The sequence below is a fragment of the Mustela nigripes genome, chromosome 4 (genome assembly GCF_022355385.1).
Source record: "Mustela nigripes isolate SB6536 chromosome 4, MUSNIG.SB6536, whole genome shotgun sequence".
Classification (NCBI taxonomy): Eukaryota; Metazoa; Chordata; class Mammalia; order Carnivora; family Mustelidae; genus Mustela; species Mustela nigripes.
The window spans coordinates 88,331,980-88,404,068 of record NC_081560.1 but is presented as its reverse complement, the minus strand read 5'-3'; the positions used below and the strand labels follow the sequence as shown (position 1 = coordinate 88,404,068).

Below are 72,089 nucleotides of genomic sequence, written 5' to 3'. Positions count from 1 at the left end.
CAAACCAGAACATAAAAATCAATTTACAAGGTAACAGAACAGATGGTAACTACCTGGTGGTAAACATAGCATAATGTATAAATGTGTCAGGTCTCTAAGTTGTACACCTGCAACCAATGTAACATTGTATATCAACAATTCTCAAAAAAATTAACTTACACTTTTTACCCTATGTAGTCCTGATTTTTATAAATTTATGGGTTTAAAATTCCTGGTAGAGGGGAAATTCTCAGGCCCAGCACAGGCCAATGCAAATGAGCAGTGAAGGACAAGGAAGAGAACAAAATTCAGCAGAGGTAAAGATGGGAGGTGACACTATCTCTTACTTGAAAGAAGGCAGAGCAAGAAGAGAAAAGAAAGATGGGCTCCTGCTCCACTCCTAGGATATAAAACAGAGCACAAGGTTTGGTCTATTTCATACGTAACTTATTATTTTTTTCAAGATTTTATTTATTTATTTATTTGACAGAGAGAGAGAGAGATCACAAGTAGATAGAGCAGCAGGCAGAAAGAGAGGGAGAGGCAGGCTCCCTGCTGAGCAGAGAGCCCAATGCAGGGCTCCATCTCAGGACCCTGGGACCATGACCTGAGCTGAAGGCAGGGGCTTAATTAACCCCCTCAACCACCCAGGAGTCCCAATTATTTTTAATTAAAGAATAGTTTATGTTCAATATTATATTAGTTTCAGGTGTAAAACATAGTAACTTAAAAATTATATACTTACAGAATGCTCACCACAATAAATGTAGTTATCATCTGACACCAGATAATATTACTAGTCTTACTGACTATATGCTGTCTGCTGCATTTTTCATCTCTGTGACATATATATATAGACACACACATATATATATATACACACATATCTATATCTATATAGATATATATAGATATAGATATGTATATATGTGTACATATAAAGCACACATATATATGTATATGTATATATATTAAAAAACATACATGTACACATATGTGTGTGTGTGTGTTTCACTGAAATATGGCTGACACACAATGTTGTGTTAGTTACAGGTGTACAACATAGTGACTCAAGAACTCTCTAAAATATGCTATGGTCACTGCAAGTATAGCTACCATCTGTGGCAACACAAACCATTAAAATACCATAGGCTATGTTCTCTATGCTGTACCTCTCATCCCCATAACTTATTCACTCCATAACTGAAAACCTGTACTTCCTACTTCACCCATTTTGCCCATCCTACTAATCCCTTCCTTCAGTTTATTCTCTGTATATATTGTTCTTTTTCTGGTTTTTGTTTCTTGGTTTTGTTTTTTAAATTCCACATTTAAGTAAAATCATGAAGTTTTTGTCTTTGTCTGACTTATTTCACTTAGCATAATACCCAGTAGGTATTATTACATGATGTCACAAATAGAAAGGTCTCATTCCTTTTTACTGCTGAGTAATATCCCATTTTGTGTGTGGGGGTGTGGCGGTGGGTGTATACCACTTCTTCATCCATTGAACTATCAAAGGAAACTTGAGTTGCTTTCGCAATTTGGCTATTGTAAATAATGCTGCAATAAAATAGGGATGCATATATCTTTTTTTTGCACTAGTGTTTTCCCTTTATTTAGGCAAATATCCAGTAGTGAAATTACTGGGTCATACGGTATTCCTATTTTTTTTATTAATTTTTTATTTTTTATAAACATATATTTTTATCCCCAGGGGTACAGGTCTGTGAATCACCAGGTTTAACACACTTCACAGCACTCACCAAAGCACATTCCTATTTTTAATTTTTTTCAAGAACTCCATACTATTTTTCATAGTGGCTGCACCATTTTACATTTCTGCCAATAGTGCACAAAAGTTCTTTTCTTCCACATCCTAGCCAACACTAATTTCTTATCTTTTTGATACTAACCTTTCTGACAGGTTACGGTGATATCTCATTGTAGTTTTGATTTGCATTTCCCTCGTGATTAGTGACGCTGAGCATCTTTTTTATATATCTGTTAGCCATATAAATGTCTTCTTTGGGAAAATTTCTCTTCACATCCTCTCCCCATTTTTTAACCAGATTGTTTGGTTTTTGGTGTTGAGTTGTATGATTTCTTTGTATATTTTAGATGTTAACCCGTTATCAAATACATCACTTGCAAATATCTTCTCCCATTCAGTGGGCTGCCTTTTTACTTTGCTTTGTTTCCTTCACTGTGCACAAACTTTTTATTTTGGTATATTCCCAACAGTTTATTTTTGCTTTTGTTTCCCTTGCTTTAGGAAGCAGATCCAGAAAAATATTGCTAAGGCTGATGTCCAAGACATGACCGCCTATGTTTTCTTCTAGGAGTTTAATGGATTCAGGTTTCACATGAAGGTCTTTAAACCATTTTGAGTTTATTTTTGTGCATGGTGTAAGAAAAATTAGCAAGACAGGAAACAACATGTGTTGAAGGGGATGTGGGGAAAGGGGAACCCTCTTACACTGCTGGTGGGAATGCAAGTTGGTACAGCCTCTTTGGAGAACAGTGTGGAGATTCCTCAAGAAATTAAAAATAGAACTTCCCTATGACCCTGCCATTGCACTCCTGGGTATTTACCCCAAAGATACAGATGTAGTGAAAAGAAGGGCCATCTGTACCCCAATGTTTATAGCAGCAATGGCCACGGTCGCCAAACTGTGGAAAGAGCCAAGATGCCCTTCAACGGACGAATGGATAAGGAAGATGTGGTCCATATGCATGATGGAGTATTATGCCTCCATCAGAAAGGACGAATACCCAACTTTTGTAGCAACATAAACGGAACTGGAAGAGATTATGCTGAGTGAAATAAGTCAAGCAGACAGAGTCAATTATCATATGGTTTCACTTATTTGTGGAGCATAACAAATAGCATAGAGGACATGGGGAGTTAGAGAAGAGAAGGGAGTTGGGGGAAATTGGAAGGGGAGGTGAACCATGAGAGACTATGGACTCTGAAAAACAATCTAAGGGGCTTGAAGTGGTGGGGGGGTGGAAGGTTGGGGTACCAGGTGGTGGGTATTATAGAGGGCACGGATTGCATAGAGCACTGGGTGTGGTGCAAAAATAATGAATACTGTTATGCTGAAAATAAATAAATAAATAAATAAAGATCAAGAAGACATCCAAATGAAAATAATAATAATAATAATAATAAATAAATGGAAAGACAAATCTTGTCCTTGGTTAGGAAGACTCCATATTGTAATGTTATCAATTAATCTATAAATACAATCTCATCAGAATTTAAAAAAAAAAGAATGTGGCCCAGTTTCATCCTTTTACCTGTAGTTGCCCAGTCTCCCCAACACTATTTTTGAAGAGACTGTCTTTTTCCCATTGCATATTCTTGCCTCCATTGTCACAGATTAATTGGCCATTTAAGTACAGGTTTAGATTTGGGCTCTCTGTTTTGTTCCATTAGTCTAGGTGTCTGTTTTTGTGCCAGTATTGTACTGTTTTGATTACAACAGCTTGACAGTATAGCTTGAAATCTGGGATTGTGATGCCTCCAGCTTTGTTCTTTCTCAAGACACCTTTGGCTACTCATGTCTTCTGTGGCTTCTTATAGATTTTAGGCTTATTTGGTTTAGTTCTGTGAGAAATTCTATTCATATTTTGATAGGGATTACATTGAAGGTGTATTTGTTTGGGTAGTATGGACATTTTAACCCTAGTAATTCTTCCAGTTCACGAGCATAGAATATTTTTTCATTCATGTATGTCCTCTTCGGTTTCTTTCATCAATGTGTTATTGTTTTCAGAGTACAGGTCTTTCACTTTTTTGGTTAAATTTATTCCTAGGTATTTTATTATTTTTGGTACAATTATAAATGGGATTGTTTTCTTTATTCTTCTTTCTGCTAGTTTGTTATTAATATATAGAAATTATATTGATTTTGTATCCTGCAACTTTACTGAATTCTTATATTACTTCTAAAAGTTTTTTGTTGCTGTTGGACTTCTTAGGATTATCTATATAGAACTTCATGTCACCTGCAGGTAGTGACAGTTTTGCTTCTTACTTAGCAGTTTGGGAGTCTTTTGTTTCTTTTTCTTGTCTGATTTCCTGACTAGGACTTCCAGTACTGTGTTGAATAAAAGTGGTAAGAGTGGACATCCTTGTCTTGTTGCTGGTCTTGGGGGAAAAAGTTTCAGCTTCTCACAATTGAATGTGATGATGTCTATGAGTTTGTCATATAGGGCCTTATATGGTGAGGTATGTTCCCTCTAAACCAAGTATCTTGAAGTTTTTATCGTGAATAGATGTTGAATTTTGTCACATGCTTTTTCTGCATCAATGAAATGATTATATGATTTTTATCATTCATGTTGTTCTTGTGGTATATCACATTGATTTGGAAATATTGACCCATTCTTGCGTCCCTGGAATAAATACCACTTGATGTTGGTGCATGATCCCTCTCATGTATTGTTGAATTGTTTTCAACCAATATTGGTTTTCCAATATTTTTTAACTCTTTTTTTTTAAAGATTTTATTAATTTACTTTTAACTCTTTTTTTTTTAAAGATTTATTTATTTATTTATTTGACACAGAGAGAGAGAGATCACAAGTAGGCAGAGCAGCAGGCTGAGAGAGGAGGAAGCAGGCTCCCCACTGAGCAGAGAGCCTGATGTGGGGTTCGATCCCAGGACCCTGAGATCATGACCTGAGCTGAAGGCAGAGGCTTAACCCACCCAGCTACCCAGGCACGCCTGGTTTTCCAGTATTTTAAACATTGAGTACTTTTGCATCTGTGTTCATCAAGGATATTGGCCTCTCCTTTTGACTTTTTTGTACTGTCTGTTTCGGCAACAGGGTTGATGCTGGCCTCATAGATTACATTTGAAAGCATACTTTCCTCTTCAGTTTTTTTGGAATAGTTTGGGAAGGATAAATATGAACTCTTCTTTAAATGTTTGGCAGAGTTTGGGCGCCTGGGTGGCTCAGTGGCTTAAGCCGCTGCCTTGGGCTCAGGTCATGATCTCAGGGTCCTGGGATCGAGTCCCACATTGGGCTCTCTGTTCAGCAGGGAGCCTGCTTCCCTCTCACTCTCTCTGCCTGCCTCTCTGCTTACTTGTGATCCCTCTCTGTCAAATAAATAAATAAAATCTTTAAAAAAAATGTTTGGCAGAGTTTACATGTGAAACCATCTGGTATTAGACTTTTGTTTGTTGGTAGTATTTTGATTACCAATTCAATTTCATTGTTAGTTATCCATCTGCTCAGATTTTTCATTTTCCTGATTGGATCTTGGAAGATTGTATGTTTCTAGGGCTTTATCCATTTCTTCTAAGTTTTCCAATTTGTTGGCATACAGTTTTTCATAGTAGTTTCTTAATCCTTTGTATTTTTATGATTTTATTTTTCTGATTTTATTTAAGTTTTTTCCCTCTTTTTTTTTTCTTGATGAATCTGACTGAAGGTCTACCAATTTTGTTTACCTTTCCAAAGAACCAAAGAACCATCTCTTAGTTTCATTGATTTGTTTTTTTGTCTCCTTTATTTTCACTCTGATCTTTAGTATTTCTCCTACTAACTTTGGGCTTGTTTATTCCTTTTGTTTTTCTTCTGTTTTCTTTCTGTATCGCTTGTTTGAGATTTTTCTTGTTTCTTGAGGAAGCCCTGTGTAACTATAAACTTTCCTCTTAAAATTGCTTCTGCTGGCCATCAGAAAAAGATGAAACCCTGTCATTTGCAACAACATGGCTGGATCTACTATTATGCTACGTGAAATAAATCAATCGGAGAAAAACAATTGTCATATGATCAATTGTCATATGATCTCACTGATACATGGAATTTGAAAGACAAGGCAGAAGATCATAGGGGAAGAGAGGAAAAAATGAAACAAGACAAAACTAGAGAGGGAGACAAACTGTAAGAGATTCTTAATCTCAGGAAACAAATTAAGGGTTGCTGGAGAGGAGGGGCATGGAGGGATGGGGTGGTTGAGTGATGGAGATTGGGGAGGCTATGTGTTGTGCAGAGTGCTATGAATTGTGTAAGACTATGAATTATAGACCTGTACCCCTGAAACAATTTATTTTAAAAAATAATTTAAAAAAAATGCTTCTGCTATATCCCAAATATTTTGGGATCTTTTGTTTTCATTTTCATTTGTCTTTAGGTATATTTTACTTCTCTTTTTCCTTCATCGACCCAAATGTCATTTAGCCTGTTAGTGAGGGTTTTTTTGAGTTTTTTCATGTAACTGATTTCTAGTTTTGTATCCTTGTGATAAAAAAAAATGCTTGATAAAATTTCAGTCTTTTTAAGTTTATTGAGACTTGTTTCGTGGTTTAACATGTCACCTATAATGGAGAGCGTTCCATGTGTGCTTGTAAAGAATATAGATTCTGCTGTTTGGGAATGAAATATTCTATAGATATAGATATAGTTATAGATATAGATATATAAAGTCCATCTGGTCTAATTTGTTGTTCAAAGCCACTGTTGCCTATGATTTTCTGTAATAGTTGCTTAATTAAAAAAAAACAAATAATGCATATATGATCAATAAATTATATTGATCAAATTTATTGCATAATTTTCTAGTTCACTACTTTTGTATCTTTGTCAGCCCAGCATTTATCCTGTGATCAAAAATAATACAAACTTCTAAATGTGTAAAAATAATTGGAAAAAGTGAATATAATCTGTATAAATTTACTGCCTCTTTGATTTTTAACACATATCCATATACCAATTATAATTTGGGACCCATGGAGCATTTTTGCCAATTTATGCCTTCCCAAATTATGTAAATCCTCACATTTCAGCAGATTCTTACACATCAATAATTAGTTTGTATAATTTCATTGTGAAGAACCTTGAGAATTCTTAGTAAATGTGATCTGGCACAGAGCTTTAAAGTCATTCTTAATGGGGCACCTGGATGGCTCAGTTAGTTGAGTGTCTGCCTTTGGCTCAGGTCATGATCTCAGGATCCTTCAACCCATATTGGGCTCTCTGCTCAGCGGGGAGTCTCCTTCTCCATCTCACTCTCTGTGCATATTCTCTCTCTCTCTCTCAAAAATAAGTAAAACCTTTAAAAAAGTAAAGTCATTCTTAAATCTTGAATATTGTTGGCACATGAAGGACTACACAAGAATATCCAGAATTTGGCGACAGCATAAGGAAAAAAAACATCTGAAAGTGAAAACAGAAAGCCATGTAATCATAACACCAAACGTTGAAGAAACAGCTTACAAATGTGTTGCCTGATTTGGAAAATGGTTGATTCCTGTGTCAAGAAGACATGGTTCAGATGTCACTGATGTAAAATGAAACTGTCCCCCCTCTCCAGCTGCATTGTAGCTTGCCTGGCACACTGAAATGGTACCTGTGGGATTTGCGCTGTTTTCTGATACTATCCAGGAGGTGCTTTGATTCTAGAAGACCAGAAGCCCTAACCTTGACCATATTATTGCCAGAAGAAAGCAAGCTAATTTTCCAGACTTAACTAACCTAATGAAGATATTTTCTGAGAGCATCTAATACTCTGTGTCTTATTCTGTATCAGCCAACCAAATTACTAATATGTAAACTCATTTTCAGAGGGAAACTGCTGTACAAATAACAGAATCCCATTGTCAAATCAGGTTTGTTTCACACTGCAGTTTATTAAATCTTCCCGTGAAGTAACCAAACTTGAAGTTGCTTGTGAGCTTAGTTGACATTTCAGCCTCTATAGTTTAATCAGCTTTGAGCAAGCAATTGATAGAACTATTTCTGGACCAGCTCTAGGACTATGTAGATACCCTTAAGATATTTTATATATGAGGAACATAATGGCTTCTCTGGTGCTTCTCTCTTCATTTGCAATAGGTAGTTACTCTGTTTAATACTAAGTAAGAAAATATCAATGATAAACATCCAACTTCTATTTATTATTTGGCCATTTTCTAAAAATATATTTTATTTCTTTGTTTACAGTCACTGAATGGACAAAAGAAGACGAGTACACAAGACAAGTTTCCAAGATCTTGTTTCATTCAAAAAATTATTTGTCTATTCCCAGCAGCTTCATCTGCATAGACGTGATAGTCCCAAGATATTTTGTGACTACAGAAACACAGGATCTGAGCTCACTCTGGGGACAGAAAACCAGCACCAGGCAGAACGGAGCTTGGAAAAGTGAGAACAACAAAGACTACTCTGAAAACAAATGGCCAGGAAAGTCCAGGGGAAAAAAAACCTGAGGACTGGACAGGGCCACAGATTTATTTCTAATTATGGAGGGCTTTGGGAACAGGTATCCATTTCGCCATCAGGATATAGGAAGAAGAAATCCAAGTAGTCAAAAACTCCGTAAGCAAGCAGGTAATCCTATAATTACCTAATAGAAATCTCAAGCTTAAAGCCCAAATTGAGCTTTTAATTTGATCTCCTAAGTCTCTTTCCACAATTGAAGTTGTCCACAATTCATTTATTAAAACTTTCATTTTAATTTCAATTCATTTATTAAAACTTTCTGTATTTAAAGCCAAAACCTAAGAATAATCAAGATTCCATTCTTCTCCATATAATTCTCGTGAATCTCCTCCTACTCTCCCACACAAATCTTATGTCTCAGAAAGTCCTGTTAGCTCTATTTCCAAATATCTCAGATCTGCCCCCCTTTTTTCTCTCCACTTTCCATCTTAGTCCAAGCCTCTATCATCTCTCATGCGGATTGCAGTGACCACTTAGCTGGTTTCCATGCTTACTCTCTTGCCCCTTAACATCTCTTCTGCATACAGCAGCTATGTTGATGCCAAGTTGATGGCCAGAGTTGGAGCAGCCCACTTAGGCCACAGAATCAAAGTCTTGCATTGAAAAGAGCAAAGCAGAGGCACCTGGGTGGCTCAGTGGGTTAAAGCCTCTGTCTTCTGCTCAGGTCATGATCCCAGGGTCCTGGGATCGAGCCCCGCATCAGGCTCTCTGCTCAGCAGGGAACCTGCTTCCTCTTCTCTCTGCCCGCCTCTCTGCCTACTTGTGATCTCTGTCTGTCAAATAAATAAAATCTTAAAAAAAAAAAAAAGAAAAAAGAAAAGCAGGAGGATTGAGCAAAAGTGTGAATTCCTAAAGCATTATATCATTTCTGCATGGCTTATTCTGAGAGAAAGAAGTCAACTTAAATCTTATTTAGGACACTGTTTTTTTGGGTCTGTTTTGGTTTGGTTTGGTTTGGTTTTGGCTTCTGGTACAACCAACTAAGTATAACTGCGTCCAGATACAGATTCTGGATGAAATAATATGCTCTAACAGAGACATGCTGTAAAGGAGGTGAAGTATATCCCATATGTCCCTGCCTTCCGTGGTGGCCCTTTCAGACAGGGCCCCATTGCACTGAAGAAGGTTGCAGTCTGTGCCTCCCAGGTTCTAGGAGCAGCAAGTGAACAGAGGTTTGAGGTGGGACATCAGCAGAGCAAGGCTAAAGAACACCATTTCTGAGGGGACACGAAGGAAGGAAAACTGATTCCTGGGTTTCCCCATAAGATTGTTTGTCCCTAGAAGGCAGAGTTCCTATCATATAAATCCCTGTAAGTCCAACAAGATCTTGAGCATAATAGCTGCTCATGAAACAATAGAATCCAATAAAGGCTTTTCTGAGAGGAAAAAGCCTTTGAGCCCACCCTGAGCTTGGCCTCCCTCTTTGTCAGGGAAAATTATGAATTTTGAACTCAATCAATTGCTTTCCTATGTTTAGTATTATACCTCTGCATAGAGGCACCTGTTGGCTCAGTTACTGAAGTGTCTGCCTTTCGTTCAGGTCATGATCCCAGGGTCCTGGGATTGAGCCCTACATCGGGCTCCCTGCTCCATGGGGAGTCTGCTTCTCCTCACCCTCTGCTGTTCTCCCTGCTTGTGCTCTCTCACTCTCTATAAAATAAATAAATAAAATCTTTAAAAAAAAAAAAAAACCATCTGTGTAGAATGTGTTGCATTGTTTTGTTGATATACCATCCAGAATAGCACTACATGGAATTCAGTGCTTAATAAATGTTTTGGGGTGCTAGTGATAACAATTTATTGAACAGAAGCTCACATTAATTTTTTTTAAAGATTTTATTTATTTATTTGACAGAGAGATCACAAATAGGCAGAGAGGCAGGCGGGGGCAGGGGCGGCGGTGGAAGCAGGCTGCCCACTGAGCAGAGAACCTGATGCAGGACTCAATCCTAGGACCCTGAGATCATAACCCGAGCTGAAGGCAGAGGCTTTAACCCACTGAGCCACCCAGGCGCCCCAGAAGCTCACATTAATTTTTAAAGGTCTAAGCATTAGTACAGAGAAGTATCTAGATGGTAGCTAAAAACTACTGTTGACAATATGAGAGCCAATACTATGCTAGATTTAGTGTAATAATACAATGGGCACATGATGTAAGATTATAATGAAACTAACTGAATAAATGTCTGTGAGAAGAGGTCATTATTTTGTGCTTACTCCTCAGAGATTGTAATGATCACACTAGAAAAAAGTATTAACATTTTGCTAGCCCACACACATTTTTCTGAGCCTGCATAAGGAACACCCATGGCCTTCTGTTGCTTTCCTCTAGCAAAACCAGAGGCAGAGGGCAGGACAGAATGGGAAGATAAATGGCAGAGGTAGGATGCATTCTACACATTCAACTCAGTTTGATTCTGGAGTACAAGAAGGCCACTAGGAGTTATGTTTACACTAAAGCTACTTTGGGAATGGTTAGATTATTACCCAATAACAAGGACGCAGAAGAGGCAAGTGTAGGGGCAGATTCCTTCATGCAGACAGAGAATTAATTCACCCTGAGCTTCTAGCTAGTAGCGATACTGTGATTACTGTTGTTACCCATGCGACAGACAATTCTTTTTTCTTTTCAACATTTTATTTATTTGAGAGAGAGAGCACATGAGTGAGGGATGGGGGGAGAGGAAGCGGGAGAGAGAGAAGCAGACTCTCTGCTGAACAGGGAGCCTAATGTGGGGCTCAACACCAGGACCCTGAGCATGACCTGAGCAGAAGCTCAACCATCGGAGCCAGCCAGGTGCCTCATAATAGACATTCCTAACTCCCTTCTTTCTTGCAGGTGGAGCTTTCCTCCCATTCTACAAATTGGGCGTGCCAGCATTCTCACTTTTTCATCCTCCCTACGACTGGGGCACGGGCGTTCATCCAGCTTGGGCCAGTCGGGCCCAAGGGAAGTCCAAGGGGACCTCTTGAAAAAGATTTTTGCATCTAACAGACACCTTCAAAACAAAACTCCACTTTATCTTCTTGCTTCTGTGTACTCTTGTGTGAGGTCATGATAGTTAGAGCTGTAGCAATCATCTTGTGACTTGTGTGACAAAGACGGGTCTTCAGTACATTGAGGGTAATGGAGCGGAGAAAATGGAGAAGAGCCAGAATCTTGATATTCTTTAGTTACTGAGCCCACCCTAGAAAAACCATCCCTGTTGTGGATGAAATTAAACCCTTATTCCTTAAGCCACTTTTAATAGTAGCTTATTTCCTGGAGCCCAAAGCATTCTTTCTGAGAAAAGTGAGGGAGACCTTCTTAAGACAGGATGGTACCATTCAAATGTCCTCTAGCTAAGGAAGCCCTTGAGAAGTTGTCCTAAGTATCTGAGATGAGACAACTGCAAGAACCAGAATTCTTTTTAGGGTGTATTGTGAGCTATAATTACTGGGGGTCCAAGAGCCTCACACAGCACCACATTTCATAAAAGTACAAAACCACTGAACGAGCATGAGTTCAGGACATGCGGCTGCAGGAGGATGGCAAGTATGCTAGAAAACCTCACCATCAGCTAGAGGATGGAGCAGAGACAATGACGCCAAAATCGGAGAGCAATCAGGGCACTGAAGTGAGTCTCAATGAAACCTTGAGAAGGGAGGATCTGGGAAGAGAAGAGGAGAGAAGATCGTAAGTCCTAAACCATGTGGTTTGTTTCACAAGTTTTTGATTATCCCACAAGGTTGGTGGGACCTCAAGAGACAAAAGAAAATCTAGAACAGTTTATTGTGTCTATGGTATCATAGGTGTGGTTCACCAGAAGAGAACATTTAAAGTCTTGGCAAGGACCATGAGCTTTAATTAAATGGGATTATTTTAATTGAATAGTATCTACAGACGCACTGCTCAGTTTTCAGGGTGGTGCTCACATTCATTCTCACTGAGTTTGGATGAATTTGAGCAGCAGATTAATATCCTAATATGCAGCTTATAGCACGAAGTATCTGTGGGAAATCCAGTCCACGAGCCCAACTCAGAATTCTGAATTTCAGAGAAGGCCACAGGGATCCCACTATGCAAGAGGAGCCCCTTGGTCCCCTCTGAAAAATGTGGAAAGGCTCTTTGGAGCTGAAGTTTGCCACGGGTTTGTATGATTAACACCCCTGGCTACAGACAGGATCCAGAATGTTCCCTAGTTTCTGATTAACAGAAGCTATAGTTTATCAGAAAATTCACCCCTGGGAAAGAAAGAGACACCTAGTCCAGGTCTGGGTAAATTTTGGGATAGATGACATATGGTTTCTTCTGGGACCTATAGTCAAGTTCCATGCTAAAAGGAACTGTGGAATGATAGGTTCCAACTTCCTTTGGAGAAAATACTGTCATCCTGGTGTCAAAGGGAAACACAAGAGGGATAATGGTTAAAGGAAGAAAAGAAAGTTGTTGTTGTTGTTTTTCTTTTTACTGGGTTTACTAGCCAGTATCTATGAACTATAACCATTGAGTCTGCCAGCTTGTCTGGCCAAAGGCTCAGTGCCACACAGACTGAGGTAGGTAAAAAGAGGAAAGAAAGCAGAGATGGGAGGCAGAGACCTCTCTTTCTGGAAAAGGAGAACGATATTGTGGTATCTGGAAAGGAAGTTGGGCTCTTTCCGTTTTGTTCTTTAAAAGAAGAGAAATCCAAATATGTCTATGTGCCAAGAAGAAGTCAACAGGAAGGGGGTGTTTAGAGACTCAGAAGAGAGATGATGTCTAATTGAGCTGGACCAGGGGAGACTGAATGGGGGTGGGCAGGGAGGGATGGACCCAGAGCACTGATGAGAGCGATTCACCTGAGGCAGAAGGAAGGACTCTTCTTTCTCCGAGCAAAAAAAGAAAACACAGGTGTGGAGGCCAGTATCTGTCAGTATAAACCCGGTTATGCTTACGGTAGCAACCTCTAAAAGCTCCACAGCTCACACCAAGAAAGGTTAATTTCTCACTCACACTTCATGGCCAGCGCCAGTTGGCTCTGACTTGATTCTGGGTTGTTCGCTCTTCAGGATTTAGGCCCATGGGTCAGCCCCTCCGTGGCCTACTGCAATCTTTGGGACAGAAGGAGAAGAGAGAATGACAAACCACACCTGGGCTCTTAAAGCTGCTGCTGGGAGTGATGCTCATCCCCGCAGCACACATTTTATGGCGAAAGCAACCCCCATCATCACGCCTAAGCTCAACACTAAAGGACATAGGAAAAGGACTGTGATTTGGGGTGAACCATACAAGCTGTTAGAAGTTGCTCCTTTGTTCATTCAGTCAATATCTGTGAAGCCCCCGCTCTGTGCCTGGTGCTCCACTTGGCTCTCTGAATGAGACCGAGGTGCTGTCGAAGCTATGACCATTTAGGGAGTTCCTGCTAATGGCCTGGCATCACCTGACTGACACAGGGGACTCCCCCAACCGCTGAGAGGGAGGGAGTTGTTTCGGGGTCATGGGTTTGAGGAGAGAGGTAAACATTTCAAATAACCTCTGAGGAAAATGGGAAAAAAAAAAAAAAGCTGAATGGAGGAAGTGGAAGAGTCACCGAAGGCGTCCTGCAACGGATGCAGATTCCTGTGTCACTGTGTGACGTTTCCTGTGAATGCTCAGTAGCCTGGATACTCCCACAGAAGAAAAGGTAAGGATCTGGGACCAGCTGGGAGATGATGGAGCCAGGCATGGTGCGGGTACTATGAAAAAATGGTATCTAGCCCAGGTCTCGATAGGGAGAAAAGGAAAGTCATCTGGGCAGATGCTGGGTCTTGAGAGCTAAGGACATTTGCAGTGCAATGACCGTGAACAACCCAAGTCCATGTGCTAATCCTTCCTGTTTGTGGGTTACACTTACGCTATCACTTCTGTACGTTCAGAAGACTCAGCAGTTTTCTGTGTGTTCCTGTGTGCCTGCAGAAGACCCAGCCGCTGAGTCATCGAAGAGTGCGTCAACGGTGGGCAGCGCTGACAATCAGATCTGCGAAGACCCACATCTTTTTGTAGATGAGTCCCTTTCCTTGGGAAATTACAACACTTGAGAAGGCCCCAAAGCACCATGGAAGTTTGAATAAGAAAAGACTTAAGTTTAATTAAAAAGTTCTTCTGTTACATTTATCTTTGTGACAATTGTTGCTTCTTGGTAAAACTAGAGGAAATTATAAAGGGGGATGGACAGGACCATTGTCAGGAGTTGCAGATTCGTGAATCCCATGCCTACCTCTTGAGGGTTTTTTTTTTCCTGTTCTGTTTTGTTTTGTTTTTAACTGTTTCTTACTGAAGTGAAACCAGGTCATATGGAAATATCTGAGGCAACTTTGAAATACAAACGTGTGCAGAAGTCTGGAAGAGTGTGGGGAAACAGGAGTGGTACAGTAACACCCACTTTGCCTAATCAAATATATGAGTGGCAAGCTGTCCTAGCACTCCAAGGGATATAAATCAGGAGCTGGGTGCCCAGTTTACCCTGCATGACTGGCCATTGGGTATGAATGGTAGTTTAACTCAGGGCTTTGAATAAAGTGAGGGGACCCAACTGAGTCTTTTTATTATTTGTTATGTGAGGGTGCCTATGAGAAGCAGTTTCTCAAAAACTTTTACATGCTACTGGATAAACATGCTAAATGCTGGTTGTTAACCCGTCTTTCAAGGGAGGCTACTTAAAAATGAAATCTTAACTTTGTATTTGGTGATCATTTCATAGTTCTGAAGCCCAATTAACTCAGAACTGGTCCTGTGTTAAGCATGTAGGTAGTTACATACAGCGTGCCTGATTCTCAGGCAAATGGTGATTTTTTCTATTGCAAATATAACTTCTTTTCCTCTGGAGGTGCTGTGAGGGGTTAAGTCACTAATATGTATGCAGGCCTTGTGACTTTCTTACATTTAATAAACAATGCAATCTTAACATTTTTGCTTGAATTGATCAACGTTTTCACTTTAAAAATGCAAATTCAACTCAAAAACTGCAAGATCAATTTTTATTTTGCTTTAAAGAAAATCCTACCATAAACAAAGCCCATTTTGTAATCAGGGCCCAATTTTTTTTCCTGAATAAGGCAGCACAGAACAATGGTCAGTTATACATACATGGATTCCAGGAAGCTAAGCCAAAAGAATTTGTCATTTAAGTAAGGTAGGTTATGGAAATTTTAAATGAAGAAAAAAAGCACCAAATCAAGAAAGGCATCAAGGATCATCCTCTTTATTTGAATCACACTGCTTGACTTAATAAAATTTGCCAAAATTAAAAAAAAAAAAATTTTAAGTAATTTACCTACTTGTTTTAAAAAAATAACCAAAAAGGGGGAAAAAAGCCTCTTGTTTTCAAACTTTTTGCTGAAAATTCTTATTCTAAATGTATTATTATTTACTACCTTGGTGAGTTTATTATTACTACCTTGGTATCTCACCACTTCCGTGATCTTGGCCTGCATGGACTCTATAGATGGAGGCGACTGTCAAGAACCTGCACTTATTCCAAGACCACAGTCTGGACCCAAGTTTGCTTTTAACTGAAGAGGTAGGTCTCGGTTTTGTTGTGATGAATCTCTCAATTCACAGCGTCCCCCTTCCCATCCCACACCCCCCCCACCCCCCCATAAAGTGAGATTTTTACCAACTTTTAAAATAGTCTATAGAGTTCCTATGCCTGTTTTCATTGATCCGCTTCCCCCCCGCGCCCCCGCTACTTGTATCTTGTAAAACCTAAATCTTGGAATAAAAAATTTTTAAAAAAGGCCGCAGCAGCTACTGATCATGTGGACAAAGGAAATCTTAATTTTACGCAAAACTACAATCATGTATGAGAATTGCATAAGTGGATCGTCTACACTTCGGTGAAGTCATCCGACGTCGTATCCGTTGCTTCTTTTTTGGAGGTTACCAAATCATTTCCCAAAATTTAACAACTAAAGCAATGATGAAATCAGTTTTGCACCGTGTCACAACTTGGCCCGTTGCCGTTTACTTCTCGGCACTGTTAGATTCAATGAGGCCTCGTACTTTCATTATCTGGGAGGGCTGAATTCAACCCCCGCCTTCACGTGCAGACTGTTTTCTGCGGAAAAAAAAGTCAAAACATCAAAGGATCCAAGAGCTCAGCAACACAGGCAGAGGAAATCGGAGTCGATGCAGAGCAAAGGGTCCCCTCAGACCTTCCTCATCGCCGCTCTTCGGATTTTAAAGAGAGGCTTAGGAGGACCTATTGGGACAAGAGGGCTGCAGGCAAAAGGTTCGATCCCCAATCCCAGCCGGAGACAAAGGTGAGTAACTGCGGGAGGGGGATGGGGAGACCGGCAGAGGAAGGCTTCACGACCACCAGCCGGGTGGCGTGACTTCAGGACTCAGAAAACGAGCCAGGACAGGGTAGGACAGGAAGGGGTCAGCCAGGCGGACGAACCCGCTAATCGCAGGAGGGGCGAGGCTGGGAATTCCCCCTCCCGCCGCTCTCCGTTACGCGGAGCCGGGAAATGAAATCAACGTAGGGACGCGGGTCCCACACCGGGACTGCCCGGAAGCCTCCGCTTTCCCGGAGCTGGCGTCCTGGAGAAAGAGCGCGTGCCTCACGTCCTCTCCCCCAGCCCCGCCCCCTCGCGCGCTGCGCACGCGCGGCCGCGCCCCGCCCCTCGCGTCCCCTCCGGGGTAATGGGGCGGGGGTGGGGGCGGGGAGCCGAGGTGAGGAGTCGGTCGGAGTCCCTGGGCTGAGAGCTCGAGAGCTACCGGCGCCACCACCCTCCGCCGCGTCACTGCTCCCGGGCCCGCCCTTCTGTGGCCCCTCCTCCCCACTCCTCTTCGCCCTCCTCTCCCCGCCCCTCCGACCGAGCGGTGACTTAAGCAACGGAGCGCGGTGAAGCTCATTTTTCTCCTTCCTCGCCGCCGCGCCGGGCACCTCGCGGCGCGTGGCCCTCACACTCCCGCCCGAGATGAATGCTGCGGCAGACGCCGAGTTCAACATCCTCCTGGCCACCGACTCCTACAAGGTAGAGGTTCGGGGCGGGGGCAGGTGAAGGAGGAGAGGGCGCGTCCGGGACAAGCGCGGGGCTGTGGGGCGGGGGGCGCCGCTCTGGGGTCGTGGCGCTGCACGATCCCGAGGGAAGGAGCGGCCGGGCGGCGGCGGCGGCGGCGGGCTGAGGCAGGTGAAGCTGGCGCCGCAGTGGGGAGGAGGTGGATGGAGGAGGGATGGAGGGATGGACGGCAGGAGGCGGGGCTTTGGGGTGCGTGGTGTGGGGGGGCGCGGCGAGGGGCTGAGGCGGGCCGGAGACGGCGCCGCCCGCCCGCCGCAGGCGCGGGACGCGGGGCTCCGGGCTCCGCGCTCCCGGCTCGCGGCTGGAGAGGCCGTGGCGGGGTCGGGGCCAGGGAGGCTTGGGCGTCCCCGGCCGAGCGCACGCCTTCCCCGGGAGCGCGGCCTTTTGGCCTTGGGCCGGGTCGGGCAGGGCCAGCCTGGCGAAAGGTCGCCGGAGGAGCGGGTCAGTTAGGTAACGGCCCCTGGGGCTCGGCCGTGCAGAAAAGGAATGAGGGTTGAAAGTGGGTTTTCCCCTAAAGGCTGAATCGAGTGTGCTCCCCCCTTGCTGGCCAGGTACGTCCCTCCCCGAGAAAGAGGTGGGCGAGGACCTAGTAGGGTGCCGCAGCAGCCAGCCACGTTCTTCTGCCTGTGGCCGGGGTGTGGAGGCCACTTATCTGCCCTCGGTAGACGTGCTGGAGTCCCCGGCCCACTCCGCTGGGCTCCGTTTCAAACTCCTTGGCTCCCGGTGATCACTCATACTCCTTATCCCTTGTTGTAGAGGCCGGTAGGCTGCCCTTATTCCATTAGGGCCACTACAGGATTTCTGTGAAAAGGAAAGTGAAAACGGGAGCTAAATGAATTGTAGTTTTAACCCTGGAGAACTCACAGAGAAATGACACATTTGTGTTAATAAGCTTATAGGACACCTGAGAGTATTGCTGCCGCCTTAGTTTTGTTTGAAACTCACACAAATTAGTAAAGGAAAGAATGATGAGAGGAAAATCTGGTAAATGTTCTTTTCCCTAGGTTCCAAATTACATGAAGTTAACTGAACTATATTTTGCTAAGCTTTGTTGGCCAGCACACTTAAAAGATGAAATGTCAGGCCAGACACCCCACTTGAACAAAATAAATTTTAGTATTTACTTAACATGGTGGTTTGGAATATGAAGGAAAGCATGATGCTCTCATATTGTTGGTTTTTGTTCAGAACTTTTGCTTTTTCTTTCCTTAAATATTTCCTTTAAAAATTTGGAGAATCCCATTTTGCTTACGTTCTGTTTTGTTCATTTCTTCCCAATCGCCTTAAGATTCTACTTAAGATAATTTAGATGGGTACTTTTTAAAAGTAGAGTCAAGTTTCTTTAACAAGTAGTCTTTTAAATGGAATTTTAAAGTGGAAATCTACAGCATTGCAAGGAGATCAAAATATTATCTATCAAGTATGGTTTACATCACCTTAAAACTTTCTCTTGTCTTTTTCCTAGTGTTTTGAGTATCTTCAGTAATGATTTCACAATGGTCTCATTCATAGTTTTTTCTTAACTAAATTTCTTCCGCCAGTTTTTTTTTTGCTAATTAAATCTTTAAAATGATTTCCAAGTTTTCTTAATGTAGCAATTAATGATTTGGTTGGGAATGAGAAATGTAAACAAGTTGATTAGTCTTTTAAAAACAAAAGGAGTACAAATTCCTTTAGTTTGTACTTCCTCTAGCAATTATACATAACAAATGTAAAATTGCCTTAACATCAGTTTTCTGGGATGCTTTTAATTAGAAGAGTGAATTACCTTAAAGTTTTCTAATCTCCTAGCAGGGCATATGTAATGCACTGTTAGAATTTGCACCTATTTCATAAAGTGTATTCCTGCCCATTTTTGAATCAGTCCAATATATTTTATGTTCCTCATGTGAAACCTTTTTATTTTCTTAAATGTGGTTTTAAGTCTTTGGTTTAATTCTAGGTAGGTAACATACAGTGTAGATGTGTTGAGGGTGTACAATATAGTGATTCAACACTTCCATATCATTACCCAGTTTTAATCAGGACAAGTGCACTCCTTTATCCCCATCACATTTAACCCATCCCCTCACCCACCTCCTCTCTGGTAACCCTGTTCTCCATAATTAAGAGCCCGTTTCTTGGTTTATCTCTCTCTCTCTCTCTTTTTTCCCCTTTGCTCGTTTGTTTTGTTTCTTAAATTCCACGTATGAGTGAAATCATGTAGTATTTGTCTTTCTTTAACTGATGTGTTTTGCTTAGCATGATCCTCTCTAGCTCCATCCATGTCCTAGCAAATGGCAAGATTTCATTCTTTTTTATGGCTCAGTAATCCATTTTGTGTGTGTGTGTGTGTGTGTATACCACCCCTCTTTTCATCAGTCAAGGGCACTTGGGCTGCTTCCATATCTTGGCTATTGTAAATAATACTCTAAACATAAGGGTGTATGTATCCCTTTGTTATTAGTGTTTTGCATTTTGGGGGTAAGTATCCAGTAGTAAAAATTACTGGATTGTAGGGTAGTTGTATGTTTAACATTTTGAGGAATCTCCATACTGTTTTCCAGATTGGCTGCACCAGTTTGCATTCCCACCAACAGTGCAGGAGGGTTCCTTTTCCTCCACATCCTCGCCTACACTTTTTGTTTCTTGTGTTGTTGATTTTAGCCATTTTGACAGGTGTGAGGTGATATCTCATTATAGTTTTGATTTGCATTTCCCTGATGGTAAGTGATGTTGAGGTTCTTTTCATGTGTCTTTTGGCCATCTGTATGTCTTCATTGGAGAACTGTCTGTTCATGTCTTCCATCCATTTTTGAAATTGGATGATTTGTTTTGTGGGTGTTGGGTTGTGTAAGTTCTTTATATAATTTGGATATTGACACTTTGTAGGACACGTCATTTGCAAATGACATTCCCCCATTAAGTAGGCTATCTTCTAGCTTTGTTGATTGTTTGCTGTGCAGAAGCTTTTTGAGATGTAGTCCCAATAGTTTATTTTTGCTTTTGTTTCCCTTGCCTCAGGAAACATACCTAGCAGTATACCTAGCAACCTGAAGTTGCTTTGGTTGATGTCAAGAAGTTACTGCTCATGTTCTTTTCTAGGATTTTTATGGTTGTAGGTCTCACGTTTAGGTCGTTAGTCCATTTTGAATTTATTTTTTTGTATGGTACAAGAAAGTGGTCCAGTTTCATTTTTTGTGCATAACTGTCCATTTTTCCCAACACCATTTGTTAAAGAGACTTTCCCACTCGATATTTTTTCCTGTTTTGTCGAAGATTAATTGACCCTGCAGTTACGGGTTTATTTCTAGGCTTTCTTTTCTGTTCCATTGATCTATGTATCTACTTTTTGCTAGTACAATACTGTTTTGATTACTACAGCTTTGTAATATATCTTGAACTCCAGAATTGTGATATCTCCAGCTTTGTTTTTCTGTTTCAAAATTGCTTTGGCTACTCAGGGTCTTTTGTGGTTCCATACAAATTTTAGGATTGATTGTTCTGCTTCTATGAAAAATACTGTTGGGATTTTTATTGAGATAGCATTAAATGTGTGAATTGCATTGGGTAATGTAGACATTTTAACAATATTTGTTCTTCCAATCCATGAGCATGGAATGTCTTTCCCTTTCTTTGTGTCCTCTTCAATTTCTTTCATCACTGTTTATAGTTCTTAGAGTATAAGTCTTTCACATCTTTGGTTAGGTTTATTCCTAGGTATCTTATGATTTTGGGTGCAAATGTAAATGGGATTGTTTTAATTTCTCCTGCTGCTGCTTCAGTATTGGTGTATAGAAGTGCAAGATTTCCGTACATTGATTTTGTATCCTGCAACTTCACTGAATTAGTTTATCAGTTATAGTAGCTTTTTGGTAGAGTCTTTTGGGTTTTCTATATATGGTATCATTTATTTGCAAATAGTGAACGTTTGACTTCTTTACCAATTTGGATGCCTTTTATTCGTTTTTCTGGTCTGACTTCTGTGGTGTGGATTTCCGGTAATATGCTGAATAAAAGTAGTGAGAGTGGATATCCTTGTCTTGTTCCAGACCTTAGGGGAAAAGCTCTCAGTTTTCCCCATTGAGGATGATGTTCGCTGTGGGTTTTTCAGATATGGCCTTTATTATGTTGAGGTATGTTCCCCCTAAACCTGCTTTGTGGAGGGTTTTTATCATACATTGTACTTTGTCAAAATGCTTTTTCTGCATCTGTTGAAATGACCATATGGTTCTTACCCTTTCTCTTATTGATGTGATGTATCACATTGATTGATTTGCAAATATTCAACCACCCTGCAACCCAGCAATAATACCCACTTGATTGTGGTGAATAATGTTTTTAATGTATTATTGGATTCGATTTGCTGGTATTTTGTTGAGGATTTTTGTATCTGTGTTCAACAGAGATATTGGCCTGTAGTTCTCTTTTTTAGTGGTGTGTTTATCTGGTTTTGGTATCAGAGTGATGCTGGACTCCTAGAATGAATCTGGAAGTTTTCCTTACTTTTTTACTTCTTGGGGATAGTTCAAGAAGAATAATGCTGGGGCGCCTGGGTGGCTCAGTGGGTTAAGCCGCTGCCTTCGGCTCAGGTCATGATCTCAGGGTCCTGGGATCGAGTCCCGCATCGGGCTCTCTGCTCAGCAGGGAGCCTGCTTCCCTCTCTCTCTCGCTGCCTGCCTCTCCATCTACTTGTGATTTCTCTCTGTCAAATAAATAAAAAAAAAGAAGAAGAAGAAGAATGCTAACTCTTCTTTAAATACTTGGTAGAATATTCCTATAAACCCATGTGGTCCTGGACTTTGATTTTTTAGGTTTTATTTTGTTTGTTTGTTTGTTTTTATTACTGACTCAGTTTTTTTGCTAATAATCACTCTTTTCTAACTTTCTATTTCATCCTGTTTCAGTTTTGTAGTTTATATATTTCTAGAAATTTAGCCATTTCTTCTAGGTTGCAACCAGTTTGTTGGCATATAGGTTTTCATGATATTCTCTTATATGTGTTTGTATTTCTTTGGTGTCGGTTGTTATTTTTCCTCTCTCATTTGTGATTTTGAGTCCTTTCTCTTTTTTTCTTGAGTCTTGGCGGTTCATCAGTTTTGTTGAGTTCTTCAAAGAATCAGCTCCTGGTTTCATTGCCCTATTCCATTATTTTTTAAATTTCTGTATCATTTATTTCTGCTGTAATCTGTATTATTTCCTTCCTTCTAATGTTTTTAGATTTTGTTTGTTGTTGTTTTTCCTAGCTCCTTTAGGTGTAAGATTAGGATGTTTATTTGAGATTTTTCTTGCTTTTTGAAATAATCTTATACTGCTACAAACTTGCCTCTTAGAATTGTTTTTGTTGCATCCCAAAGGTTTGCGACCATTGTGTTTTCATTTTGTTTCCATGTACTTTTTAATTTATTTTTTGATTTCCTGATTCATCCATCATTGTTGAGTAGCATGTTATTTAACTTCCATGTATTTGTCATCCTGCCAGATTTTTTCTTATGGTTGACTTCCAGTTTCATAGTGTTGCCGTCAGAAAAGATGGCATGGTACGACTTTGACCTTGAATTGGTTGAGGCTTGTTCTGTGGCCAAATATGTATTCTGTTCTGGAGAATGTTCTATGTGCAGTTGAAAAGAATATGTATTCTGCTGTCTTAGCATGGAATGTTATGAATTTATCTGTTAAATCCATCTGTTCATTCAAAGCATTGTTTCCTTATTGCTTTTCTGTTTAGATGGTCAGTACATTGATGTATGTAGGATGTTAAAGTTCCCTATTATTATTGTATTATTTTCCATTAGTTCCTTTATATTTGTTATTAACTTTGATGTATTTGGCATTCCTATATTGGGTGCATAAATATTTACACTTGTTATATCTTCTGGTTGGATTGCCCCCTTTATTATTATATAGTGGCTTTCTTTGTCTCTTGTTATAGTCTTTGTTTTAAAGTCTAATTTGTCCAATAAAAGTATTGCTACTCTGGCTTTCTTTTGACATCCATTTGCATGATAGATGTTTCTCCATACCCTCACTTCAATTTGCAAGTGTCTTTAGGTCTAAAAGGAGTCTCTTATAGGCAGGATGTAGATGGATCTAGCTCTTTTTTTTTTAAATCCCTTCTGTCAGGTCATGCCTTTTGATTGGAGTGTTTAGTCCATTTACATTCAAAGTAATTATTGATAGATACATTTTATTTATTTGGGGGGGTGGTTGTTTCTGATGACTATCTCTGATCTGTTCTTGTCTTTCTCCTTTATGGTCTGCTGGTTTTCTTCAGTGATATATTTGGATTTCTTTGTCTTTATTCTTTGCGTATTAGCAGTTTTATGTTTGTGCTTACTGTATCTCTTTGGCATTTAGCAGTCTATATTAAGTTGATGGCCACTTAACTTTATTTTCTACCTTTATACTGTCACTTTTGGCCTGTCTGTTCCACTCAGAGATTCCCCTTTAATATTTCTTGCAGGGCTGGTCTAGTGATCATGAGCTCATTTAGTCGTTATCTGGGAAACTCTTTTTTTCTCTCTTTCTATTCTGAATGATGGCCTTGGTGGATAGTTTTCTTGGCTGCAGATGTTTCCCATTCAGGCACTTCGAATATATCATGCTCTTCTGGCTTAGAAAATTGCTGCTGAATTATCTGCTAATAGCCTTATGGGGTTTCCCTTGTGTGTGACTATATTTTGTCCTGCTGCTTTTAAAACAGTTTATCACTATATTTTGCCAATTTAATTACTGTATGTCTTGCTGTGGATCTGCTTTTATTGTTTTTTGGGATGGGGAGGGGGTTGCTTCATTTCTCCTGGATCTGAGCCAAAGGCAGAGGCCTAACCCACTGAGCCACCCAGGCGCCCCTCTCCTGGATCTGTATGTCTATTTTCTTCCCCAGTTTGAGGGAAATTTTCAGCTATTATTTCTTCAAATAAAATTTTTCCCCTTTCGCTGTCTCCTTCTGGGACTCCCAGAATACGAGTGTTAATACATTTGATGGAGTCACTGAGTTATGTCCATTCTCATTTTGCATAACTATTTTTTCTCTCTTTTGTTCTTGATTACTTTCCATTACTCTGTCTTCTAGGTCATTAATTTGTTCCTCTGCTTCTTCCAGCGTGCTTTTCATTCCATTAAGCATATTTCTTATTTTATTGAGCCCTTTATCTCTGCTATGTAATTCCTTATTTCTGTGTTACTGATCTCACTGATGCTTTCCACTCTTTTCTCAAGTCCAGTGAGTGTTTTAATGATCACTACTTTAAATTATGTATCTGGCAGGTTACATATATCTGTTTCACTTAGATCTCTGCCCATGGCCTTGTCTTGTTCTTTCATTTGGGTCAATTTTGTCTGTCTTCTCATTTTTTTGTCTTAGTCATTGTGCCTGCTTCTGTGTATTATTAGGAAAATCAGCTACATCTCCTGATCTTGAGGGAAATGAAGAGGTCCTGTAGTGTCATGCCATGTAGTGTCCCCTGTTCCCCAGAGCCTGACACTTCTGGGAGTGTCTCCAGTGTGTGCTACATTTTGAGGGGCTCAATAAATAAAATAAGGGCTCAATAAACAAAATAAGCACACATTTAGGTGCTCAACTGTTATACCTGGCCACTTTATCCTTCAGGCCAGTCATCTGCAGAGGCTGTCTTTGCTTGTTTCAGGCAATGTTTGATCCCTGGCTGAATGCAGCACGTTTTAACTAGGTGTGCTCTGTTCTGCTTGTGCAATGAAGCCTGTTGCCATTGTCACTTGAATTGAAACCCTGCAAGTCTCCCGTCTCTGGAGGCACTGTGTGAGCAGAGGTTTGGGCTGGTCTGGATGAGGGGGCCCACAGTGCTAGGACTGAGGCAAACGTGACTGGGAGGGGGGCAGTTCCACTCAAGCATGGTGCAGGGGGGTTGATGGAAGGAAGTTAGGTAGGGAATGTGGATGCTGCCTGGTTCCCGTAGGTGGTCCTGTGTTTGTGCTGGGGGCAGGGAGAGGGAAATGGCTTCTGCCAGTTCCTTTATTCCTAGAGGGATCTCATGCTGCCTCTCTGGGACATGCTCCAAGATGAGCAGATAACCTCTCCACTGTCTGCTTCAGGCTCTCTTCAGAGCACTATTTCCACGCTGTGTTCATGGGCTGGTTCTTTGACTTCCCTTCTTTCTGAGAGCAGTGCAGTGTCCTCTGGGCTGTAAAAGCCAAGCCTGCTGACCTTTAAAACTCAGGGCTTTAAGCCCCGCTAGTTGAAAGAACTCACGAAATTTGGCTCCTCTTGCTTTCCAAGCAAGTCACTATGGGTTCATATTTTGATGTGCTCCCCTGTACGTCTCCAGCCTCTCTCTCTCTCTTCTCTCTTCCACTGCCTCAACCATGATCCATTTCTTCCAAACCTTATCTCCATACTTCCTACCTTCTTTGATGTGGCGTGTTCTCTGCTTTTAATTGTAGAGTTTGTTCTGCCAGTTTTCAGGTCAATTTCTAGGGTATTTAGGGTGATTAGATAGTTATCTAGTTGTGGGATGAGGCAAGTCTTATGTCCTCCTACTCTGCCACCATCTTCCAAGTTTGTCTAATATGAAACATTTTAAGATTTTCATCTTGGGGTGTCTGGGTGGCTCAGTCAGTTAAGCATCTGCCTTTGGCTCTGATCTCAGGGTCCTGGGGTTGAGCTTCGTGTTGGGCTCCCTGCTCAATGGGGAGCCCACTTCTTCATCTCCCTTTGCCCCTCCACACCCCTGCTTGTGTGCCTGCATGTGTGCACACACTCTCTCTCAAATAAATAAAATCATTTAAAAAAATCTTTTAAAAAGTTTTTTTATCTTAGTAAGATTTTTCATTTTTCTTCCCCAAAAATCCCTCAAGAGGATTCAGTCAGGTTCATATGTTCTATTTCCATTTTTACCTTTTTATCTTCTTAGATGAAGAAGAGACAGAAATTATAATCCTGAGGTTAGAAACAATGAAATTTTTATTTGGCAATTCCATGAGACTATTACATATTCTTATCAGTACTTCTGAACTACTGGGCAGTTAATGTAAGTAGGGAACCTAGTGGTTTTAGATGTGTTGATGGAAGAGAAAATATTGTTGATTTCTTCTTGTAAAACTAAAGAAAGAATAGTTTGTTGTCTAAAATCTACAGAAAGGTTTTTTGCAGGTAGTAGGGTAGTGTCCAAGCACATGAAAACATGGTTATATTGTTTTTACTTGTATCCTCTCTGGGGGGGTTCAAGACAATTCGGACCAAAGGAGGAAGGTGGAAAATATATATTCATTTCTGTAATCTCATACTATCTTAAATACATAATAAGGAACTGAGAAACAGGTTAATGTAGTTGTTTCTTCCATTTTCATCCTGGGCTCTTGTTTAATCATTTTCAAAATGGCATAAAGTAAAAGTATCAGCTGGGTTGTATTTATGTTGTGTGTTGGGCTGCTTTAGCCATTGCAGTACTTAAAAAGCATTTGGAACTTTTTGTAAAGAAGAACAGTCAGATTTTTGTTTGGGTGTTCCCCACCCCTCACCCCACCCCCACCCCCGCCAACTGCCTGTCCCTGGAGTAGCCATTGATTAGTTTACAAATAACTGGTTCATTAAAAAGTGCATTTCTATTCCTTGTTCCATTCCCTTGCTTCTATGTAGATAATGTTAGTAACAAACTATAGGAAAGTATAGTTTAGTTTATTTCTGAACATTTTACCTATTAGCAGATTAAGATGGAAGATGCTGACAATTGAGTTGAAAAATTATATAGTGTACAGTAGTAATATTTAAGCAATTTACACATCACCCATTGTTATGAATTGTGCTGTCCAGTTTGGGTTGCTTCTCAAAAGGTTATTTCTAAACTGGTTATCTGGAACTCAGCCCACTTTCATTAATTTATTTAATAAACATTGGAGATCTCCAAGGTATTGTAAAAGACAAGGCATCTCTTAAAATCCAGGGTGCGTGGAAGTTGGTTTTAGAGAAGTTAAAGAAGATTGTATAATTTATGTATGGTGATTTGGCACCCAAGGTAGCTTGCCTTTTTTTTTTTTTTTTTTTTTAATTTTTTGTTTATTTATTTGACACAGAGAGAGAGAGAGATCACAAGTAGGCAGAGAGGCAGGCAGAGAGAGGGGGAAACAGGCTCCCTGCTGAGCAGAGAGCCCGATGTGGGCTTGATCCCAGGACCCTAAGATCGTGACCTGAGCTAAAGACCAAGGCTTTAACCTACTGAGCCACCCAGGCGCCCCCCAAGGTAGGTAGCTTTTTTTTTTTTTTTAGAGATTTTGCTGCCTCATTAATAGCAGATTAACAGGGCACCTGGGTGGCTCAGTGGGTTAAGCCGCTGCCTTCGGCTCAGGTCATGATCTCAGGGTCCTGGGATCGAGTCCCGCATCGGGCTCTCTGCTCAGCAGGGAGCCTGCTTCCCTCTCTCTCTCTCTGCCTGCCTCTCTGCCTACTTGTGATCTCTGTCTATCAAATAAATAAATAAAAAATCTTTAAAAAAAAAATAGCAGATTAACACATTTTAAAAGTTTGGGCTTTTTGGAAAAAGAGTTGGGGACAGGTCTTACTGGCAAGTTAGTCCTGCCTGGAACTTTAGCTGCCCAGTGTCTGAGCTGTTCCTATTTTTCATCGTTCCTTCTTTTGCATTGCTTCTGACCAGACACTTCAGTTATTTCACAGTGACTCTCATAGCAGTCTGAGCATTGTGAGGAATGGAGTTCTGTTGTAGTTTGTGTGTCAGAGATTGTGTGTACATTTGTTCAATGCAATTTTCCAGTGAGTTTTATATTATAAATTATAGGAAAAGCTCAGGCAACAGAAATAAAATCCTATATGTAAACCACAAATACACTTGATAGGAAAATTAACTTAGGTCAGTAGTAATTATATAATATTTTGCAAAACAAAGATACCAGAACCAGGTGTCCTCTTTGTCAGTTGACTACATCTTTTTCAAAGGTGTGGCAAAAAAAAGTACAAACTATCAGGAACTCTGTGCTAAGAGGTTTATGGGAAGGGGCAGTATGATTATAGCTGATTTGGAAGACCCCAAAATATAATCCAAAAATCTTTAAGTCCTGCTTTTGAAGTTATTATTGCTTCAAAAGTCAAATAGCAAAAAATTATTTTCTGTGGCAATAGAAGTATTTCTAAGGCTTGAGATATCTTAAATAACGCTGAAAAGAATAAAGAATCAGTTTAATTTTTTGTTATTTCTAGCACATTAGCATTGACAAGGCAGAAAGTCTTGGCCATTATAAGGCATTATGGATCCTCTTCTGAGTGCCCTATTATATAGATAATATAACTTATTTGTGTCATTATATATATTTTCCCATGTGCTCTTATATACACATGGTACTGTTGAAATGTTGGCTTATGATCATTTCTTAGCTGTTAAAATTGTAACTGATAAAGTAGATTAGTAGTGGCTGTCTTTGGTGTCTTGTGATCCCATTGTGAGAGGAAACCTCTTGAAAAAATATCAGATCAACTTTATGAGAAATCTGGAGAAGCTCAGAAAAATCTTAAGAGTTTGCTCTTACAGAAAGATTCTATGCAACTTAAATATTTCTTATATATCTCTTCATTTTTTCATTATTATTATTATTATTATTATTATTATTATTATTAGTGGGGTGGGGAGAAGGGGAAAAGGGAGAGAGAGACTCTTGAGCAGGCTCTTTGCCCAGCACCAAGCCCGACACAGGGCCCAATCTCACAACCCTGAGGTTATGACCTGAGCTGAAATCAGGAGTCAGATGCTTAACTGACTGAGTCACCCAGGCATCCCTCATATTTCTCTTTAAATGTCATAATTGGGACAAGGATATTTAGCCTAGGGAGTTATTACAATCTTTAGCTTTTCATGAAGTAAATCAGTCACATGACTGTGAAATTAACTTCTATTTAAAGAGCTACTTTTTCCTATGTGCCTGTGTTCTTTACTACATATGTTTTTGTATACTGCTAGTGCTCTGTTCGCTGTAGGAAAATCTTTCTAGTTTAGGAGACATTTTTAGAAGTAAGATTTGCTGAAGATATTATGAGAAGTTAGCTATTTTCATCTTATAAATAATGTTAAATTTATCGTAGAACCATTTTCTCTATTGGTAGAAGTCAAGTAGTGCTTAAAAAAACAAATAAACCCAATATGATATAATAGCTCCCCTTTTGTAGTTCAATTTTGAAAACTATGAAACTTTGTTAGCATTACTTGATATATTTAAAACTGAGCTCTTGATTTCCTAGTCCATTCCTTCCACAGCCTTCCCTATCTCAGTAAATGACACCCATTATTCACCTAGTTGCTCAAGCCAAAAATGTAGGAAACATAAATTCCTCCCCCTTTTTATCTCCCAAATATAATCTATAAGCATAATTCTCCTTTACCTCCAAATGAGCCACTTCTATCACGTAAGCTAGTCTTTAGCCTCTTATCTGATGGTCCTGCTTCCTCTTTGGTCACCCTGTAATCCATTCTTGACCTCACTGTCAAGTTGATCCTTATAAAATATGAATCAGATCGTATTCATTCCCACTTAAAACATTCTAATGGCTGCCTACTGTACTTGAGGTAATAGTCAAGCTCCTTGCTGTAGCGTACAAGCCCTACGCAGTCTTGTCCCTGCATCTCTCTGTGACCTCACCATGTACTCCCTCCTCCTCCTCCTCCCCACTCTCCATGTACCAACCACACATGTTGTGTTTGTCCCTTAAGTCAGTGTATTTCCTGTTTTGTAGTTTAGGTCCTGTCACCTGTCACCATCTCAGAGAAGCCTTCCTGGCCCCGTCTTTACAGCAATCTATCAGACCCCCTGTAGCCCCTCATTTTCTTTTAATTTTTCAAACCTACATCTAGATCTGAAGTTATTTTGTTGATTTATATGTTTTTCTCTGACCTTCTAGCTCTTATTAGCCATTTGAGAATTAAAAACCACCTTAGTCCATTTTATTTCCCCATCCTCAGTACCTGAAACAATGCCTGATACATAATGGATACACAGTATATACTTCTGAATAAACTATTTACAAAATAGCAATTTAATGATTTGATTTTCTGCTGTATCATCTCATTTTCTAGTGAAGGTTCCAAGTGGTTCTGAGAGAGCGGTTTAGCAGAAAGTAAAATGAAGAAAGTAAAACGCTAGTAAACCTGGCAAAACTTGGAACCATTATAAATCTTCTGTTGGCTATATTCTTAGAATAATATTTACTAAGAAGCTCTGTTTAAACATTTTTTCCCATTAAAACAATGGCATCAGCTAATATAAATAGATCCAAACATACTATTTGGCTTTTTACATATATTGGGTGTTCATTGGTAGGCAGTTAATTGCCTGAGAATTAGCTTCTAAAGTTAAATTCTAGAACAGTTCTCGAAAGTTCTCCAAAGAAGATTTTAGAAGTCACACTTAGTTTCTGATGAAGCAGCCTAGACAGTTCTGTGTTTTTAATGACATTTGTTTTCAGAGGAAGCATTCCAAATATTTATGTAGAGGTTTAAGTACGTAGTTAAAGAACATGGCAGTAGTAAAGCTTTGAAATTCTAAACATACTCACTGTCCAAAACTGGAACTGGATTTGCATGATCAAAAAGTTTTAGTATACTTTTAGGCCAAAATGGGGTTAAATAATTTAGGAACATTTTCATTCAGCTTTTGACTGGTGATGAAAATAATTTATTTGCCTTCTAACACTTTTAAATCTGGTATAGAAAAAGTAAATTTATAAAATGCACCTTTTAGTATCTGAACTGCAAAAAGGTCAAACTACTGAGAGTCACAACTATGAATCTAACTTCTGTGAGCTTGCATAATGTGATCCAGACCTTTGGTTTTTACTTCATTGGAGTTGACTTTTCTTCTACCTCACTGCTCATTCCCACTAAAGGAGTTGGAGTCCCTTACATTGTAAACTGGACATTTTCATGTTTATATACATCTTGGGTATGTTTTTAGGTGGTGTTAACCTTTTTCTAATCAGTTTCTTAAGTAGTTGAAATAGTAGTGATTTATTACTAGGGTATCATTCAAATATTTGCATTTTGGTGAACTGGTTCACAGATTTAACTGCTCTGGGTTTTGTTTTAGTTATTTCACTGAGCTACTACTTCAGCTTCCAGTAGTGTCAGTCTCTAGGTTCTGACATAAAAAAACAAAAACAAAACCCAAGCCAAACCCTGGTCTCTATCTCTAAGTTTAAGATTCTTCATGCAGGTTGCCTTCAAGCAGCATAAGGGTGCTGTTTTCATAGAGTTCCAGGTTGCTTCTTTTGGAGAAGAAAAACTTATTATAAACATTTGTGATTTTTTTTTTTTTTTTGCTTCTATATAGAGTATATTTATTTTAGAATTTTTTATGCTAATCTACAAATTTTTTTTTTAGGGTAAAGCCATTTTACTTTAAGATTATGCATCCAAACAAGGAAAGCATTGGTTTCCCTAAACTTAGGGTTGGAGCTAAACAGAACGAACGGTCTATGTTCTTCACAGTGTAATCCATGGAACTTGCTTTGCAGCGACCATTACACCATTACCTGCTTGACTGCCCTGTACCTTAACCTTTGAGGCATTTTCATTCCTACTGTTTCAACAGAGCACATACACATTATACTTCCAGTTACTTTCTATTGGTAAAATGTTTACCACATTAAAATATAAGAAAACTCAAATTATAATGAACTCACTTTTTTTCTTAAAACAAAGACATATTAACATAGTAACTCCAATCCAAATTCATGGAAAAGAAATAATACTTCATGTTTTTCAACTCCTAAGGATTCTTTGTTACATTGAACAGGGATTTATTTCCCAATTCAGAGGAAATTTGGGAAAAAGTAATATTATAAACAGGACTTATTTGTTAGTTAGTTAGTTAGTTAGTTAGTTGGTTAGTTAGTTATTTGCTGCTGTTGTTACTTTCATCCAGGTTTTCATAGTGTTCCTATGAAGACCGGAAGGAGTCATTCTCACTGCCTCACTATATACAAAGTAGAGTCATGGGGAATCATTGACTACTGACTGATCAAATGTAGCACATTTGGATAGTAGCAGTATCAAATGCTGCTTCCAGTTCATTTTTTATATCATGGGTATGCACCACTCCAGGCAGCTACATTTCTCTATCCTGAAGAAAGACCATTCCCCAAGACCAAATGAGATACCTTTCTTTGAACTTTCATTTCAAGGGTCCATCCCATTAAAGGTCTCATACTTCTTTAAGTTCAGTTTATTTGTTTATAAAACTTAATGCTGTCCTCTGGTTTTCAAATTTAAGATAACTGAATGAACTACTAAGAGTATCCTAATAAGTATGATGCTTCTTTCTGTATTCTTTACAGCTAGGAAAAGAAGCTGATCAGTAGCAAATAAGAAGTGTAGTTTCTCTGGTTTTAGATAATTTCAAGCCTTTTCTGCCATGATTTATATTCTTTTCTGATGTTCTCTAATTCAAGTATTTCTCTTTCCTTTAGGTTACTCACTATAAACAGTACCCACCCAATACAAGCAAAGTTTATTCCTACTTTGAATGCCGTGAAAAGAAGACAGAAAACTCCAAAATAAAGAAGGTGAAATACGAGGAAACAGTATTTTATGGGTTGCAGTACATTCTTAATAAGTACTTAAAAGGTATTATTTTTCCTAGTACATTTAAACACTGCTTTTATGTAACACTTCATAAATCTTCTCCTATATTGTTATATTCTGTGATTTCAAATAGTTAAATTTTGACATTTACTTAACTATTTTGACTGTTTCAGATGTTATTTTTGAATTGTAAAAAACTCTGTTAATTTGAATGCATTAAATCTTAAACTTTGGTGTATGGGCTTATTCTAAATATGAGAAAGAATTTCTGAAACTAATTCGGGAGTAAGTTTAGAAAAGTCAATAATTTTCTGAGGCTAACCTGGTATGTTTATAGATTTAAGTCATTAATTCACAGTAAAGGATTCATTATTCATCTAGAAATTCATTTTGAATTATGGTAGCAATTAGAATATTTTTGTCATAGTCTGTTTTATCTTAAAAGCCTATTTTTCAGAACTGCCTGACACTGTGGCCTTAGTTAAAATAGGTTTTAAAATGGAAAAACCCCCAAAATAATTTCTGTGCTTTTGTATTTGAAAGTCCATCGCTTCTCGGCCTTGTGGCTAAGATCAAGTTTTGTATGTGAATGTCCAGTTTGTTTTATAATGGTATTTCTAGGGTGAAAAAAGTTGACAAAGGTTTTTATACATTTTGGAAAATTTCATGTCTGAAGCCTTTTCAAATGAAAATAATCTCAGAAATGAAAACAGATTAAGTTGAATTTTACAAAGATAATAATCTTTTCCCATAATCTTGGCAGTTTTAAGGTCAGATTTAAGTTCAGATATGTTATACCATTGAAAACCAACTTGAATATCCACAGTACTTTGCAGTAAGACTTCCCAAGATATTTTAAATGAGTTTTCTAGTAACCTTATATAAAGTCCTAAAGATTGATGTCATACTTTAGTTCTATAGCTTAAAAACTTTATAGAATATTATTAATTATAGCTCAGGTCTGTTAATTGCCTGTTAGAGGCCAGCATTATGCCAAGTGCTTCATGTGTCTTAACTCACTTAGTTCTCATAGTCATTCTATAAGTAGGTACTCTACTATTATCCTCATTTTACAGCTAAAGATAACTAAAAGTGTATTTGAGGAGCAAACACTTAGTCCTTGTGAAAATTATTGGATTATCAGCCCCGAAGACACCCTTTATGAATAAAGTGAAAAGGTTCACCTGGAAAATTATCTGTATCAAATTTGAAGATACATTACAGTGATAAATCATCTTAGAAGTTAACTTATTACTGTGATTTAAAAAAATCCTTTTTGTGTAATGATTTTTTCTGCACATCTGCTTTTCAAATAAAAACTTCTGTATGCTTAGAGTGAACAAGCACAAGGGCAAATGTCCTTTTCTGGCTGTGCAGTTGACTCTGGTTGATTATTTAACCTCTCAGTTCTTGGTTTTTTAATCCATAGAATGGTGAAATAGCTAGAGAGATTGATCCTACAGCAACTCAGCAACTTATAGAATGCCTTTAGAAATGTAAAAAGGAGGAATTTGTCTTTTCAGGCAAAGTAGTGACCAAAGAGAAGATCCAAGAAGCCAAAGAAGTGTATAGAGAGCATTTCCAGGATGATGTCTTTAATGAAAAGGGATGGAACTACATTCTTGAGGTAAAAAAAATGTTGTGTTTTGCTCTACTTTGGTTTTACTTTTAGTTCAAAATTTCTTACAAAGGAATTTGAGTAAAAGACTATAATTATAACTTTTTTCTATCTGTGACCCTAATATAATTACTATTTTAGATATTCTTGGAAAAGTTAAGGGTTACATTTAAATTTTTTTCTATAGCAGGTCTAAATAATTGGTTATAATATAAATGAATTATAATTTAAATCACTAGCATTTTTCAGAAAGGTGATTTGATCTTTTCTTTGAAGATGCGCTATGATTAAAAAGGGTGTGGTTATTTGGCAGTTGTAAAATTTAGGTCTTTTTTCTTGGCTATACATTATTTAAGGGAATAGATGTGGTGAGACTATCACTATACAGTAATTATAGGAAATTTCCTTGACTGAATCATTGGAATGGTTCCGTGTCAGTCCATAAGGTTGATTTTTATTCTTTATTGTCCTGTAATATTCATACGTAGCATGTTTGGATCAATTACCTGAACTTTTTGAACATCCAAAGATCTGGGAATTGAGTTATGAGAGTTGAGTGTCCTCTGGTGGTGGTCTTCACTACAAAGATGGATTGGGAATGGGATCTTCTGGTATCTTGTCATGTAAAGTGTTAATTTATGTCTTAAAAACAAATGTCTTTTCCACTGTAGACTATCAAACACAAAATAATTAGAAATACTTCCAACTTTCAGGCTTATATTGTAATACTGAGTTTTACTAATTTTTACTTATGGGTCTTTGAAGAAGTCAAGTAAGCATTATGTGCTATACTTTCCCTGTATCTTAAGTAAGGTTAGTAAAATCTGTTGGCTAACCTACACTTACCTCATTTGGTTTGCTGGGAAGAGAACAGTGATAGATAGGTGGTAAGCTTATTAATATAATTCCCAGTAGCCAGGGTGATAAATCTTTTGATTTTATGGTCAGAGAATTTTAGGGATCTAATCTAGTCTCACCTAACCCTGTTTTAAGGATAGAGTCTGAGACCTAGAGATGTTAAATGACTTGCCCAAAGTCAGTATTTTTGAGTCCACGCTGCAGTTTCTAAGGCAGTATTCTTTCTGCTATATCATAAGGTCTTCCGGTGCTTCTCATTAAATGGATTTTTCTTTTATCTAGTTAACCTGTCCCTGGGATTTCTGAAATAATTTGCCTTCCTAGCCAAAATTTAGCCACACCGTTTACCTTTAAAAGAAAGGAGGCATAATTAAATACCCAATAACATACTCTGTAGCAAATGTGTTTCAGGCTAATTTTGGAGAGAACTGTTGCACTTGCATATTGATTCCCAAAGCTTTAGAAAGTATACTTAATGTTTGGTCTTTCTATTCCTAAAGTGGTTTCAGCCTACTACCAGAATAAAGAGAAAACCTATTTAAGATTCTTCCACTGGCAGGGATTTCTCTTTTCTCTTTTTTTCTTTTTCTTTATTTCTTCTTTCTTTTTTCTTGTTTTGTTTTGTTTAAGATTTTACTTATTTATTTGAGAGCAAGAGACAAAGATAGTGAGAGAGAGCGCAAGCAGGGAGGAGAGGGAGAAGCAAGCTCCCCACCAAGCAGGGAATCAGATGTGGGACTCTATCCCTGGACCCTGGGATCATGACTGGAGCCAGAAGGCAGACATTTAGCCGACCTAGCCACCCAGGCGCCCTTTCTTTTCATTTGTCGTCGTTTTATGTTGCTAATGGCAGTCCCTTATTTTGTCTTTTAACCTTTAGCTTTTCTTTTATGAAAACAACTAAGAAGAAAGATAGTATTGGAATATCTTTAAAATATGTCGGAATAAACCTTTTTTAAAAGAATGAGAAACTTTTTGATCAGTTTGAGATTGTCTTCTAGTGAGAAATATTTTTAGCAGAAGTACTCTGATAACATAAAAGTTAAAAATTAGTATCAGTGCCTAAACTGTTAATAATTTTAGTTAATTTTATTTCAGGAGAATAAGAATATTCTGGTTATATTACTAGCAATATAGTAACATGTACAATTACAGTTTTTATGACAGTAAGTTTAGCTTCTGTAAAATATAAAGAACCTTATTAAAACAAGTAACTGGATGTCATCCATTGAATGAATAAATTCATTATTGTCTTTTACCAGAAATACGATGGGCACCTTCCAATAGAAATAAAAGCTGTTCCTGAGGGCTATGTCATTCCCCGAGGAAATGTTCTCTTCACAGTGGAAAACACAGACCCAGAGTGTTACTGGCTTACAAATTGGATTGAGGTGAATTGTTTTATTCTGATTACTGTTTAACATCAATTAAGGATGTAAAAACCATTGAACTGGCATTCTTGTTTTAAAATTGCTACTAATAGGGCAATCCTGTCGGGACCCCTCTAACTCTTGAGAGCTATTTCTGTATCTTCACTTAATACACTTCAGACACACACACACACAAATAAATTTTTAAAAAATTTAATTGCTACTAATAAAGCTGTGTAATCTTCTACAATTTACTAAACCTTTCCAGGCCTCAGTTCTCTCATTTATAAAGTGACAGTTGGATTAAATAATCTAAGTTTCCTTCCAGTGAAATCTAGTGTTCTGAGACTTTATCTAAGTGAAATTATTAAGAACTATTACTATTAAAGCTCAGTTGTCTTCTCTCTTGTTTGTTGCAATCCTAAATGTATATTATCATAGAGAAAACCGAGGAAAGTAGCACAGGTTTATTTTTTAGTAACTTAGGATATTTTGTGGATATTCTGTTCTAATTATACTAAAGGAATTTTGTTCAGATTTTTAACAACAGATTTCTTCCTTATCTAATCAGTTTAGAGCCTTTGTTTTACCACCTGATATTTCTTTCTAAACAACACTCAGGACTTGCTAATCATTTTAATTTCTAAGCCCAAAAAGGAGGATACACTAGAGACTCTGAGGAAGGCTCTTTGTTTTTGTTTCATCTGTACCTAAGTAGTCCTATTTTCGCATGCTCATAGTTTTTTCAAAGATCTTATTTATTTATTTGACAGACAGAGATCACAAGTAGGCAGAGAGGCAGGCAGAGAGAGGAGGAAGGAGGCTCCCTGCTGAGCAGAGAGCCCGATGGTGGGGCTCCATCCCAGGACCCTGGGATCATGACCTGAGCCGAAGGCAGAGGCTTTAACCCACTGAGCCACCCAGGCGCCACTAGAACTAATTCTTTAACTTAGTATTTATTGGTTAAACTACTTTGTTGTTATATTGTAAAATCATACATTTGAGGTTATTTATAAGTACTGGAAAATTTAAAAAAGAATATAAGAGGTCCAAGAATATGTTTGAAATACATTTTCGAAATTGACAGAAAATTTAAAACTCAAAATTAACTGGGCCCTTTATGGGACATCAACTTATAGTAGGCTAATAGGCCCAGGAAAAATGTCCAGTTGCCCAAAATAATGACTTAAAGTAGTTTACTGCAGTGTTTTAAAACTTTGAATTGACTGAAAACTTACTAGTTTTTATATAGTTGTGATAGTATTTTTACTGGGAAGTACTAGACTTTAAGAGGATGGTATTATAAAAACACAAAAGGAATAGTTATCCAAAGTTACCTTCAGTGCCAGAATATCCCAAGCAGATAAATCTTATTTTGAAAATCATCATCTATGGGTAACTTTTTTCACTTTATTTTCTGATTGAGGGTTTAGTCAATAAGTACTTGCCCTTGTATCTAATTGAACCGCCATAGAGCAGATATTTATGGACATGGAGGACTAATTCCCAGCTCACCTTGCTTCATGTATGTTTTTATTTTCTTCAGAAAGTGAAAAAAACACTAGCTTTAAAAAAGCAACAACAAAAACCCTTTTGAAATAATCATTATTTTGGTGTATTTCACTAGACAACCATAAAGTTAAAAATGTTATATTTAGACAACTTGTTATTTACAAACTTAAAAATGTTGTTCAGGCAATCCTTGATTTAAAACATTTTAAATAGCACTAAATAGTATTCCTTCCAGTGACCTTGCCCAGTGTATGTTCAGAGTTATTGCTAATATTCTTTGCTATTCACTGTACACTGATTTTTAAAACCCACTAAAATTATTGAATTACTTTATCAATATCAATAGTGGTGCTAGAAATTGGCAATCGGATTTCAAAACATGTTTAGAAGAGCCCAAGGGTTCTGTAAAGATGTCTCAGACTTACAAAGGGGCTGAGGATTGAACATATTGTGCTAAACATAACCACCTCTTCCAACCAAAAAGCAAAACGAAACCTTTTTGCTGTTAAAAAGAATTATAAAATAGACAGTGACCACACAGTTTTATAGCATATGCAGAAATATTTCATGTATCTTTCTTAAAATGAGTTGATAAAAGTCAAGAACATAAAGCACAACTCAGTGAATAGAATTCTCTAGGGCTAAGCAAAAACATCGCTGAACTAAATAACCTACTGGTAGTCATAATAGATCTAAGGAAAAATTAGATCCAGGACTATGTAGAGAAGTAAATGATTAACTTCTTTAGCCCCACACTGTTCAAAGTGTATTCCCATGCTGGTCCATAAACTATTTGATGCAGGTCCACATTAAATATAGTAATTGAGGATAACCAAACTTATTTAGAAACTTTCATGGTAATTGCCGTAATACCTAAGTGTGAATGTATTTTATAAAACTATTTGTCCATGACAGATTGAAAATTAAAAAAAAAAAATTTGTCCTTTATCACAGTTTTTCTAAATATTACTTGCTTCGTTTGCGCTTTGACTAAAAACTAGGTAATTTGATGTTCTGTACTACTAAGATCCTATAGTGCTTATCCTTTGTGTTGATGATTTGAAAGCTAAGCTATGCACTATCTCTGGATTGCACGCGGTGGGCATCCTGCTCCACAGTTCAGATGTCTAATTGGTATTTCTGGTAGTACGGAGGTCTAGGACATACCTCCAGAGAAAGCAGGGATTTTACTCAGAAAGAAATCGGTATTTTATATCCTAATATTTGTGATTGATTTTATCACTACAGACTATTCTTGTTCAGTCCTGGTATCCAATCACAGTGGCCACAAATTCTAGAGAGCAAAAGAAGATATTGGCCAAATATTTGCTGGAGACATCTGGTAACTTAAATGGTCTGGAATACAAGTTACATGATTTTGGCTACAGAGGAGTTTCTTCCCAAGAGGTAAGAAACTGAAATGAACTTCATTTCATAGAATGTGGTTTGTTGGTTAGAATGGTAATCTAAATTATAAATTTGGGGGATGTTACTGATACTGATCTTGTTTCTGAATAGACTACATTTTAAAACTCCAGACATTCAGTCAATAGATATATATTAAGTACTTACTATGTGTTAGCCTCTGTTCAGAGTATGTGAAATGAAGCTTTCAACAAATGCCCCTCTCCTTTACATATCGAATGGATGGATGGATGTATAATGTTATATATTATAATAAATACAGTAGGTGTCAGATTATGTTCTACAGAAAGGCACAAGGCAGAGTAAGGAAAAAGAGGCTGGTGGGAAATGAGGGTGGGTCACGATTCAGTCGGTCTCTCTGCCAGAAGTAACAGTTGGCTCCTTAAATGTTTAGGAGACACTAGATATTGTCATAGGAACTGTTATCTCTGCTAAGAATGGCTTGAAGACAGGAATTATCTTGAGAGATGAACTTTATACCTCAAAATATGAGTCTTTTTCTTTTGTTGGATTTTGGTGTGTGGTTTATTTTCCAGACTGCTGGCATAGGAGCATCTGCTCATTTGGTTAACTTCAAAGGAACAGATACAGTAGCAGGAATTGCTTTTGTTAAAAAATACTATGGAACAAAAGATCCTGTTCCAGGCTATTCTGTTCCAGCAGCAGAACACAGGTACAATTCTGTTTTCATCCTCCTATTATCTAAACATTTGTTTTCTAAAATGACTTTTTTCACTCTTGTGTTGGTGATTCAGTGATGTTTTTCTTAATTACAAGCCAGTAACTACAGTAAATCTTCACAAATATAAGCAATATGAATGAATTAATTCAGTATTTATACTAGGTATTAAAGATTAGGTAGAGAACTTGGAACCATCCTAATAAAAACCACTGAAGAGCTTTCTTTTGACTCTTAAGTTGCCGTGTAAGTTTTAAGAATTTTTAAAAGAACTGCTCTGTTGCCGCATGCAGATACGTTTTATTTGTTAAATCTAGGAGCACTCCCTGTAAAACTTGGGTCGCTTTTTCTCTTTTCCTGCTTTCTACATGCCCTGCAAGTTGTCAGCTGGACCCAGTACCATCAACTGTAGAAGAACAAGGCACTCTGATGAAAGGAGGGGGTTCAGATTCTTTTCATGCTACCTTATCAGATATGGCTAAACCAGCTCAAGTCACTGTAAAAGGCAGTTACAATCCAGAGTGCAACTGTTCTGCTCCCACTTTACTAAAACTTTACTGAAAGTCCGTGGAGCTTTTACAGTGTATGCCAAATCTAATTTCTTGTTCTTAATAGCAAAAATTATTTACAGTAATCAGTTTGGGGGAGTTTATTAAGTTTTACTCCTACTTCAATATCACAGGGTGCTAAAACCACCAGTGAGGTTTTCTCCAAGGCAATCTACTGGGTGCTGTAAGGGATAGAAAAATACAAGAAATTGACCCTTCCTATATCAGTATAAAAATAATAGACTAGCAACTTTCTGCTCTGTTGATGAAGTACTTTTAAAGAGATGAAAGTGCTCTAGTGCTGCAAGGGAAGGAAAGGAAAGATGTTACTTCGCTGGCAGGATCAAGAAAGCTTTTTATAGGGGCGCCTGGGTGGCTCAGTGGGTTAAGCCACTGCCTTCGGCTCAGGTCATGATCTCGGGGTCCTGGGATCAAGTCCCGCATGGGGCTCTCTGCTCAGCAGGGGGCCTGCTTCCCTTCCTCTCTCTCTGCCTGCCTCTCTGCCTGCTTGTGATCTCTGTCAAATAAATAAGTAAAATCTTTAAAAATAAAAAAAAGAAAGCTTTTTATAGAGATGGTTATGTGAAATCTTCACTTCTTGAAGGAATGGCAAAATTTATGGCAGACATGAGAGAGCAATCCTTCTGAGTAAATCTAATCACATGCCTACCACAGGTCAGGGATTGTCCTGAGAAAGCAAGAGTGAAAGAGGAGATGGAATGTGTTCAGGGAATATGGGCTGAAACATAATAGGGATTTTGCTGGGAACATAGAGTAAACTGAAAAAATAGATTAGTTAAGGCCCTCAGATTCATTTGACATTGAATGTTAACTGTGTATATCATGCTAGGTTAATCTAATTATTTTTTCAAATGGGAGTGAGCATTGAAGTTTTGAGCATAAGGAGCTTTGACATCAGATAAATACTTTATGAAGATTGTTTTGATAGCAGGATATCCTGTGAATTGACAGAAACAAGAAGTTAGGCTGAATAGGAAACTTGCAGCAGTTTAGAGAGATGACAAGGTGCACACCCTGTGGCTCTGAATGGAAAGAAGTCGCTGAAAATGAGCAATGGCTTGGGAGATGAAACTGCTAGAACTTGATGATTAGATTGGGACTGGTAGATGGTAAATTCTGTAAATATTCATGGGAAATGCTGTATCATGACATTAGGGCCTTGTTGAATGCTCTCATGAGTCAAGGCTCATGAAAGTGGGAACACAGGGATGTCATCAACAGATGAAGGCTCTAGGATTACAGTAGTTTTATTTTGGACTTAGATGTATGTACATCTTCTAAAAACTTGAGTAGTATCTGCGGCCACCTGGATGGCTTAGTGTGTTGAGCAGATGGCTCTTCATTTTAGCTCCGTTCTGATCTCAGGGTCCTGGGATCGAGCACTGTATCAGATTCCACACTCAGAAGGAAGTCTGCTTGTCCCTCTCCCTCTGCTCCTTCCCCCCATTCATGCTCTCTCGAATAAATAAATAAATAAATCTTTAAAAAAATAAAAAGACACACACAAAAATAATATATATATATGACTCTTCACTAATGGTTTTGTTTTCACAAGTATGATACTATAAATCTGAGAATAAAGATATGTCTTCCTTAGGGTTTCCATATTAAAACAGGATGTCTCGTAATATTTATTGCATTTATAAATTTGTCCCTTTTAATATATAAGAATATTTCAGATGTTCCTAAATGGAAAAGTCTTTTGAACAGTAGCATGGTATAGTGAAGAAGCTTTGAACTAAAAGCTGGGAAATCTGAGTGACCCAGTAAACCTTACAGCTGACAGGGTGGCCCTGGGCAGGTTGCTTACCTCTCCCTTCCCGAGTTTGTCCATCCAGCCAAACAAAAGGAGGAGCTAAAATGCAAGTCTCCAACATTAGCAGGTCATTAAGGATAAATGAGCTAACATCTAAAACAACTTGAAAATAAGAGAACTCTAAAAGCCATTATTGTTACAAATATTTTAAGGAATATATGAATCTGGACTTACGTATATGCTGTTATCGTTTGTTTTAAAAAAAAAAAAACCCACTGAACCCAAAGATGTAGGGAGAGTTTGGTTGACCAAGAAACTTAAGAGAAGTATTAGACTATTTAATGTGGAACCCAACTTAAAATTGTACATCATGTGGTTAAGAAAATGCATACTTTTTTGAGCTTACGTAAAACTGCCTTGTTAAACTATATAAGTAAAACAAAAATCAATAGAACATTGAGGAGGAAAAAAAATATGCTATTTATAAACTTTTCCTTAAACTTTGGAAAGTTGTCAGTTTGATTTGATGACTGGAATAATCGCATTAGTAGAATTCATTGAACAGATATTTATATAAGCTCCATATACCAAATACTATTATCAGAAGAATAGGTGTTACAATTGGATTATGTAAAGGGTGCTGTAGGATATGTCTCCCTGGTGATCAATATAATAAAGATAATCACCTTCCTGCCTAACAAGTAGATCTGGAGTCCAGAAGAAGAACCTGGACTAAGGTATAGATTTTGGAAACCCTTATCACAAGTGGTTTTTGTTGTTGTTTTTAAAAGCTAGTATTTTTCACACAAGGAGGTGGATGGAGGAAAGCATGTACCAGGTCAGAGCTTATAGTTAGACTGAAGGGGAGAACACAGCCTCCGAGGCAGACTGGAACCATAGAAATAGGAAAAAAATAAAATAAAAATGGTGGAGAGGTCTCTGAAGTTATGGGAAAGAAAGCTTCAAGGAAGTTCAGGTGCCAGAGAGGAAGCAAGTAAAAGACTACAAATGAACAACAAAGTGGTGGTGGGTGATGCAAGGAGCAGAGGGAGGGGACTGTTGATACCAGCACTGGACAGGCAGCACTGTGTGGGCGGCCAGCTTTGCCTGTACGAGTTCATTCTTACATTGCAAAGCTTTCTCGTTTTGGTATTCTTTGAGCTCAATTTTCTCCACCCTTATAAAGAGGACAGTAGTAGTTCTTGATGTAGATGGGGCTTCTTTTCATTCATGTCTTAATTATCCCTTTCACCTGCAGATGCTGGCATGAAGTAGGGAGTTGGATTCGTAGCTACTGGCAGCCTCTGTACTTGTCAGGAGCAGTGTTTGCTCTAAAATAAGTTTCATGTGAATAGACCTGCTGTGTCTCCATTTCATACAAAAGTTATCACTGAGTAGCTAAGTCTTTATAACCCTGAAGTGTACATGCTCTGTTAGCACCAACATATCACTGACTGCATGGGGAAATAGTTTACTTCAGTCCTTGAGAGGGAAAAAACAAAACCCGAGGGGTGCCTGCGTGGCTCAGTGGGTTAAAGCCTCTGCCTTCAGCTCAGGTCATGATCCCAGGATTCTGGGATTGAGCCCCACATTGGGCTTTCTGCTCACCAGGGAGCCTGCTTCTCCCTCTCTCTCTGCCTGCCTCTCTGCCTACTGTGATCTCTGTCTGTCAAATAAATAAATAAAATCTTTAAAATTTAAAAAAAAACAAAGAAAAGAAAATAAATATTTTTTAAAAACACCTGTAATGGAATGACAGTTTCAATCATAGATTAGTGTAACTCTTCAGTTTTGAAATAAACTTGAACCTACATGGGCCTATACAATAAATGAATGGGTTGTCTTCCCATTATTTTACGTAGAAAAATGGATGGGGTAGAGATGAAGACTAGAAAATTAGGGAGAAGAAAAAATGGTTTGGCATGAGGAATTGGTAACAGTTTTCAAATTCATTATTAAATTGTTTGACCTAGGGGCACCTGGGTGGCTCAGTGGATTAAGCCTCTGCCTTCGGCTCAGGTCATGATCTCAGGGTCCTGGGATCAAGCCCCATATCGGGCTCTTTGCTCAGCGGGGAGCCCACTTCCTCCTCTCTCTTTCTCTCTGCCTGCCTCTCTGCTTACTTGTGATCTCTGTCTGTCAAATAAATAAATAAAATCTTTAAAAAAAAAATTGTTTGACCTATACTTATTAACTAAGAAGTGCTTGTTATATATTATTAATCTTATTCAAGAAGAATCATTATTGAGGACATTTTAAAAATCACTGTTGCAGTTTCTGCGTAATAGAAACTCTCATATTTTATTTCCCATCTTAATTATGTTTTGCCCAAACTAAGTATTAAAATTCTTATATTCCCTGGGCATGTATTAATTAGTAGTGGATACTCTATAGCTGAAATAAATGGCTGCCTGTAATTGGCCATTTAAAGGTATAACTGGTAAAGGGTTAGTTGACTATATGTACATACAGTACGGTACAAATAATTGTGTAAGTAATTGCCATTAAGTATAAGATTTTTAAAGTTAAGATAGACAAATATATGTCCCTGCTATTATTGGTATATGGTTTGGAAAACTCACAGAAGGGAGCCAAGTGCTTGCATTGCCTAGCAAAATAATAGGAATATGTAGTCACTCTTTCTGACATTTTGGCATTCAGGAGTTGCTTTTTTTAGTTAAATGATTTGGTTTGATTTTTTAAGTAAACTCCACACCCAGCATGGGGCATGAACTCACAACCCTGAGATCAGGAGTCACATGCTATACTGACTGAGCCAGCCAGGCACCCCTAGTGCACTGATTTTAAATGAGCAGGTTCAGGAATACAAAAAGAGTTGGGTGACTATGACTTTAAGAGTTAAAATAACTATGGGACAGGAATAAGATTTCTTATACTCTTAAACATTAGCCAAGGGGTAGTGTGGCCCAAATAGTCAACAACCTTATGATGTGTATTCATTAAGCTAAATCACTCACCTTCTTTGTGATGTTGATGGTGTAAGTATAGTGCATGAGAAGTGATTCAGGAGTAGATAATGTGTCTGCCTAAGTAAATCTGTTTTCATTTTATTTCCTAGTACCATAACAGCCTGGGGGAAAGACCGTGAAAAAGATGCTTTTGAACATATAGTAACACAGTTTTCATCAGTGCCTGTATCTGTGGTCAGCGATAGCTATGACATTTACAACGCATGTGAAAAAATATGGGGTGAAGACCTAAGACATTTAATACTGTCAAGAAGTACAGAGGCACCACTAATAATTAGACCTGATTCTGGAAATCCTCTGGACACTGTATTGAAGGTAAATTTTAACACATAACTTGATTATTAAAATGCCTATAGATGAGCTATATTAGTACTATTTTAATTTCATTTGTGCACATACCATTTCAGAACTATTTTAGCATTACAGCCCAAGGAGGGTAATAAATTTGTCCAAGGATACATACAGCTCTGGGTTAGTTGTGTATCATCAAATAGATAATAATGTTGAACAGATATTTTCTACATACCTTGAAAATTAATTAGTAACATTATGGATACCTGGGTGGCTCAGTGGAGTAAGCATCTGCCTTCCGACTCAGGTCATGATCCCAGGGTTCTGGGATCGAGTCCCACATCAGGCTCCCTGCTCAGTGGGGTCTGCTTCTACTCTCCCTCTGCCTGATGCCCCCCCTTTTTGTGCTCTCCTGCCCTCCCTCTCTCTCTCTGGGAAATAAAATATTAAAAAAAAGAAAGAAAATTAATTAGTAATATTAATCCTGTGATTTGGTTACCAATTTTGTGGTTTTTCTTTACCACAAATCATTGCTATACCTTTGAAGTTTTTAGTGCAGAAGAAATACATGCAAGGTGACATGGAAAAAAAAGAATTCAAAAATTCTTTTCAGGTAGTGATTCTTTGGAGCTACTGTTGATCCTCAATGTAGCGTTGCTGCTTTGCTTTTTTTTTTTTTTTTTTTTAAGCATTCAGGACTTGGTTTGCCTTCTCTGGAAATCATTAGTAAAAGCAGGTTATTTGGTGCCTACTACTAGAAAAATATTGTGTTAAGTGCTTTACTTAAGCTGTGTCATTTCATTTCTATGAAGATGTGTGATAAATATTACCATCTCTTTTATAGACAAAGCAACAGGCTTGGAGAGGTTAAAATAACTTGCTAAAGGTCACACAACCTGTAAAATATGCCAGGTATCCAATATAGATCTTTGTAGCTCCTGCCTTCGCACTTCACCAGACTTTCCCAACTAATGATTAGATGATAAGTTACCCCTTGAGAAAGGGGGATAGAGAACCAAGGAAGTCTTTTCCTATCCCATTCAGTAACAGGCAGTTTTGAAGATCTTAATCTGAAATACTAACAAATTGGGTTTTAGCAAATTTAACGGGTTTCATGTCTTCCCTGTTGCCTAATAAAAATGTACTGACCTAATTAAGAATAAACCAAGCCATCCGTATGGAATTTTCTCATTGGTAAACTCTTCATTTAGGAAAAGGGAGTGATTCGGGGTAAATATATGTCTGGTAGGTCTTTTGTAAGTTCTGACCCAAGCTTTCTGAGAAATTTTAGATCAGTGTTCAGGAATTTCAGCTGTTCTAAAACTTAGTAGGCAGTGAATGAGTGGGATGATTTGTATAATACGCAATTTGTCTTTAAAAAAATGGGTGTCACCATTAAATAAGAACTTCTGAGAAACTTGGGCTGTATGTGCTTCATTTCGTGCTTTGTAATCATAGTTTGAGGTTTTATAATTCAGATGGATTATATTTCGTTCTATCAGACAGAATAAGCCAAACTGGGGCACCTGCTTGGCACAGTTGGTTAAGCCTCCAACTCTTGATTCGGCTCAGGTCATGATCTCAGGGTTGTAGGTAGGATGGAGCCCTGCCTCTGACTTGTACTCAGTGCGGAGGCTGCGTCATATTCTGTCTCTCCCTCTGCCCCTCCTGATAATGTTTTCTCTCTCTCTCAAACAAATAAATCTAAAAATATAAATAAGCCAAACAAACTTTTGGGCATAGGCAGAATAAATCAAAATCATAAGTTTGTCAAATGATGTTTTATATACCTACTAAAAATATGATATTTACTGCTTTTGATTCATTGACGTCTGGGTTACAGGCCCAGCCTGTGTTCACTGGGCACTCTGCTCACTTAAAATTTACTGTTTAAATTTCCTAATGTCCAAGATTCTTTCCCTGAATCTGTATTAATTTGAAAGATGGGAAGAAGAAAATTTTGTATTTTGAGCGACTTTACAGTATAAATTGACATGATGGAAAAACAGCACGCCTGTTTCTAATGTAATCAAAAGGAATTGAGACTAAATTTTAGAAGGCTTGTATATAGTGTTGTAAAACTTTAAGCAGTTTGATCAGTTTTTATATTCTCAAGATTGTCTAGCAAAGCAAAGTCATTTTTTTAACTACGGAAAGCTTTTACACTCCCCCCCCACACACACACTCAGTTTTAGTTACTTTCTTGGGTTTGTATTTTCCCCTACAGGTTTTGGATATTTTGGGTAAGAAGTTCCCTGTTACTGAGAACGCAAAGGGCTACAAGTTGCTGCCACCCTATCTTAGAATTATTCAAGGGGATGGAGTAGATATTAATACCTTACAAGAGGTAAGTGTCTTATATTAAAAAGTTCTGATAAAGCATTCCTTAGAATTAAGCTCATCAGTTTGATAAATAGCACATTAATAACTTAAGTACCACTCTGATTCTTTTCATAAATGTTCATGATCATATATATTTTTTTTAATTTTCAGCATAACAGTATTCATTATTTTTGCACCACACCCAGTGCTCCATGCAATCCATGCCCTCTATAATACCCACCACCTGGTACCCCAACTTCCCACCCCCCCGCCACTTCAGACCCCTCAGATTGTTTTTCAGAGTCCATAGTCTCTCATGATTCACCTCCCCTTCCAATTTCCCCCAACTCCCTTCTCCTCTCTAACTCCCCATGTCCTCCATGCTATTTGTTATGCTCCACAATAAGTGAAACCATATGATAATTGACTCTCTCTGCTTGACTTATTTCACTCAGCATAATCTCTTCCAGTCCCGTCCATGTTGCTACAAAAGTTGGGTATTCGTCCTTTCTGATGGAGGCATAAAACTCCATAGTGTAAATGGTCCACATCTTCCTTATCCATTCATCCATTGAAGGGCATCTTGGTTCTTTCCAGTTTGGCGACCGTGGCCATTGCTGCTATAAACATTGGGGTACAGATGGCCCTTCTTTTCACCACACATGATCATATATCTTCTAATTGCTTAAAATTTATAGACACAATTGATCCTTGAATAATGCAGGGGTTGGGGTGCCAATACCCCCTACACCCAGCACAGTCATAAATCCATATATAACTTTTGACTCCCCCAAAACTTAACTCCAAATAACCTGCTATTGACCAGAAACTTACCAATAGCATAAACAGTCAATTAACACATATTTTGTCTATTCTATGTGTTATACACTATATTCCTAGAATTAAGTAAGCTAGAGAAAAGAAAATATTAAGAAAATCATAAGGAAGAGAAAATGCAAGTCTAGACATGGCAGCCAGACCACACATACTACTCTGTCCTCATTGGGCATCCTTGATACTAACCTAAAGATGTGTCATTATGAAACAAGAAAATAGGCGCCTGTTACGGAACACTTCCTTGTATATATAAACTGAAAAGTCTTGACATAGCTTGAACAGGTGTGTCTTTCTGGAATACAGTTACGAAATTCAGATGGTGTTAATATGTGCTTTCTCAAAAGAGTATAGAATGGTTTGTCACTTCTTCTAAATTAAGCATTGACTCTCATCACTATTGAGCCAAACAGTGTTCTTGTTATCTAAAACTTTTGCGTTTTTCTTTGAAAAAGCTTTTAAAGCACTACAACTTTAATACCTAAAATACTCCATAAAAATGAAGGCTGTCCCTGCTATCATGCTGTGCACGGTCTCCTGTCCTAAAGCACTGGTATTTTCATGTCCATCAGTCTCCAGTAGCACCCGCTTGTATAACACAAGTTACCAAAGGATTTTTCTGTTTCCAAGAATTTTTGGTGTGGTAAAAGTAAGGTCAATACCCAAATTATAAATAGTTTGTGTCCCAAAGATCCATTTAAGAGAAAACTATGGCATATAGCAAACAGCGGTTCAGTGGTGACGTGCAGTTGGAGTTCCAGAACAAAGTTTCTGAAAGAGCTCGCTTGCAGTTACAGAAATGAGCTCTCCCAAAATGCCTTACTTAAGAAAAGTGGAAACTCCCCAGACAACTCTTAAGACATTTGGTATGGGGAGGTTAGGGGCTTTCATGCAAAAAGGAAGGAAGACCTGAGTAGAGAGAGCTCAGCAGGCATTTTTAATTGTTGTTGTCTCCTTAGCTCAGCTAAATTAAAGGTTTCTTACTTGGTACCCGTTAAGAACTATTACCCATGCCTACATTTTAGCAAGTTTAGCAGGTGCTCTCACATGCATTTCTCCCCCTTTCACGTGAAAAATCACAGGCTGGAAGGGGGCTGTGCCATTTTCAGAGAACCCATTAGTTCAGTGTTCTTCCATGGCTCACACCCGGCACTCAACTCTGCAAGTCCGCTTGTTCATCCGTGGGTTTGAACTTCCATGTAAAAACTGAAACTCTTCAGTTTTCTTTTTCTTTTTTTTCTTTATAAATTTTGAGAGTGTATGTGCAATTTTTTTTTTTTTTTTAAGTTGAGAATTAGCTTTAAACTCGATGTATGTTTGTTTGTTTTAACTTACGAACAAGAAGTTAAATATCAAGACAGATACTCCTTGGCCTTCATGAAGCCTTGGTCAGAGATGAATCATCTGTGTTAATGCAGATGCACTTGTATGTTTTTTGACCTAAAGGGTAACACGTGCTTTCTTTGTCTTGAAGAGAGTCGAAATAAGTTTTCAGAAGCAAGGAAAGGAATTGTAGCAGTTTTGCTTTTGTACATCTACTAGATGCCTTAAATGTGACAAAATGAAAATTCTGTTTAACTTCACAAACAGCAGACTTCCCTCATTGTCAGCCTCACTCTTGAACTTTGCTTCCCTGTGACATCTTACGAAGTTGATACAACCCTGCTGTAGATTTCTGTGTACCAGAATCTACTTATTTAGGAAAAGAGGCAGAAACCTCTCTTGTGATAGACACAAAACCTTAAATGTTTTATCACCAGTTGTTTCTCATTCCCTCATTCCTTTCATTCCCCCCACCCTGACCACAGTCACAATGGCAACACTACACATGCAGGAGCTTGGAGTGAAATCCCTTCCTTTCACACTTTTTGAAGTGGGTAGGTTATTTAAAAGAGAAAATGTGGAATATAACTCTTTAGGCCTTACTCTTACCTCACCATGTATGGTGTTATGACTCTAGGATGTTTTTGTTCATCAGTATGACTCAGCAAAAATAACCTTCCTCTATCAGATTACTTAGTTTTTGTTTCTTAATCCTCTAGATTGTAGAAGGCATGAAGCAAAAAAAATGGAGTATTGAAAACATTGCCTTTGGTTCTGGTGGAGCTTTGCTACAGAAGTTAACGAGAGATCTCTTGAATTGTTCCTTCAAGTGTAGTTATGTTGTAACCAATGGCCTTGGGGTATGTACAACTTTTACTCCTGTGTTAGTAACTTCTGTGTCTTTTACATTGAATAACTGCATTCTACCAAAGGATATGATTCTAAACTCCTAATATGCTGTCATATACCACTGACCTTGACTCCAAACAAGGAAAGAAAAGAGGTTAAAAAAAAGATGTGACTTGGAGAGGAGGAAAAATAAGATTTGAGAGATGATGCAGGCCACTCATTTCCACTGCTTCAGTATTCTACCTTTGAGTCAGAAAGCTGACCATTTTGAGTGGGAATGTCAGCTCACCTAGCCATCACATATTAAAGATAAGTGGCACTGTCCCGTGTTTGAGGAAGGTGGAGCATGAGGTTGGAGTTCAGATACCACAGTCCTGTTCTGATAGTCTTAAAACAGGAGAACCCAAGCTGCCCACTTCCGGGAGCTGAACAGCAATCGCCCTTGCTGGCCCTTCTAGCCGCTGAGAATCTGTAGATCCAAAGGTGGGAGTGGGGGTTACTAAGAACTCCTCAATACCTGGCTTGGCCCCCTGCTTTACTTCATTTCTGTCTGTCTTTGGAAAATTCTGAGGTTGATTGGCTACTTGCTTCTATTATATTGGCCTCCTACCTTTCTGATGTTTAAACTAACCTCTGTTCTCTTCGGGTTATCTAGGTCTTCTTTGCTTTTCACAGTAACATGGAATAGAGTAAAAAGTAACAAAAGGAGAGGTTATCAAGTAATGGAATGGAAGCTTTTACCTTAGTAAAAATCCTAGTTCCCTTGCCACAGATTCTCTAATACAGTTGACATAGATTTTTTTTCAGTAGCATGCATGTGCTGTACTTGAATCCGTTTAAGGTAATCCAGAATATATAAGATCCCTTAAGGGTCACATGTTCACTTTAATGACTTCTTACAACTAGAGTAGTAGGTATCTCCAGTGGTAAGAAAGGATATTTAAGACTTTGGATTTTGTTCATACCTTATACCTTATACAACAGAGGACTCCGTTCTCCAACACAAGCTAGAGTGATGCTTCTAAAAGCCAGCTGTGGATTTGCTTAGTTATACCTATAAAATACCTAAGTTTTTTTTTCTTGAATGGGAATTGAGTGAACATTCCTGATTAGTCTTATTTCTCTTTCTTCCAGATTAATGTCTTCAAGGACCCAGTTGCTGATCCCAACAAAAGATCCAAAAAAGGTCGATTATCTTTACACCGGACACCAGCAGGGAATTTTGTTACACTTGAGGAAGGAAAAGGAGACCTTGAAGAATATGGTCATGTATGTTCTCTATGCTGTTTTTTTTTTTTTTTTTAACAATAGGTTAGCTTTCCAAATTAAGAAAGGGGGCTTCTATGTTGTATTTTTAAATTATTTTCAGAACAGATTTTTTTCTTGAAGGACAAAGTACTTTTGTGATAAAGTGTACAAATGCTGACCTAGTCTACCAAAATAAGATGAAAACCAAGAAGGGGCTAGATTGTAAGTCAGTGTATACAGTGGGTGAAAAACTTTATAACATTCAAAAAAAAAAAAAAAGTTCTACACAGTGACCCACAGGGTAGTGATTGATGAGCTTCAACAAGATTTTGTGTACATATTCTTACTTTTACTGCCAATTTAGCAGCAAATAATTTCTGAAGAGGAATAGCCAAAAATACTAAAGGAAGCTATTTATGTTATAGTAAAACTATGATACTTTTAATAAAGGAAGGGCTGTCTAAATTCTGAGATGTTGTTAAAGATAATTGCTTTTTTTTTTTTAAACTTAACAGAATCCAGTCAAGATGGTTTTCTTTAGTCTCATGTGATTCTCACAGCAATTCTGGGCTACAAAATGCAAATTATGTTATCTTAATGTAAGATGTGAAAAGGCCAAGACTGGATTCTGATGACATAATAACAATTGGTGAAACCTAGACTTAACCAAGTTCCTGGATTCAAATCAACCAAACCAGAAAAATTCCTAGTGTGCCGAAGTGGTCCATGTGCTGTAACAGTCTTTAACATGCAAAAGTACACTTGTATTTGTGAACTCAAAAGTTACAAAATTTATTTAAACCACTGGATTGAACAAACTTTTAGAGGGAAACTACTTATGAACATTCATATTCTCAGAAAAAAAAATACCAAAGAAAGTTTATACCATACATTATCACTATGGATTCTTAATACCATGTCAGATATTCTGCTTAGAGTGTATTACTTTGACACTCTTAAGATTTTGAGGCAGAATATTTTTGTCTTTAAAAAGTATTTAGTCCCTAAGCTAATTTTTAGGTTTAGCCTGATGGTTTAGGGGTTTGGTAGCCTTCACTTAACTCTCCTAGCTACCAAGAGTTTGCTGAATTAGTGTTTCCAGATGGACTAGCATCACTTTAGACACAGTCCTAACTAAGATTTTAAAAAGGCACTGATTTTAAGAGTATGTACATGATACTGTAGAATGTTTGAGGCAATAGTCAGTTATAATCCTAAATGGCATTTTAATTTAAGACTAGGAAACCCCATTCTCTGATAGTACTTAACTTTATGAGAGAGAAGGTCATGCATCTCAATCTCAATGCGAAATTTAGGGTGTTTTAAAGAGAAACTGAAGGCAGGCAGATAGTTCCTTAGGGAGACCCAAGTGGTTTTACCAGACCCAAAAGAGGATTTAGTTTTAATTCTCAAGCCTTGTGACCTTTGCATAGATCAAATGGATTACATGTATCAGTTAGTTCTGGAATATACAGTTTTTAAATCAGCCACGAGCATTCATCAAGAAATCAGTACTTTTTTGTTTCTGGGTTGGTTTCTTGTTTTTTTTTAGGGGTTTTTGTTTGTCCAAAGTCCAAAACTCAGTGACTAGGAAATTTATCACATTCCAGGGTGGGTAGGTTTAATCAGTATTGAGTCTGTTGTCTAGGAACAGGGAAGGTCTGGCAGGCTTTTCTTGCTCACTGTCCATCATAATGATCAGCGACAGCAGGACTCTTCTGGCAGCCGAGCACCTTCCACCTGAAAGCATCGAGATGGATCGGCTAGGATGTTTTTGGATTTTCCTTCAAGGAAAACTTTTAAGAATATTTAGCTTCTTTTAAAGCTAAATATTTTTACATAGCGCTTTTAGATACTGCCAGGCTCTCTGCCTGCTCCACAAGCATTGCATATAAAGATATTTCATAATTTGAACACCATAAAACATCACTGTGTTTGACTAGTCAGTCTAATTCATCAAAGCATTAATGAAGTATTTTGCTTGATTGTTAATAAAACTTACATTTTTATGTTTACATAAAATATGAAAATATATTTACATTGTTTTATTTGTACAGGATCTCCTCCATACTGTCTTCAAGAATGGGAAGGTGACAAAAAGCTATTCATTTGATGAAATAAGAAAAAATGCAGAGCTGAATATCGAACTGGAAGTAGCACCTCATTAGGCTTTACGAGTGGGTGTGTGTGCTCGCCTGCGTGTGTGTGTGTACGTGCATGCACGCACGCGGACACCTGTGTGTATGTAATAAGGTTTATTGTACAGATGTGTGGGGGTTTCTTTGTGTTTTATGATACATTACAGCCAAATTGTTTGTTGGTTTATGGACATACTGCCCTTTCGTTTTGTTTTTTTTTCCAGCGTTTAGGTGATCTCAAATTAGGAAATGCACTTAACCATGTAAAAGATTAATGCTAAGGCAAGCTTTTTAGGGCCCTTTGCCGATAGATAGTAATTCAATCTGGTATTGATCTTTTCACAAATAACAGAATCCAGAAACTTTTATATATAACTGAAGATCACATAAAACAGATTTGCATAAAATTATCATTGATTGCTTTATGTTTATATTTAACTTGTATTTTTGTACAAACAAGATTGTGTAAGATATATTTAAAGTTTCAGTGATTTAACAGTCTTTCCAACTTTTCATGATTTTTATGAGCACAGACTTTCAAGAAAATACTTGAAATAAATTACATTGCCTTTTGTCCATTAATCAGCAAATAAAACATGGCCTTAACAGAGCTGTTTATGTTATTGTACAATTTGAAAATTATGTCGGGACATACCCTATAGAATTACTAACCTCACTGCCCCTTGTAGAATATGTATTAATCGTTCTACATTAAAGAAAATAATGGTTCTTACTGGAATGTCTAGGCACTGTACAGTGATTATATACGTTGGTCATTGTATTGTACCAGTGAAATGCCAAATTTGAAGGCCTGTACTGCAGTTTTATATGTCAGATATTGCCTGTGGCTCTAACATGCACCTCAAGATTTTAAGGAGATGTTTTTAGAGAGAATTTCTGCTTCCACGATAGAATATATACATAAATGTAAAATATTAACAAAAGTGGAAGTAGTGTATTTTAAATTACACTTCTGAATTTATTTTTCCTATTCTATAGCTGATACGACTTAAATGAATTACTGGAATGGGTAGTGAGTGTACTTATTTTAAATGTTTTGATTCTGTTATATTTTTCATTAAGTTTTTTAAAAATTAAATTGGATATTAAATTGTATGGACATCATTTATTAATTTTAACCTGAATTCCTCAATAAATAATGCACAAGCAAGTTCTTAAATGAGGATAAATTAAAGCATGATGACATGAGTTTGAAGAGAAGAATCTTAACCAAGAGTAGTAAGTTGGCTACATTCAAAGTGTTCAACATCAAAAATGTTCTAGAGTGATTAACTGCTAGATTCTGAGTCAGTCATCACATCTGACAAGAGACCAGTTTTGTTTTAATGATTCTTGTCTATTTACGTCTGTTCTAAGGCAGGAGTTGGCCAACTGTGGCCAAGTTCAGACTGCTTTCTTTTTTATAATAAATACCTGTTGTCTATGACTGCTTTCTTGGGATAGTGCAGAAATCAAGTAGTTACATAGTGACCATATGACCCACAAAGCATGAAAAGTTTATTATCTGGCCCTTTGCAGAAAAAGTTTGTCGACCCCTGAGGTCTAAGAAAAGGAGTGTGTGCCTTGAAGTTTAAGAGAAATGTTGATTTCCAGGGACAGGAGGAAACTATGTTGATAAGGAGTTTGTCTTTCTTTTGTCCTTTCTGTTTTTATTTAAGAATCTGATCTTGGAAGACCAATTTTGAAAGCTTTACTAACATGACTTTAAATGTGAAATTTAAAAAACTGAAAAGCCATAAATCATTTGTCCTAAACAGTTACAAGAGAAAGGTATTTATCAGTAGAATAATGTCTCTTAAAAACATCATTAAAAAGAAGGTGGGTTTTGCAAATGATTCTAAACATTAGTTTATTGAAAATAATAAGCACTGTTCACTTTTATTAAGAGTTTTCATCCTGTAATGCCTAGTGGAAAATAATTTTAAGCTAATTCTTTTAAATGTATCTAAGCAAAAATTAGTATTAAAAACACAGCTTTCTTCACAGAATGTGCTAAGGGGCTTTTAGAGAATTAAAACACCATATTTATTACCAAATAACAACTTTGATAACCACCCATAATTTTGATTTTGTTTAAAACATTGGAATTATAGTACAGATAATATTCTTTGTGTTCTGTGAATCTCAGCAGTTTCAGAGTAGCTAGGGGATTTTATTTTCAGACATCCGGTGAATGCTAACATCTGTGCAGTAGTGCATGGCGTAGAAGGAGAGAGGTGGAATGATTAATTCTATTAGCCACTTGGAACTGAGTAGTCTGAATTTCTGTGACTAAGCACTTAATATTTGGCCATCCCCATTCTATGTGCTAACTATGGTTGACATAGTTATCAACTAGAATTCTGCTGTGTGTGTCACCTTTAAATCAGCCTAACTCTTCCAGACAAAAGCAAATGGCATGTTTGGGTTTGCTTAAGTCATTAGATTTGCAGTTGACATCAGTTAATCCCTCTCAGTTTCATAATATCATGAAGCATTTGTATTTTAAATAGAAGATAGGAGTTCTGTGTTAAGACTCTTTATTTGTACTCTATACTTCAAGTCAAATGGTTTTAATGATTATCCCTTATTTCCTTTCTTGAAATAAATTGTTATGAAAATATTTTATAATGAAACTCATCTTGGAAAACTAGAAAGAGAAAAATGGCAAGGTAATTATTGTTCTGTTTGCCATAATTTAGAATTCAACACTTAAACAAGTATTTTGTAGTTTTACATTCCTTTTTAACCCATTCAGTGGAGAATGTCCAGCTTTTCTCCCAAGTTGTATGTTAATTATAATATGTATATTACAACATCAAAGATGAAACATGTAATAAACATGGAAATAAAGTTTAGCTCTATTAGTGAAATGTTAAATTTGACTGTGTGCTTCAAATAATGGCCATTTCCAGATTTACCCTCTTTTAGGTATTCCTCCAATTCAAAGAATTAGAAAATGAGAGACAGGCATTAGGGATGACTCCTCTATTTTCTGCCTTGTGTAGCTATCCGAATGGCAGTGCCTCTTACTAAAGACACTGGAGAGAGACCAGATTTGGGGGGAAAGGGCACAATTCCTAGGTTAAGATCTGAGATGCCATTGAGACATTTAAATGTGGATATTAGGTAGTTGAATTTACAGATTGGGGACAGGAGGATCTCCAGGTATGAATTTGATGTACAGCTGGTCATGAAAGACACAGGAAAGGGTACTTCTCTAGGGAGACAGACTATGCCCTGGCAAACCACATGCCAAATCCATCCTGTTTTTGTAAATGCAGTTTGATTGGAACAAGCCATGCACGTTAGTCTGATTATTGCCTATGGCTGCTCTCATGCTACAGTGGCAGAGCTGAGAAGTTGTGACAGACCTCAAGGCCTATGGAACCTAAAATAATTCACTTTATGGGCCTTTAAAGAAAAAATGTGCCAATCTCTGCTGGAGGGTATAAGGAAAGGAGGACCAAGGGCAAACCCAGAGGAACTCTAAAAATCTAAGTGGCAGAAGTTAAGCAGGCAAAGAAGACTGACAAGTAGCAGCTAAAGAGATGAGGGGAAAACCAGGAGGAGTAAAGGAAGGATGAAAGAAGGGAGTGTTTCTGCACGGTGTTGGAGATGTGCTGAGAGACCAAGTAGAGTGAGGGATGAAAAGCGTCAACTGCATTGAACCTGGAGATAACTAGCGGCTTCCCAGCATTCCCTGCACAGAGGCAGAGGCAGCACATGGCAGAAAGCCGCTACCTTGCAAAACTCTGAATTCTGGATGTAAAAAGGAAACAAGTGAGGCAACAGTTTGTCTTCCTTTCCCTTCTTAGCTACTGCTTTAATTCTGAAAAGGACTTGGGAAAGAGGGAGAAGTTGACGATAACAGAGCCAAAAGGAATCCGTGGGGGGCATGGGGTCCAAAACACTTGCCGTGATGGGACAGGTGCTCATGCAGGACATGGTTTTCGCTGTGAAGTCAGAGACCAAAGGAGATTGCGCTTTGGGAAAAGGAGGCTTTTAAATAGTTTTTGTGGAGAATACAGTGACCGGAGGCATAGTACGACTATAGCACAGTGTGGAGGACCCAACTGTTTGGTGACAACTTAAAAGTGAAAGTTGGCCTATTGCGATGCTTTTGTTCCCTTTCATAGTAGCACTCCGATGCCTGGGTACAGACACAGAGAACATGGAGATACTTAGTGTTTTGCCAGATGAGTTATGCTAAGTGAATAAGTGCCAAAATAATGTTCCTACATATCTAAACCGGAGAGGTAAGGACATGAGAGCTACCCAGAGCACTGGGAAGGTAGTAGGGAGCCCAATGGACAGTGTGCTAGCAGCTCTGGTCTACGTTGCTGGAACAGGCAGGTTTGGAAGAACAGGAAACACTAGTCTCAGTATACTTGGATCAATGATCAGAGAGGAGCAAGTTCATGGTATAGTACTTTCCAGGGTATGACCTTGCAGTGGCTGAATGCAGAAGATCTTGAGACACAAAACAAGAACAGGAAAGATGGCAGATGTTGAGGTAGAAGAAAGCTGTATAAGGCACCAGCATGTTCCGTGAATGAAGGGAAGGGACCCAGAGGTCAGCAGGAGGCAGCAACAGTAGGTGGTATGAACCTCAAAGGGATCAGGCAGTGGAGACCACTGACCAAGGTCAGCCTGCGAGAGGAGGCGCTCAGCCTCCTCATGGTGTCCAAGCACATATGGACAAGGAGAGACAGACACAAAGCACTTAGTGTGTTGCCGGCTGTTTGATGACCTTTACCAGGCACTAGTCAATATCTGTTGACATAACGGAGGGAAGGAATAATCTCAATAAGAAATTTCTTGATTTTATTAGCATGCTATAAACACCCCTTCTGCTGACACAGGCCCAAGTGTTCGAGCCTTTATTGCATTTTTGAAATTGCTTGTTTTTAATGTTTCAAGATTTACATTTTGTTTAGTTCTTTTAAAAAGAGCAACCAAAGCATTCTGCAGCCAAATAAAACCAGTCACCTCACCTGTATTCAGGCTCTTCCCACTTCGTTTTAAATTACTATTTCATTTTATTTGAAGTTTCTCTAATTGTTATCTGTTCTTCAGAGACAAATCCATCTTTATTTGGTTCACAGTCATTTGTTCTATTAAAACTTCCCAAAAGTATTTGTTTAGGTCATTCCAACAAAGAAAAATATGTTCTTAAAAGGAATTTTAGAATCAGATTACCAACTGCACCAAAATTTCTTTAACTAACATAGAAGTTGGCCTTGATAATCAGGAAATTTGCCTGTAGACTACCCCAGAGCAACTGAGCCTTCGCCTTATTGGTATAAAGACTCTTGGTGACTTAACTTAGTATTCGTGGGCACATGAGGCTTTTACCACATTTCAGGGCTTGTGCTGTTCTTTTGGTGAGCAGTAGAAACTACCAGTTGACTTTTCTACTGGCTTATAGCATAGTTTGCAGAAAAAAGGCAATTTTGGTTTACAATGATTTATATTCATCCCAGAGAAATGAAGCATTATTCTTGGTTGACAAAAAATTTCAGTTTAAAGTTATCCTGACCAACTTTTTTTTTTTTTTTTAATTTTGTAATTGGTTACTGAGCTTTTACTTCTTTGACTTAAACTTTTGGAAGACATGGTTTTTAACTTAAGATGGATTATGCTTATTTATAAGCAATCCTGATGAATTAATTGGCTACAGGTTTAATTCTGATGTGGTCGGTCTTCCGAGTAGCCCTGAAGATTTCTACCAGATTTCTGAGCTCAGGGGAAAAAAAAATAACTATCTTCAGCTTCTCACTTTCTATTTCTTCCTCCTCGGGAAGGAATTTCTCTATTTCTCTCATCCTTTAAAAAAAAAAAAAAATCCCTTGATAACACCAGCCCTCCTCATCTGGTCCTTGTCACTCATACAAAGTGACCTCTTGATTGTCAAATGAGTGTGTTTAGTTCTTCTTACCAGAGGATTGCTCCTCTATTTGCCACTGCCAATAACTGAAACTACTCTTTTGTTGTCTATGGTATAATATGGTGGGGGCCCTCGGGCTCTTCTTCACACACTTAAACCCTTTAAATATTATCTTGTCCTATTTATCTCCTCATTTGTCTTGGCTGATCTTAGCCATTCTCATGGTCTCAGCTATCACCTATCTACTAAAGCTTCCATGCATTAATATCTCTAGGCTAATGAATTTTTCTATGATGCCTTGTCACCCAGATACCTACCTACTCAAATATAGCAGTTCCAAACTTAGCATATTCCTGAAGATCTGCCTCATTTAGAGGCTCAGCCCACCACCTACGTGAGATTCCCCCCACACACATGATCAAACTCACGGTCCTGCTAATTTACCTACTAAATGTTATGATTTTTTTCCCTCAAACTCCATTTCAGACCTGCAGCTCTCTTCCTGAAACAATATAAATAATATCTAACTAGTTTTCCTGTCCCAACCCCCTCTCCCTCTCGTTGTACGTACCAGAGTATTAACAAATTCCAATAGTGTCAGTCCCCCACTTAAAACATTTGAAGCTCCCTCTAGCCTCCAGGATAATGCTCAGAATCCAGCCTAACCCACAAACCCTCCTTGATCTGCCCCATGCTACACAGATAGCCTCTTGTTTTACTTTTCTTTATCTGTGCCAGGATTAACTGATTTGCTCTACCTTCCACACACTCATGCACACATATTCACAATACACTATCTTCTGTTTTTTTCTGCCTTTGCTCATGCTGACGCCTCCGCCAGAAATGCCTTCCTTTGGCCAACTTATTGTAGGTGATTAGGTGATAACGCCTCCAGGAACCCTTTACAACTCATTCATCTGCCATCCTCATTCCATGGACCCTTCCTCTGGGCTCCACAGGTATTGAGTATATTTCTAAAATGCACTTGTGATCCATGGGTCTATGTCCTATGGTGTAGGATGTGTACAGCAGTGTTTTATTCATCCCTATTTCCTGCATTTAGCACATAGTAGACATACAATTGTTTGTTGAGTAAATGTCATTCAGATAAAGGCTTTTCTGAATGTTTTGGTACCCTATATAATGCTAATACCCTGACCATTTTACTAAATATTTAAAAAAGCCATTTTACTGTTTTTTAAAAAGATGGATAACTTTCAAAACATGTTCAAATATTACTGTCCTTTTGAAAAATCATTACAGTACATTCATGAAATAAGGTGTTTAATCAAAATATAGATTAGAGCCTGGAGGTTTGACAATGGCATGGAGGAAGATGAGCCTAGGCTCGTCTCATTCCATGAATACAATGAGATAACTATCTAATCATCCTAAGTTACCCCAGAAATTGACCTGAAGACTGGCAGAACAAACTCTACAACTTAAAAAATAGAAGCCACATTGAAGAGATAGGAAGGGGAGGGATGCAGTTTGGGAGAGAAATGGATTGTGGCCAGTGCAGTGGGGAGGGAGCTGTGATTAAGGAGAAGGGCCAGAGACTAACAACACAGGAAAATGAATCCCCATAGCAACTGGCTTCAAAAACGAGAGGGGCCAAATTTTGTAAGTTCTTGAAACCAGCAGGACTTGAAGCCTGGTGTTTTAAAGGTCAGGAGACTTGGATGATATAGAGTCCCACGGACATTGCTCAGCTTTTGGAGAGAACCTAATCAAACAACACAACAAACATGGATGTAAGCTTGGAAACAGTGATCTAAAGAGTACCTGGAGCACACAGTGGGGAGTTATTTGCTCATCTTGGAGGACATCCCAAAGAGAAATACTGTGGAGACGCTTCTGGTAACAAAGGAATTGCCATTTCCCTTTGCCACCACTCAGCATAACCACAGGCCCACCTGTGGGAACCAATGCAACATCCACTCTCCCTTCCTAAATTGCTTACACCAAGCCCTACCACCAAGTGCTATGGGGGAGCCACTCTTCCCAGTCATGCTTACTTCAGTCCCAGCACAGCTGACCCCCTCCACCAGAGGACATGCCCAATCTCCTGCTCCCACTCTCTACTAATGTAGGAGTTTTGTGGAGCCTCAATTCAGGCAGTGACTGGTCTCTTTTCACAAGCAGTTCAGAGCACACCTAGTTAAAACACACCACATTCAGACCAGGAACCAAACACTGCCGAAAATAGGCAAAGAGATGCCGCAGATGACTGACCTAAAGGATAAAACAGCCAGAACACAACAGCTGAACACACACAGCACACATTGGAGACACTCCCAGAAACGCCGGGCCCTGGTGAACAGGATACCACATGACCACATGGTGGCACGGCACTACTGGACCTCTTCTTCATGAGGCTGTTACCCTCAAGAACAAGAGATGTAGTTGACTTTCCTGACACACAGAAATAGGCACAGAAACTTAGAAAAATGAGAAGACTTTTCCAAATGAAATAACAACACAAGGTGATGGGCAGAAGAAATCCAAGTGAAAAATACAAGTAATTATGCCTGATAGGGAATATACTGTTCATAATGATACGGACTCGAGAAGACTGGAAGGCATCAGTGAGACCATTAATACAGATAAGGAATAAAACAGCAGGGATAAAGGTCTTAAGAAACAAAGTGAGAAATATGCTTGGTAGCAGCAGGCTGGATGATGAACAAATTAATAAGTTAGAAGACAAACTAATGGAAAGTAATCAAGCTAACTAAAAGAGAAAAAAGAATTATGCAGAATGACAATAGACTTAGGGAACTCAGTAACTCCATCAAATGTAATAACATTCATATTATAGGAGTTCCAAAAGAAGAAGAGAGAGAAAAGGAAAAAATTATTTGACAAAATAATGCTGAAAACTTCCCTGATCTGGGGAAGAAAACATATCCAGATCTAGGAGACACGGAGGAGCCCCCAAAAATCAACAAAAGCAAATTGGCACAGAGACATATTGTAATAAATTTAGCAAAATATAATGATAAAACTTTAAAAGCAGCAACACAAAATAAGATAGTAACTTATAAGGAAAACCCCATAAAGCTAACAAGGGCTTTTTCAGCAGAAACTTACCAAGCAAAAAGGGATTAGCATGAAATATTCAAAGTGCTGAATGGGAAAAATCTGCAGCCAAAAATATTCAATCAAGCAAAGCTATCATTCAGAATAGAAGGAGAGAGAATTTCCCAGACAACAAAGACGAAAGGAGCTCAAGATTACTAAACCAGCTGTGCAAGAAATATTAAAGGGGACTCTTTTGAGTGGAAAGGAGAGACCAAAAATGACAGTATAAATGTAGGAAACACAAAAGGAGCATCAGTAAAGGAACTCAAAAAAGGATGTAAAACATGACAACATATACCTAAAACCTGGGAGGAGTAAAGAATGGGTTCACTTAAACAACCATCAGCTTTAAGTATAGACTGCTATCTGCAAGAGGTTAGATACAAACCCAATGGTAACCACATATCAAAAACCACTAATAAATATGCAACCAACAAAGAGAAAGAAATCAAATATATTATTAGAGAAAATCAGCAAACCATAAAAGACAAAAGACCAGAGAAAATCATCCAAAACAACCACAAGTGCAGTGACAATAAATTCGTATCTGTCAGTAATTACTTTGAATGCAAATGGACCAAACACCCAATCAAAAGACAAAGGGTGACAGAATGGACTTAGAAATAAATAAATAAATAAATAAATAAATAAATAAATAAATAAGATGGGGGGGCACCTGGGTCGTTCAGTCATTAGGCGTCTGCCTTCTGTTCAGGTCATGACTGCAGGGTCCTGGGATCAAGCCCTGCATCCAGCTTCCTGCTTGGTGGGAAGCCTGCTTTCCCTCTCCCACCCCCCCACTTGTGTTCCATCTCTCACTGTATCTGTCAAAGAAACAAAATCTTAGAAAGAAAACAAGGCCAATCTATATCTTGCCTACAAAAAACTCCTTTTAGATCTAAAGACAGATGGAGAATAAGGGGATGGAGAAAAAATTATTCTACAAATGGATGGCAAAATAAAGCTAGAGTAGCAATACTTGTATCAGACATAATAGGCTTTACAGCAAAAACTATAATGAGAAATGAAAAGACACTACATAATAATAAAAGGGACAATCCAAAAAAGAAGATATAAAAATTTTAAGTATTTATGCCCCCAACATAAGAGCACCCAAATACATAAAACAGGTAATAATAAACATAAAGGAACTAACCAGTAATAATACAGTAGCAGTGGGGGACTTTAACACCCTACATACATTAATGGGCAGATAATCTAAACAAAATCAACAAGGAACCGATGCTTTCAATGACATACTAGAACAGATGGATTTAACAGACATATACAGAACATGTCATCCTAAAACAGCATAATACACAATCAAGTACACACAGAACATTATCCAGAATAGATCACGTATTAGGCCACAAAGTAAGCCTCAACAAATTCAAGAAGATCAGGATCACACTACACATCTTTTCTGACCACAAAGCTATGGAACCAGAAGTCAACCACAAGTAAAAATCTAGAAAGATGACAAACACATGGAGGTTAAAAAACATGCTACTAAACAATGACTGTGTCAACCAGGAATCAAAGAATAAATTAAAAATTACATGGAAACAAATGAAAATGAAAACACAATTGTCCAAATCCCTTGGGATTCAGAAAAAGCTTTTCAAAGAGGTAAGATTACAGTAATATAGGCTTCATTTGAGAAGCAAGAAAAGTCTCAAACAACCTAACTTTACACCTTAGAAGAGCTAGGAAAAGAACAAAACCCCAAAACAGCAGAAGAAACGAAATAATAAAAGTTCAAGCAGAATTAAATTATTCAGAACCTAAAATAAAAAAGAACACTGTAACAGAAGCTCACTCTTTGAAAAGACCAATAAAATTGATAAATTTTGTCTCATCAAGACAATAAAGAGAAATTACTTAAATAAAACCATAAATGAGCAGCACAGATATACAAAGAATTAAGAGTGTATTATGAAAAAGTATACGCAAACAAAATGGACAATCTGAAAAATATGAATCACTTCCAAGAAACCTAGAAACTACAAAACTGAAACAGGAAAATACAGATAATCAGAATAGATCAAAAACAAGCAAAGAAATTGAGTCAGCAATCAAAAAATTCCTAACAAACAAAAGTCCAGGACCAGATGGATTTACAGGCAAATTCTACCACGTATTTTTAAAAGAGTTAATATTTATTCTCAAACTATTCCAAAAAATTGAAAAGGAAGGGGCACCTGGGTAGCTCAGTGGTTAAAGCCTCTTCCTTCGGCTCAGGTCATGATCTCAGGGTCCTGGGATCGAGCCCCGCATCAGGCTCCCTGCTTGGCAGGGAGTCTGCTTCCCCCTCTCTCTCTGCCTGTCTCTCTACCTACCTGTGATCTTTATCTGTCAAATAAATAAATATCAAGGCTCTACCAAATGCCCTTCTCTCTCTTTGAACTTCTAGTGGTGCTCTTGGGAATTTTAAGATTTTAATCACCATCAGTTGGTTTTCTAACAAAGCAAAGTAAATAAATATAAAAGGTTGTTGAACAACAAAATTCAACCTAGTAAATTTAAAGATCAAACAATTCATAGAAAGCAGGCATCCCAATAGAAAGGAGTTCCACTGAACTCCTTTTAAAGGCAGAAAGGGGACAGAAAAAAATTTTTACCAAAGAGTGCACTGTAGTAAAGAATTCATCGTGTCAAGGAAAGGTCGTTCTCCTAAGGGGAAGACATGGGCCTATGAGGTGAAATACCTCACTAGTGCTAGCTAGGTGATTCAAAATGATGGGTTAAAGGTTTTGTTCTGGGGGGTTAAAACTGCAGGTAGGACAGGCATTAAGAAGTAATGAGTTAAGATGGTGAAGGAGGAGGGAGACCACAGGCTTGCCTCATCCCTTGAACTCAGCTAGATAAATATCAGATCATTTTGAACACCCAAGAAATCGAACCAAGGACAGAGAAAATCAAAATGAACAACTAGAGCTGAAAAAAGAAACCCCACCACATTGTAGAAGACAGAGGAATTCTCCCCAAAAGAAAGATCAAGAAGAAACCACAGCCAGGGATTTGCTCAAAACAGATATAAGTAATACATGTGAACAAGAATTCAGAATAACAGTCACTAGAATATTAGTTGGTCTTGGGTGGGGGTTGGGGAGAGAGAAAACAATTCAGAAGACTCCAGAGAAACACTTACTGCAGAGATAAGAGAACTAGAAATCTAGTCAAGCCATTAAAAATACTATAACCAACATGAAATCCCAATTAGATGTAATCACAACAAGGGGACAAGATGCAGAGGAACAAATAAGTGATCTAGAAAACAAAATTGTAGAAAATCATGAAGCTGAAAAGAAGAGGGAAAGAAAGCTATTAGATCATGAATATAGACTAAGGGAACTGAGTGCTTCTATAAACAGAAATAATATTCATACAAGTCCCAAAAGAAGAAGAGTGGACAAAAGTGACATAAGGTATATTTGAACAAATATAACAGAACTTCACTAATCTGGGGAAAGAAACAGGCATTCAAGATCAAGAGGCACAGAGAACTCTCCTCACCGTCATCAAAAACAGGTTAACACCAAGACATATCATAGTGAAACTTGCAAAATACAAAGACAGAGAATTCTTAAAGCAGATAAGGACAAACGATCTTTAACACAATAGGGTAGACACATAAGTTTAGCAGCTGACCTCTCCACAGAAACCTGGCAGGCCAGAAGAAAGTGGCATGATATATTCAACGTGCTAAATGGGAAAAATATGCAGCCAATAATACTTTATCCAGCAAGACTGTCATTCAGAATAGGAGAGAGTTTCCAATATAAACAAAAACGAAAAGAGTTCATGACCACTAAACCAGTCCTGCACGAAATACTAAAGAGGACTCTTTGGGGAGGAAAGAACACTAAAAGCAACAAAGACTGGAAAGGACAGAGAACATCACCAGAAATACCAAATTATAGGTAACAAAGGCTAAACTCATATTATTTCAATAATCACTGAGTGTAAATGGACTAAATGTACCAATTAAAAGACACAGGATATCAGAATGGATTAAAAAAAAAAAAAGACCCATCTATATATTACCTAAAAGAGACTCAGTTTAGACCTAAAAATACTTGTAGATTGAAAGTGAAGGGATGGAAAACAATCTATCATGCCAATGGATGTCAAAAGAAATCCAAAGTAGCTATACTTACATCAGACAAACTAGATTTTTTTAAGGATTTTATTTATTTTTTTGTCAGAGTGAGAGAGAGAGAACACAAGCAGGCAGAGCAGCAGGCAGAGGCAGAGAGAGAAGCAGGCTCCCTGCTGAGCAAGGAGCCCAATGTGGGACTTGATCCCAGGACCCTGGGATCATGACCTGAGCTGAAGGCAGCTCAACTGACTGAGCCACCCAGCCGTCCCGACAAAATAGATTTTAAACCAAAGTCTGTAACAACAGATGAAGAAAGACATTATATCATAACTAAAGGGTCTATCCATCAAGAAGATCTAACAATTGTAAATATTAATGCCCCCAACTTGGGAGCACCCCCATATATAAATCAATTAATAACAAACATAAAGAAACTCACGACAATACAATAACAGCAGGCAACTTTAACACACTACTTATAGCAACGGACAGATCATCTCAACAGAAAACAAGGAAACACTGTGTTTGAGTGACCACTCTGGACTGGACGGACTTAGATATATTCAGAACATTTCATCCTAAAGCACAATCACATTCTTCTCCAGTGCACATGGCACATTTTCCAGAATAGATCACTTACTGGGTCACTAATCAGCCCTCAACAAGTACAAAAAGATCAACTTCATACCGTGCACATTTTCAGAGGACAGTGTTATGAGACTTGAAGTCAACCACAAGTTAAAATTGGGAAAGACCACAAATACCTGGAGATTAAAGAACATCCTACTAAGAAATGAATGGGTTAACCAGGAAATTTAAAAAAAAAAATAGTAAAAATACATGGAAACAAATAACACACTACAGTTCAAAACTTTGGGGATGCAGCAAACACAGTCCTAAAGAGGAAGTATATTGCAATACGGGCAATATACTTTTACAAGTATATTGTAATATACTTGTAATATATAATATACTATATATATAGATATATATATACACACACATATATAATATAATATACAATTATATATAATATACAATACAATATACAAGTATATTGTAATATACTTGTAATATAATACGATATATATATACACACATAAATATATATAATATGTAATATAATATACTTGTAAAAGTATATTGCCTCAAGAAGAAAAAAAAAAAAGGCAAGAAAGTCTCAAATACATAACCTAACCTTATACCTACAGGAGCTAGAAAAAGAACAGCAAATAAACCCTAAAGCCAGCAGAAGGGAAATAACAAAATTTAGAGATCAAATAAATGATATTGAAATTTTTAAAAAACTATAGAAGAGATTAGTGAAACTAAGAGCTGGTTCTTCAAAAACATTAATAAAATTGATAAGCCCCTAGCCAGACTCATCAAAATGAAGAGAAAAAATCCAAATAAATAAAATCACAAATGAAAGAGACCACAACCAACACCACAGAAAGACAATTATATTATTAAAAATTATATGCTAATAAACTGGGCAATCCCTAGAAACATACAAACTACCAACATTGAAACAGGAAGAAATGGAACTTTTGAACAGACCCATAACTAACAAAGAAATTGAATCAGTAATCAAAAATCTCCCAAAAAAAAAGAAGTCCTGGGCAGACTGATTACCAGGAGAATTCGACCAGACATATAAAGAAGAGTTAGTACCTATTCGTCTCAAACTGTTCCAAAAACAGAAACGGAAGGGAAACTCCCAACTCCTCCTATGAGGCCAGCAATAGCTTGATCACAAAGCCTGACAAAAACCTCACTAAAAAGGAGAATTAAGGCCAATATGCCCAATGAACATGATGCAAAAATTCTAAACAAGATACTCACAAATCAAATCCAACAAGTACATTAAAAGAGTTATTCACCATGATCAATTGGTCCTTATTCCTGGGCTGCAGGGATGGTTCAATATGCACAAATCAATCAACACGATACACCATATTAATAAAAGAAAATATAAGAATCATATGATCCTGTCAATAGATGCAGAAGAAGCATCTGACAAAATGCAGCACCCATTCTGGATAAAAACCCTCAACCAATTAGGTATAGATGGAATATACCTCCCTTCTCCTAATGTCCTCCATGCTATTCCTTATGTTCCACAGAGAAGTGAAACCATATGATAATTGACTTTCTCTGCTTGACTTATTTCACTCAATATAATCTCTCCAGTCCCATCCAAAAAAAATGAAGGCAGGTAATCACAGTGGGAGACAAACCATGAGAGACTATGGACTCCAGGAAACAAACTGAGGGTTTTAGAAGGAAGAGGGGTAGGAGATGGGTGAGCCTGGTGGTTGGTATTAAGGAGGGCACGGATCGCATGGACCACTGGGTATTAATGCAAACAATGACTCATGAAACACTACATCAAAAACAAATGATGTTCTGTTTGGTGACTAACATCATCATCATCATCATTAATTAAAATAAAATAAAAGGAATATACCTCAACATCATAAAAGCTATATATGAAAGACCCACAGCTAATATCATCCTCAATGGGGAAAAACTGAGAGCTTTTCCTCTATGGTCAGGAAAGACAGGGATGTCTATTCTCACCATTATTATTATACAAAGTACTGGAAGTTTTGGCCTCAGCAATCAGACAACATAAAGCAGTAAGAGGCATCCAAATTGACAAGGAAGAAATCAGACTTTCACTCTTCACAGACAACATGATACTCTATGTAGAAAACCTGAAAGATTCCACCAAAAAATTACCACAACTAATACATGCATTCAGCAAAGTTGCAGGATATAAAATCAATGTGCAGAAATCTGTTGCATTTCTATATACTAATAATTAAGTGACAGAAAGAGAAATCAAGGAATCAATCCCATTTGCAATTGCACCAAAAACCATTAAGATACCAGGAATAAACCTAACCAAAGAAGTAGAAGTATACTCTAAAGGCTATACAATACTTGTGAAAGAAATTGAAGAGGACACAAAGAAAGGGAAAAACATTCCATCCTCATGGTTTGGAAGAACACTGTTAAAATTTCTACAGTACCCAAAGCAATCTACACATTTAATGAAATCTCCATCAAAATGTCACCAACATTTTCACAGAGCTAGAACAAACAACCCTAAAATTTCAGCCACAAAAGACACTGAATAGCCAAAGCAATAATGAGAAAGAAAAAAACTGGAGGCATCACAATTCCAGATTTCAAGATACATTACAAAGCTGTAGGCATCAAGACAGTATGGTACTGGCACAAAAACAGACACATAGGTCAATGAAACAGAATAGAGAACCCAGAAATGGACTCACAACTATATTGTCAATTAATCTTTGACAGAAAAAGTAGGAAAGAATATCCGATGGAAAAAATACAGTCTCTTTAACAAATGGTGTTTGGAAAACTGGACAGCAACACGCAGAAAAATGAAACTGGACCACTTCCTTACACCACACACATAAATAAATTCAAAACAAGTGAAAGACCTAAATGTGAGAAAGGAAGCCATCAAAATCCTCGGGGAGAACACAGGCAGAAACCTCCTTGACCTCAGCCACAGCAGTTTCTAAATAGACATGTTGCTGGGGGTAAGGGAAACAAAAACAAAAATGAACCACTGGGACTTCATCAAGATAAAAGGCTTCTGCACTGCAAGGGAAACAGTCAACAAAACTAAAAGGCAGCCTACAGTATAGAATGGGAGAAGATATTTGCAAATGACATATCTGATAAGGGATTAGTATTCAAAATTCAAAAAGGACTTATTAAACTCACACCCAAAAAACAAATAACTCAGTTCTAACAAATAAGCAGAAGGCATGAACAGACATTTCTCCAAAGAAGACATCCAGATAGCTGACAGACACATGAAAAGATGCTCAACATCACTCAGCATCATGGAAATATAAATCAAAATCATACCAAGATACCACTTCACACCTGTCAGAATGGCTAAAAGCAGACAACAGGTATTGGCAAGGATGCAGAGAAAGGGAACCCTCTTGCACTACTGGTGAGAGCACAGCCACTTCAGAGAACAGTATGGCTCTTCCGTGAAAAGCTAAAAATAGAACTACCCTATGATCCAGCAACTGCACTACTAGGTATTTACCAAAGGGATACAAAAATACACGTATGAAGGAGCACACCCACCCAATGTGTATAGCAGCACCATCAACAACAGCCAAGTTATGGAAAGAGCCCAAATGCCCATCAAATGATGAATGGACAGAAAAGATGTGGTGTATATACAATGGAATACTACTCAGCCATCAAAAAGAATGAGATCTTGCCATTTGCAATGACGTGATGGAGCTAGAGTGTATTGTGCTAAGTAAAATAAGTCAGAGAAAGATACTGCATGATTTCACTCATGTGAAACTTAATAAATAAAGTGGATGAACTTATGGGCGAGGAGAAAATAGAGGGCAACAAGTCAGGAGAGACTCAACTATAGAGAACAAACA

At 38.0% G+C, this 72,089-nt stretch overlaps 1 protein-coding gene across 1 annotated transcript; it reads left to right on the top strand.

The window, feature by feature from the left end:
* Positions 1 to 17,033: 17,033 nt before the first annotated feature.
* On the top strand, positions 17,034 to 56,003 carry NAMPT (nicotinamide phosphoribosyltransferase). Its single transcript, XM_059397025.1, has 11 exons — positions 17,034 to 17,193; positions 32,660 to 32,816; positions 34,298 to 34,401; positions 36,513 to 36,641; positions 39,381 to 39,539; positions 40,094 to 40,230; positions 45,641 to 45,866; positions 48,070 to 48,189; positions 51,041 to 51,181; positions 52,305 to 52,439; positions 54,476 to 56,003. Exons 1-11 carry the CDS (start codon positions 17,137 to 17,139, stop codon positions 54,584 to 54,586), a joined length of 1,476 nt encoding a protein of 491 aa, XP_059253008.1. The 5' UTR covers positions 17,034 to 17,136; the 3' UTR covers positions 54,587 to 56,003.
* The last annotated feature ends 16,086 nt before the right edge of the window (positions 56,004 to 72,089 follow it).

Coding starts and splice junctions, on each gene's coding strand:
- NAMPT (XM_059397025.1), top strand. CDS start 17,137: ATGAATGCTGCGGCAGACGCCGAGTTCAACATCCTCCTGGCCACCGAC. Junction 17,194..32,659: donor TGGCCACCGACTCCTACAAG/GTAGAGGTTCGG, acceptor TCTTTCCTTTAG/GTTACTCACTATAAACAGTA. Junction 36,642..39,380: donor GGCTTACAAATTGGATTGAG/GTGAATTGTTTT, acceptor TTATCACTACAG/ACTATTCTTGTTCAGTCCTG.